Raw genomic sequence first — 72,089 nt, 5'->3', positions numbered from 1 at the left:
GGCCCAAACTACGATGACCCCTCCTTTTATCAGTCATTGTTAACCCACATATCTAGAGGCCTGACTATGTCACAGATATGGGGCGGTGATTTCAATTGTATTTTGAATCCCATCAGAAGGACCAGTATGCCGAACTTCCGCTGCAGCCAAGGTCATATCGGACATAGAACTGCAGTTAGACTGGTAGATGTATGGAGGGCCAGGCATCCGGAGGCAGGCGGATTCACTACTCAGTCCCTCATTATACACACACTAGGATTGATTACATACAGACAGGTCGCTGTTACCCAGGGTTCGTACCTGCGAGGTCATGCCCGTACCTTTTCAGACCACTCTCCTATAATTCTAGAGGTTGAGATGCATCCGCTGGTAGTGACCCGATTTACATGGAGATTTCCCCCTTACTCCTTACTTGACACTGCGTTCAAAGATGAACTAGCCACTGCTATCACTGTTTTTTTTGCAATTAACATAGACTTAGTTAGGTATTTCACCACAGTTTGGGAGGCATTTAATGTATACATAAGGGGGGGTCACCATTAGCAAGCATGTGGGGGTGTTGAGCTCCATTAGGGATAGACTTTCCACCTTTGAGAAAAAGGTAACGAGCTGGAATTGGCTGCTCTGGGATGCAGCGATCCCCAGATTGCAAAGACTATGCAAAAAGCACCTGAGGAATACCAGGCAGAGGTTGATGAAAGGTTAAGCATATGGGGATGTATGCCATTGCTAAATCCTGTGGTGATCGGTACCGACTGGGTGCCATTCTGACTGCGTTGGCCCGTCAACAGTGGGACACAAGGGGAGTTACCAACCTAGATAGAGGAGATGGCACCATCTTGACTGATCCTTCGGAGATAGTGCAGAAGTTTTGTTGATATTATAACAAGCTGTATAGTTCTTGTGTCACGGTCGATGAGCATGCAGTTCTTGATTATTTGGAACATGTGCAAGTACCATGGCTTACCATTTCCCACAGAGAATATCTTATGAGGCTACTTGACGCAACTGAAATTTGCATTGTCTTGAATTCTATGTGGGACAGCAGTGCCCCAGGTTTGGGCGGTCTTACTGTCCCTTTTTATACAGCATACGTAGACCTTCTACTACCCCAACTTAGTAAATTGTTTGAGGAAATAGCAGAATCTGGTGTAATGACGCAGTCAGTGAGGGCGGTGCTCATAGTAACCTACTAAAACTTGAAAAAAAACTCACTTATGTGCATTCTATAGACCTCTCTCACTTCTAAATGTGGACACTAAAATATTTGCCAAGATTCTTGCCAATAGCAGGCGGGCTTTGTCCCGGGTCGTACAATCACTCAACATTTGAAGACCGTTTTTGGTGTCATACAACACGTCAAACCTGAGCATAAGCCTGCTGCTATTTTTTGAGATGCCGAAAAGGTTTTTGATTCTGTTGAGTAGATGTTTATGATGGCAGTGTTACGTAGGCTGGGGTTGGGAAATGTCTTCATTGGTTTTGGTTTTGGTATTATATAATCAGCCGACCACAAGGGTTAAAGTTGGTAATTGTGTCTCACCTTCACTATCCATATCCTAGGTTATGAGGCAGGGTTGCCCCCTCTACCCATTATTGTATGCCATAGTTGCGGAGACCTTAGCGCGTGCATTGAGGGAATATCATGGGCACCGTGGCATTCGTTCCCCTAATTATAACTTAATCATGTCTACTTATGCGGACGACATGTTGCTATATGCTTGGGATTCCGTTGTCAACCTTCCTCCTCTAATTCGTGAAGTTATAACATTTTGTGGTCTTTCAGGATTAAACATTAATTGGGATAAATCTATCATATTTCCACTCACCCCCTCGATGGTCCAGTTCAACTTGGACTTTCCTCTTAAATTGACCAATGAGTCTGTCCGATCTTTAGGTATACAGATTCACACTAATTCTGATGTAGTGTTGAGTGACAACTATGGCATGGAAAATTTCTAAGCTGGAGAGTGATGTTGAGAGGTGGATTAAGTTATCACTTTCTCTGATAAGATTATAGTCTTCATCAGAGAAAGACGGCCTATCTAGATTGTTGTTCCTCTTCACTAACATTCCTTTGGTGATTCCACGTCATTTCTTCAAAAACCTCAAGGCTTTGGTGGTTCAGCTTGCGTGGGCGGGGCAGTCCCCCAGGGTCAAGATGGACACTCTCACACTTCCATACTCTATGGGGGGACTGGGTGCCCTCGATCTGAAGCTTTACTGTAGAGCCGCTCACGGATTACATCTTCTCATAGAGAGTGTTTCCTCTGTCCCTTCCCTACTCCCCCGGCAACTCACCTAGCCTCTCGTCTGACATTACGGGGTTCTTTATTCTGTAAATTCAGTTGTTCACGCCTGGAATGAGCTATTAAAAAGGCAAGCAGGCTCTTTGCTCTACTTTCCGCTGCTTCCATTGGATTGGTGTCAGTGGTTCTCCATAAGCACTGAAACTGCTTTCAGGGTTAGAAATGTCAGTATTACGAATATGGGTGACTTCTTCTCCAAAGGCAGAGCCCGGACATGGGATGAGGTAGCTGCTGTTGGTCAGGGTGGTGACCCCCTGGTGCAATTTCAATATTTTAGGGTAAGGCATGCTTTGAGGGCGTTGTTGGGTGATGAATACTTAGAGCCTCTGCTCTCCCATCCTTTACTTACCTTTTACGCGCCAAAACACCTTACAAGTTGATTTCTAACATATACACCATGTCCCAGGAATACTGCCGGGCCAATTTCTCCCAGCAGGGAGCACAGTGGCAGTCAGACTTAGAAGTTCCCATTGATGAAAGTGTATGGAGGTACTGCTGCGAAGTCACCCAATCATTGACCTTAAATGGGAGGCATAGATTGATTCATTGCAGGTTTTTGAACATAACATATTACACACCCTCTCGCCTTTATCGGTATGGCCTATGTGACTCTGACAGTTGTAAACGCTGCAGGGCCAGCAGTGTTGATTTCTTCCATATGGTATGGGCATACCCACGTATTGCCATTTTTTGGGAACAGATATTTACGGAATTGGGGAGTATTGTTGGCACTCCACTTACTTCGGATCCCTTACAAGGCCTGTTAGGATACACTAAAGCACACCCCAAAGGGATCAGAAAGCTCCTGGGACTGGGACTCCTTTTGGCCAAAGACAAACAGCTATGTGCTGGGCTCGGGGTCCTCCTCCCTCTAAGTTAGAGTGGGTAAGAGATTTGATTTTCTGTAATACGAAGTCCAAAATATACAGCAAGTTATTGCCCCCACAGAGTCGTCCTAAGAATTTTTGGGAGTTGTATAAATAGTATTTGCTGTCACAAGAGGATGCTGTAATAGGCGATATATAATCTTCACTTTGCAGGAATATGTCTACTAACTTGTGATATGCCTTCAGAAATGCAAATGTAGGATACGTTTATATTTCCTTTACTATTTTAATTTTATTGATGTCTAGGGCTAGTAAGTCCATGTCGATAGAGTGTTATCAATAAGTGGCTGCTGTCTCTCCCTCACGATGAAGAGATGCTTTTTTTACTGCACTGCTTGTCCTCATTTATATCTGGTTGACTGAATTGTATTCTTCATTGTAATAATGTTGCTGACGTTATGTATGTGAGAAGTTGGCCTGACATATGCTGTCCACAATTCTAGTGGGCACCTTGCACCAGTCCAAATGACCCTTATTGATGGTAGGTTGAATACAACCTTTATAGAAAACTATGCTAATGGCAGCTGTGGAGACCAGCATTCAGGCTAAGTCCTTGAGGAATGTAAAGCAGCATGTTTTACCAGTCTATAATCTTGTGAATGACCAAATGAAAGGAGAACCACACCAGTTATATATATATATATTATATATTCTAAACACATCCCTCTAGTCTCTTTATGAGTCTAGAGGCAAAATTACATTCAGTAAACTTAATTATCACACAGTAAATTAGCACAATATACGTTGAGCCCTATGAGTATACCAAACCATATATTAAGAAAGTGGTATAAGAACCATGACTGACATAGAGACCAGGCCTAAGCCTATAGGACCGCTGAGACCATCAGGAACCACCCAAGGTAGTGACACAGGGGACCCACGGGGGACGCGTGTAGTGTCTGAACACAGCCGCTAATCACTAGTAACTTCAAGAGTCACCGGAGTACTCGAGTTACCTCACCCAGGGAAGCCGGGTGCAAAGGTGTCTTTTCGTGTCAGGTTTCGTCGATTTCAATGGTGATCTGCTGCAAAGTGCTGCTGGCGACCAAGTGGAAAGTGTCCGGGTGGATCCAAGCCTGGATCAAGGAAGAGAAGAACCTGAAAGCAGAGGGGGCAGAGTCTGGGTCACTTGTCAATGACCAGGAAGGCTCTTTTTTGTCTAATCAGTTTGATTTTATTTCTATATTCCCCTGTTTTTAACTGGCCTCGCATACTTGCACCTCTGTCCCACTTACCTGCACTGTAATTGGGAAGAACACCGCATTTCGCGGGTCCCTCGCCCTGTCTCGTGTGGCGGCCATCTTCGGTGGGGCACACGCCCGTCGGCGCTTCATGCTCCCAGCGGTCTAGTCGTCGCTAGGAGGCTAGACCAGCATAAAGCAAGGCAACCTCAGGTGAGCGTTCTCACAAGCTCTGGTGCATCACAGGACTAGTGCTGCATCTTCGTGCAGCTCCGCATGCATATTTTAAAATTTCCTCATTTTTGTCTAATCAGTTTGATTTTATTTCTATATTCCCCTGTTTTTAACTGGCCTCGCATACTTGCACCTCTGTCCCGCTTACCTGCACTGTAATTGGGAAGAACACCGCATTTTGCGGGTCCCTCGCCCTGTCTCGTGTGGCGGCCATCTTCGGTGGGGCACACGCCCGGCTGCGCTTCATGCTCCCAGCGGTCTAGTCGTCGCTAGGAGGCTAGACCAGCATAAAGCAAGGCAACCTCAGGTGAGCGTTCTCACAAGCTATGGTGCATCACAGGACTAGCACTGCATCTTCGTGCAGTTCCGCGTGCATATTTTAAAATTTCCTCTTTTTTGTCTAATCAGTTTGATTTTATTTCTATATTCCCCTGTTTTTAACTGGCCTCGCATACTTGCACCTCTGTCCCGTTTACCTGCACTGTAATTGGGAAGAACACCGCAGTTTGCGGGTCCCTCGCCCTGTCTCGTGTGGCGGCCATCTTTGGTGGGGCGCACGCCCTGCGGCGCTTCATGCTCCCAGCGGTCTAGTCGTCGCTAGGAGGCTAGACCAGCATAAAAGCAAGCCATACTGATGCGCAGCGGTAACGCGCAGCGGGATCGCCGGAATTTCGCCGGAGTTACGCCTGAGTTCAGCCCGTCTGCGCCCGTCCGCGCTGAGGACGGGCTGCAGGACGGGCAGTACACTGACACCTTGTATTTCAGCTCAGGTTGGTTACCCCACGATCTCTCTGCCAATCGTTTAACGTATTCTGCTTCTACTTTACGATCTTTGCGACCCCACATATCCGCCCCTTGTACGTCTTGTACTTTGCCTACCCATTACTTCACCTGTGCTGGCTGTGGCTTTTCCACCGGTAAGATGTTGCTTTCAAAGACACAAACTACCAAGGCGCATCACCGGGGTAAAAAGAAGCCCACTAAGAAACTTTTAGCCTCCCTTCCTCTCCAATTTTGGAGTATAAATTGTAGATCGCTCCCTAAAAATAAATTCAATTTATTTGACTTTATAAATGATGAGTCGCCAGATGCATTATTTCTGACTGAGACCTGGCTTCACGAAAGCTCTGGACCTGACATTGCCATAGCCGTTCCCAACAATTATGCGGTGGTACGCCAGGACAGGGTTTCCAGGAAGGGCGGGGGGATTGCTATTATTTTTAAAACCATCTACCAATGTAAATTGGAGTCGTTCCCCCTCCCTGGAAGTGAGGCCGCACTCTTTAAATTAATGATTGGCCCTCAACTAACGCTTTCTGGTCTTTTAATATATCGCCCTCCGGGCAATGCTGGCCCTTAGATATCATCGTTGGCTGATATTATATCTCCCGTGCTACTTAAAACGGCTAATTTCACCATTCTTGGTGATCTAAATATCCATCTTGAAGATGTTGAAGGTACTCTCAGTCAGTCGTTATTGTCTGACCTTGAAGGTTTTAATCTTTTACTTCGTAACTCTGGGGCTACTCACTCGGCCGGTCATCTGCTAGATCCAATCATTTCCAATTTGCCTTATGATTGCTCCCAAAGGGCCCGCCCATTAGAATGGTCTGACCATTTTGCGGTACACTTCATGTTACCTTTCTCTTTACCAAACTCTAAGCCCTGTGTTGGTAAGAGCAAGCCTTCCTATCGGTGCGACAAGCTTAATATGGTGGCATTCAATCAACATCTTACTGAATCTATTCAGATTCTGGAAAGATCTGGATCAGATTCTAATGTTGCAGTTTCCCAGTGGTTAATGGATGCTGTAATTGCATCCTCTCCTCCTCTATCTAATAACCACAGATCCCTTCATCCTCCTGCACCTTGGTTCTCTGAAGATTTACAATTACAACAAGCCAAGTGCAAGGCGTTGGAAAGAAAATGGAGACTTTCCTATTCTACCTCTAGTAAGGTGGCTTATAAAGTTGCATTAAAAAGCTACCATGTTAACTGTAAATTGGCCAAGGCCACCTTTACCGCATCCACGATTACCCAGGCACAGAACTGTCCACGGACTCTTTTTGCTGTGGTGAAGAAGTTAATGGGAGCAGACACAGTACCTTCTTCTCCGGCATTGGATAAATCACAGTGTGATGCCATCGCAGATTTTTTTATTTCTAAGGTGGAGCGTATTCATGAATTCTTGAATACTTCCCCGCCACTTGCTGACTCCCAACCGGTGGCTACTTTTAGCAGTCCTTTCCCTCCCCCTTCAATGTATATTCACGACTGGCTTCTGTTTGATGACACCACTTTCCTCTCGTGCCTGAACAGTATTAGGTCAGGCTCCCCTCGGGACCCCGTTCCTATGAAAATCTTAAAACTGTTGGACCTCGAGCCACGGAGAGTCCTAATGAGACTCCTAAATTCATCTCTTACAGAGTCTCTGGTGGCGCAAGAGTGGAAGCATGCCATGGTTGTTCCCCTGCTGAAAAAGACCGGTGCGGACACCTCTAACTTAGCCAATTTCAGGCCCATATCCCTGCTGCCTGCATGTTCTAAAATCTTGGAATGACATGTGAACACTCAGCTTAATTCGTTTGTCGAGAACGTGGGATATCTTCATCCGTCCCAATCCGGGTTTCGCGCACACTATTCCACTGAGTCCGCTCTCCTCGGGGTAACGGAGAGGCTTCGGCACGGTATCGATCGCCGGGAGACCTTTGCACTCATCCTTTTGGATTTGAGTGCAGCGTCCGATACCGTGTCTCATTCCATTCTTCTTGATTCTCTCCGCTCCCTTGGTGTTGCTGGATCTGCGCTGGCCTGGATTACCTCCTTTTTAGGTGAGCGCACCTTTCAGGTGTTCTCGACAGAAGCTGAATCTGCTGTCCATTCATCGGCATACGGCGTCCCCCAGGGGTCGATTCTCAGCCCTTTGCTGTTTAATATCTATATCAGACCCCTTGCTACTATCGTGGAGGACGCCGGGTTGACAATCTATTCGTATGCCGACGACACGCAGATCGTGTTCTCTCTTTCCAGCAGTGAGGGCCATGAGATCTCGGCCTTGAAATCGGGCCTGTCACGCGTTGCTGCTTGGATGCACGACCATCTGCTCAAGCTCAACGGTGACAAGACCGAGGTTGTTATCCTGGGCAAGAATAAAGACCTGTGGGGCCCTCGACATTGGCCCAGTGATATGGGTCCTCTGCCGAAGCCAGCCCCCGTTGCCCGCAACCTAGGTTTCCTCATAGACGATAGGCTCTCTATGAGACAGCAGGTAACAAAGGTCGCTGCAATCTGTTTTTCCACCCTAAGATGGTTGCAGAAGATCCTGTGGATGCTGCCTTGCTCTACTCGGAGAACTGTCGTCCAGGCTCTTGTGATTTCTCGTATTGATTATGGGAATGTGCTCTATCTTGGGGCCGATAAGGCCACTATAAATAGACTTCAAGTGGTGCAAAACTCGGCAGCCTGTTTATTGTGTAACGTACCTCGGATATCCTCCGCAGTTCAGGCTCTGCGCGACCTTCATTGGCTTAAAGTCCCGAACCGTGTAAAATTTAAAACCTTATGCCTCCTTTTTAAAATCAGGCAAGGTTCTGCCCCTAAATACCTGCAGAACCTGGTTCAAGACTATAAGCCTGGTCGGACTTTAAGATCTTCCACTAGTGGCGATTTCTTTGTTCCCAGAATTAAACTGGCCAAAATGGGCGGCCGCTCGTTTTCTTATCTTGGCCCAAAGATGTGGAATGCTCTCCCGCCGGCTTTGAAAGCTGAGACTGATCTCCTTCCTTTTCGTAAAAAACTGAAGACCCTTTTGTTCAATTAATTTCCCTGCACAGCCAGTTCTGTTTTGGGCCTTCTGCTTGTTTTCTTTCTTCTATCTATCTCTGGCACCGGGAAACCCATTGAGGGTAGCTGTGCGCAATACAAGTTTAAATAAATAAATGAATAAATAAATGCCCACCGATGTCGGGTGCTTGCAGGTGAAGTAGGTGAAGATTGACTCTTCAGCCAAGAGGACCAGGAGGTGTTGACGATGACCAGGTGCTAAATTTGAGCTGTCCCACGAAGGATGTTGAGTACTGCGGTGTCGGTTTCCAGATTGGACTCAACAAGCCTTGGCAACAGCAACCCACGCAGAAAGCAGATTGGCTTTGGTGCAGACCAGCAAGGTCTGAGGGACTCACCCTTTGGTGGGGAGTCAGGGCACGTCTGGAGCAACCAGGGAAGCCCAAAGGAAAGAAGAGTTACCTTCGTGGAGACTCACCAGTCGACGGGCCAGGGATCGCAAAGGGGCCTCAGGCAGAAATGCTTACAGCAGGCTCAAGGAACACACGTAGAGTGTAGGCCCACAGTCTTCGGTGCAGATGGTGTTCGGGGCTTGGATTACAAGTAGCCCAATGCACAACTTTGGGAAAGTTCTGTAAATTGATGCACTAGCAAATGTGCAAGGTGTCCAGGAGTTCCGTCCCACGTCACTCGTGAGGGTTGCAGGTCTCAACTTTGCTGGGATCTCCTGTTGGCCTCTGGGAAGTCTGGAAATCTGTGTCCTGAGTCACAAATACTTCGTCAGGCGGGAGCTTCGAAATGCAGACCGGCAAGATGCTAACTTTGACTAAAAGAAATCTACCTACAGAATCGGACTGTTTGTCTAAAATTTGTAATTGAAGATTTTTGGAAAGAAGAATAGCCATGACATTCTTTTTACCTAGCACAGGGGAGGAGATAAACTGACCAACCCATTTCCTTTGCATGTATGCTAAGATGTTGTCATCAATGTGAGTTTCTTGTAATAAACAAATATCAGCTTTTTTCCAATGTAAATAATCTAAAATCTGTAATCTTTTAACTGGATGTGATAAGCCTTTGAAATTCAAGGAAACAATTTTAACTTTATGAGTACTAGCCATAGACTATGAAGCGAAACAAGAAGGAGAAATAGAGAGAGAGCGGAAAAAATAGAATATAATGGAGAAGTATCATAAAAGACCAAAGAAGTAGCCATGGAACATAGAAGACAAAGTAAAGAAACAAGGGCCACATGCATCAACCTATTTAGGAAGTGCAAACGGTGCGAATCGCAAAATTCGGCCGTTTGCGATTCCTAAATAGGTTTCTGGGATGCATCAAGCATTTTTGTTAAAATCACTATTTTTAGCGAATTCCAAAAATGCGATTGCTTTTAAGGAATCGCAAATTTGCGATTCCTTAAAAGCAATGCATGATTACTTTTAAAATTGTGAATTCGCAATTAGGGGGTGCAAATTACCACGAGGTTGAACCTCGTGGTAATTTGCGAAAATGTGTCAAAATGCCCAAAGATGCATTTTAAAACACTGTCATGTTACAGACACACATGTCCTTAGGACATGTGTGTGTGAAACATGAACTTCTAAATACATTTCCTTTGGACCCCCCCTGCACCCATGTAATGCATTAACATTTTGCGAATTCCAATTTGCGAATTCGCAATTCCCATTGATTCCTATGGGCCTTTTGGCCCATAGGAATCAATGGGAATTGCGAAATCGCAAATTGGAATTCGCATAATATTTGCGATTCGGTAAAAATTGCGATTTTTACCGAGTCGCAAATTTTATGCAATTTCAATCATGCATCCCGTTTTGCGATTCCTTATTTGCAATTCCCAAAAAATCGCAAATAAGGAATCGCAAAAACTGACTTTGATGCATGTGGCAGCAAATGTATATACAAAATAGTGAAGAACATACATAAACATTAAAGAGACACACACGTGCATATAAGAAGAGAGAAGAGATGAGAGTGGTCCACCGGTGGTTAGAAGAATATCATAATAATACCAGGAATAACAGTGACTTAAAATCTAAGGTGCATACAAACTACCATACAGGTAGTAGAAGATCAAATAGTAATACTATCTAAGCAACTTCAAGTTGAAGAATCATGTGTATCCATTGAGAGAGGAGAATAGTTACCAAGAAAAGCTTGGAGGTCTCCCTGACTAGGAAAGGATTTGGAGATGTTGTCTTTCCAAATACGCATGGTAGATGGATTGAAGAGCCATATTCGAAGCCAAAGTTTCTCAGTCGTGGTCTCTGAGCTGCAAAATCTCATCGTATTTCAACAGTCTCCTTAGCGAAATATTGATGAATGAAAATCTGCAAGCCATTAACTAGAAGTGAAGGAGTTTTTTTAGCTGCTTTCCTGACAAGGATGAGGTGATGATGGTGCAGAACCATAAAGATGACTTGCCCGGGTTAAGTTTGGCCTGGTTTACAGTGGGATGGAATACGATGTGCTTTATCTATCACAAACTTTTCTGAGAACTTTAAATTCAATAAATTAGGCAGTACATTTTCAAGATATCGTCTGAAATTATTCCGTTCTATATCTTCAGGCAAATTAAAAATACTTAAGTTATATTGCCTATTTCTGTTTTCTAACTCAAGCAATATAGTATTAATGAAGGGAATTTGTGTACAATTTGGTAATAGCTTACTAGTTTTGGTTAAAATGGCATGCAGCTTGATCTCATTATCTGCAACCTATATTGAATGATTGGCCATATCTTTCCATATATTTTTAATTTCCATGGCAATACTATCTGTATTTGATCTAACAACCTTCAATTCCTCTAAAATACTAATAAGGGAGGGTTCCAATGTATCTACCACTTGGGACTTAACTGTCGGAGGAGGTACTGTTTGTTTATGCTTATTTGTTGAAGATTTGCTCTCCATACTCAAAGAGATTAAATAATTGCTGGCAGAAATGTGAATAACAATGTAGAAAAGTGACTAGGTATACCAAACCAGTGCAGCAGCCAAAATCAGCAGTAGGAGGATACCCAGGCCATAGCCGCACCTTCGCCAGATACAAAATTCCGCCTCCCTGACAGGAACTTCAGAGCAAGGCTGAAGAAAGCCTCAATGATGAAGAGCCCGCATCCAGGGAAGTCCAGAAATCGTCAGCGGCACCAAAAACAACCAAAGCACTTCCTCATGAGCAGGAATGAGATTCTGATAGAAGGAAATAAGTTAATCCTGTAATTTGCTTTTTAAAACTTCGTCGTTACGACAGGTGAGCCAGAGCTTCAGCAGCGAGCTGCCATTTTGAATCGCGTGCTCGCGCGTCTCTCCCCATTTCTAACACTGCATAAAAATAATCTAGTTCACTTTAGTTCTGTAATACAGTCACCTCACACCCAAGAACAATCTTGATCCATCGTAAATCTCCAGTGCCCAGAAAACGCACTCTTCCAGCCTGATCAGAAGTCACTGTGGTCGGTCTCTGAATGTCCAGTTCAATACTAGCGTAGTGCTGGGGATGCTTGATCACCAACGGAGGCACCAGGGTGAATCTACCAAGCCGGTTTGGGTGGCATCAGGAGACAAAGGCTGAAATACAAAGGCCTGGTTGTGAAGTTACTAAGAGATGGGATATTCCGAGTCAAGAAGATGGAGGATGTCTCTGCACAAATACAATGTGTAAACAGCAGGATCCACCAGATCCTTTCATGTTGCCGTGATCCCCATGGCCAACTCCTTCATATCATCATGATACATAACAACAGCTCCAGTGCCTGGAAGTGGGTGGCCTGAGATGAGACAGTGAACCTTTCAGTTCTGGCATGCCATCACACTGACATACCGACCATTCACTTGTATGTACGCTTTGAGGGGTCTAAATCTCCCTCAACTAGTTCAGGGCCCCACGCATAAAGCAGGCCATACTTTGGATTTGGTCTTCTCAGGGCACCTGGACATCCTGCTTCATCCACCTCTCCCTCTTACCTGGTCGGACCATTATCTCGTGCCTTTTGATCTTCCCCTTATCTTGGCGCCCTTACCTACTATACTCAATAAGGAGGTCAGGAGAAAATGGCACAAAGTAACCTGCGCCACCTTGAGTCCTCTTCTGCTTAATGGTCATGCACCCTCGTCCTGTAACACTGTTGATGAAATGGTGTCCGAATTCAATGCAACTTTGCTGAGCGCCATAGATACCATCGCGCCCCTCCAATCCATCACGTCTGCTAGATCTCGTCCTTCATCACCCTGGTTCTCCCAGACGCTTAGGGAGGAGAAGAGCCGTTGTAAAAAACTTGAACGTCTATGGCGAAAAAACTATGATCCAGAGGCCAAAGTTGTTTATAAATCCGCTCTGAGAAAGTTTCTCTCCTTAAAACGGTCAACTATGAGAGATTTTTTTGTCCTCCAAATCGAGAAATCTAGGAATTCCTCCAAATCCCTTTTTAAAATTGTGAAGGACTTTTCGCATCCTGCGGCCTTATCTTCTCAGATCCCGGCCAGCCAGGTACTGTGTAGTGGTCTCTCCGAATACTTTCAGGAGAAGATCGTGACCATCAGGTCCTCTTTCCCCCCAGAGGGTATCTCACCAGCCCCTAGTGAGATAGATAGGGACATCCCTCTCCTCGAATCTTTTAAGGAGATGACTATTGAGTCTTCTCAGAGACTAATTACACAGTGCAAATCCGGCTCTCCTCTTGATCTGATTCCGGCTACCATGATGGGTATTCTTGCCCCTATATTGATTGAGCCCCTTCTCGACATCTGGAATTGTTCTCTGGGTTCAGGCCAGTTTCCCTCCATTTGGAAGGAGGCCATGCTGGTCCCGATCCTAAAAAAGGCGAATTCAGATCCTAGCCTCTTCTCAAACTACCGGCCCATTTCCCTTCTTCCCCAGTCAGCTAAGATCTTGGAGAAAGCAGTCCAACTGCAATTGGCTGAATTTCTGGAGACTAATCTGCTTCTCCATGACTCTCAGTCGGGATTCAGAGCAGGCTTCAGTACGGAGACAGCTCTCCTTGAAGTCTCCGAAACTGTCAGAGAGTGTGTGGATAGGGGCGAGGAGGCCATGTTGGTCCTCCTCGACCTATCCGCCGCCTTCGATACGGTTTCCCACACAATCTTATTGGATCGCCTGTGCCAGTTGGGCATAGGAGGTACTGTGTTGACCTGGATTAGTTCCTTCTTGAAGGATCGTTCTCAGAGGGTCTTTCTGAAGCCTTTTACTTCGACTGAGAAACCTCTTCTTTGTGGGGTCCCCCAGGGCTCGGCCCTGAGCCCTTTATTATTTAATGTATATCTTGCCCCTCTGGCCAAGGTGGTGGAATCTTGGGGAGTCAGAGTGATCTCCTATGCTGATGATACCCAGCTGGTGTTTTCTTTTAGGGATCACTCTGACACCTCTTTTCCCAACTTTCGTCAGTGTTTAAATAACATCTGCAATTGGATGACCACCAACCACCTCAGGCTTAATACTGATAAAACGGAGGTTATGTTTTTTAATCAGAAAACTCCTATTCCATCCAGCCTGTGGTGGCCAGTGGTCCTTGACCCCCCCCCCCCCGATACCAGCTGTCACAGTTCGCAATCTGGGCTTCCTGTTTGATAATACCCTTTCTTGTGCTCCTCACATTACTAAGACTACATCTGCCTGTTTTGCGAAATTGGGTATGATTAAAAAGATTCTGCCTTACCTCCCATTGAATGCTCGTAGAACGGTGGTTCAGTCACTGATCACATCTCACTTGGACTATGCGAACAGTCTCTACGCAGGTGCCCCTCTGTACCAGATTGAACGTCTGCAAATTGTGCAGAATGCCGCTGCCAGATTGATTGGCAACATTCCGTTTCGACAATCTGTAGCACTCTATCGTAAACAACTGCATTGGCTCCCTATTACTAAACGGATCCACTTTAAGATACTGATTCTTGCTTTTCGAGCCTTGAACAATCTTGGCCCAGGCTATCTGAAAAAACGTCTTGTTCTATCACACTCTGTGAGATCCTTACGATCCAATAGTTTACGTCTCTTGGTTGTCCCACGCTTCCGCCTTTCTAGAGTAGGCGGTAGAGCTTTTGGAGTAGCAGCAGCTAGACTGTGGAATAACCTCCCCTTGGAGCTAAGATTTGTCCCCACTGAATCCATCTTTCGCCGCAAACTAAAGACTTGGTTGTTCTCTTCTTGATTCTCTCCTCCTTCTTTGAGCTCATTAGTTGTTAGCGCCGGGACACCCCCTCGGGGGTAGCCGTGCGCTCTATAAAATTCAAAAATAAATAAAATAAAATAGTATTGTTTCCTTATCAATGAATATGAAAATGAACCCTCATTCAAATCATTCAGACACCGACAGTCCAGATACACCTAACTTTTTAAGCCCTTTATGACTGCAAGCTCCCCTTTAGATGCAAAGACATCAAAAACAGCTGAACAGATTTAGACCAAATAACAAAAAACATGCTTTCTGATAAAGTTCTAACTGTTTGCCAAGTTTGGTGTAATTATTTTCAGTCATTATTTCTAAATCAACTTCCAAAATTTCCTATGGGAATTAACATGGAAAATCAATGTTTTGTTAATCCCCCAACCTTTCTTGGATCCTCACTTGATGGATCACCCCAAAACCTTCTAGAAGGGAGCTGTAGTGGATGAATTTTATGGGGAATGTTTTGAGAAGATTCATCAAACGGCACCAAAGTTATTAACAAAACAGTAACACATAATGCTCTTCCTACGAAAACTATAAAACTCTGACCTAACTATAACTGCAATAATATATATATATATAGGACTTATGACTAAGAATGAATTTCTTTTTCTTAAAACAGATTACCCATACACCTATTTTCTATACCGAAAATTCATAAAGACTTAAGCAAACCTCCAGGCCATCCAATCATTTTTGTAATTGGTGACCTGTTTGACAATACTTCCAAATATATTGATTACTTTCTCCAAGAATCGGTTAAAAATCTATAATCGTATGTTCAAGACCCTGGGGACTTTTTGAAAAAAGTATATGATGTCAATTGGGAAGATGACTATATTTTAATGACTTTAGATGTGTTGTCTCTAGATTAAAGTATTTCCCACAGGGATGGCATGGGAGCAGTCAAATATTTTATGAGCTCCCGGCCCTTGACATTATATAAACCTACTGAAATTATATCAAGCATGATCCACTGGTGCCTGCACAACAATATCTTTATCGCCAATTGAGGAGAACGGCCATGGGTGCCTGCTTCACCCCCAGTTATGCCAATTTGCATATGGGCTAGAGGAAGGAGCAGGTGCTGGTCCAGGAATATGCCCAGGAGATGACAGATAATTTGATCCTTTGGTCACGTTATATGGAGGATTCATTTATCATCTGGCAAGGTACAAAGGACACAGCAGATAAATTAACCATCTGAATCTACATTTCACTTCACACATCAGTATGAAGGAAGTCCACTTTTTAGATCTTACTGTGTATGTTGATTAGAACAAATTGCCTACAAACATCTTTTGAAAGATTCCTGCGGGCAATACAGGTCCCGCCCACAGTTTCCATCAGAATAAATTAAAATACAGTATCCAGTATGTGGAGGATCTCAGCATGCGGAGAAATTGCAGTAGTAAGGCACAACGCGAATTAGCCCAACAAGAACTTAGCGACAGATTTGCTGCAGGAAGCTACAATGAAAAGGTGCCTCGGGGTGATAGGAGTGAAGCAAAGTTTGAAACAAGGGATCTACTGTTGTTTACAGATCAAATTAGAGATGCAGATAGCAAGAGATTCAACATCACTGGTTTCAGGATCCAACATGCACAAGTGAGAAAGATCTTGCCACAACACTGGCACCTAGTTCATAGTGATCTTGTTATAGGCTCAAAGAACCGCTGTAGGCCTTTGATTGCTTTCCTCAGAGCAAGATCAATGAGAGATGATCTAGTGGTCAGCAGTCCTGAAATGCAACAGCGAGGAACGTGTCTCATGGTCAGTGGTAGTTTTAGGAAGTGCCACAAATTCACGGCCTGTAAACATGTTGTCAACACCACACAATTGGCCTCACCTTTATCAGATGTGGAAGATTTAACAAGCATTACATTGTAAGAGTGAGTTTGCTGTTTACGTGTTGAGGTGTACTTGTCTAAACTATACATAGGTAGCACTATTTTAAAGGTTGATCAACTAATTTTATTGCATGTCAGGGCGATCAAACATAAATACCAGACATACCCTGTAGCCAGGCACTTTGAAGGAGTACACAAGAGTAAGACAGACATTTGAGTTATTTTGTCTTAGACCAAATGGCGAATAGAATCAGAGCGGGCAATAGAGAATACAGGTTACTAGATTCTAAACATATCCTTAGATTTAACACCAGTTCCGCCAGGGTTGAATACAGAAGAGGATCTTTACGTTCATTTATAGAATAGCGAGCAATGATCTACAAAGGAAGTTATGAGTCTGAGTAAATCTAGACAATATTTAATACTGAGATTATTTTTATTGATTAAATATAATTTTTATATATGTTGGGTTTTATTGCACAGAGCACTTTTTATAATTGAGATTTGATGGGTTCCTAGGAAGTCATTTTGGTTAACAGTGTTAACAGTAATTGATTAAGACTGGAGCAGTATTACAGTGGTTTTATCTAGATTTTTTTAATATATATTTCTAAGGCACACAATATGCTAGTTTGCATTATTGCACTTTGCACTTTATGGAAATGGGCACCTGCCCTCAATTCCTTATGCCTACATAGAGGGTGGTTGCTCTGTCTTTAAATGCAGCCTGTTTGTAATACCAGAGGTGTCAGTTGATAGAAACATACAAACATTTGAAGGACTTTGCATTTGTTTGCACAAATGTGCACAATTTTACAAACTGCTGTACACCATTTTGCACTATTTGCATGTTTGCACAATGTAATTTATTTGAATTTGAGTGCGGGATAATGTTTGCAGGCAAAATGGCCAGCAGAGAATGAGTTAATGCAACAGCGACATGTGCCAAAATTATCAATTCCATTTCATATTATACCATTTTACTTTATTTTCATTTATTATTTTATTAACAGATTGTATTTAATAAAGCAGAAATTGCACCCACTTGATTTAAGTATGATGCAATGAGAAGCACTGGACTATCATGTAGCAATGTCGTGTTGACAGTTGTAACACGTCACCCGAGCCACAATAAAATTCCACTGAGAATGAGAAGCCGAGAACTCTGGGTAGTTCTCAAGTTTAGGTAGACAGCAGCTCCAATATAGAGCATTCTCAACACCAGCGACACTCTTGGAAAGCAGACTTTCGAGGAGAGCAAATTTAAGTGTCGCTGGTGCTGAGAGGGCTCTATATTGAAGCTGCTTTCCACCTAACTTGTGAACTTCCAGAGTTCTCTGCTTCTTTTTTTATGCATCACTCTATGCTTGACAGGGTTTTGTTTTGACTTATACTTGGTGCTCCCTTGTGTCTGGACAAAAATATACCTCTCCGAAGAGCTCTAATGAGAGTAAAACACATGTCAGGGGTTGCTTTTATTCATTTCAGGTTGGCTTCAATGGGATTTTACCAATCCAAAGTTGTAATACTGTGCCTGGAGTGATAAAAGGCTTTGGCCATTTTACAGCTCGGTGTGGATAGCACTGTGCTAATTCTATGCTTAAAGACTTTTCTGTAGAAATGGCAAAAGACTTTGTCCCTTTCTATCTAAGCATGGATGGCACTGTGCTAATCCTACGCTTAAAGACTTTGATAGAAAAGCAGACATATGAGAAGAGCAAATTTAGAGTGTCACTGGTGTTGAGAGTTCTCTATATTGGAGCTGCTTTCCACCTAAACTTGAGAACTACCCAGAGTTCTCTGTTTCTTTTTTTGTGCAAAATTTATACTTCACACTATGCTTGAAAGGGGTTTGTTTTGAAATATGTAACACACACACACCACTTCTAATAATTTATCTTTTTATCCAAAAGAAGAAAACAGCCCAATGCATTTCTGGGCTCCTTGGTAATGGGTTAGCACTTGTTTGCTAAAGCATGCATAAATCTCCCATAGTGATTACAATAATATACAGGTAGGACTTTCCAGGTGCTTCAGAGCTGTAGTTAATGTAGCAGCCATATTGATTAACAATGGCAGCTATCAGAGACTCATGAATGAAGGAAGTGGCAGAGAAACTATTTGTGCAGTCTTCAAATGTGTCAAGCCATGGTGCTCAAAAAGAAGGTATGAGAATAAATTACATTCAAACAAATATGAAATGAAATGAAATGAAATGAAATTGAATTTATAAAGCGCATGGCTGCCCGTACGCGTCCCAGCGCTACCATGCGAAATTAAGAGGCTCTAAGGAGGGGCAGGGGAATTTTAAGAGGTTTTGGGAAAAGAGGTTTTGGGAAAAAGAAAGAATATAATATATACACATAAACCTGATGTTATGTCTCTTGCCACCAATGAAAGGATTACTTACTTGGGAAGTAAAGTAACATGATGTAAAGTTACTAAAAACAACCCCCAATGTACTTACATGGAAAGATAATCACAGCATAAAAGGGACAGTGACCCTGGTGCTTGCCACCTCAGAGATTGTAAAATAGCATTGAAATAATTATTTGCACTTCAAGACCCTAATGCTAGTTTTAAGGTTGCACTTTACATAAAGGAGCTGTAAATCTCAGGAATAGTATGGTGTGCTAGTTGTGTACCATAAGATTGTAGTCTTTTTTATGCTCAAGTTTTTACCATGAACTTTTATATTGTATTTTATGTTGTGACTTATCTTAATTGTATTGGATTGCATTTTATTTGATCTTATATGTACTTACTTTTATGGCTGTTCTATCTGCCAAATAAAGAACTGAATCAAATTGAATTGAATCCTTACTACCCTTATTACATATATATATATTCACTGGCCGCCCTTCAGGGTTCAGACTTGAGTTGCTCGGCAATTTGGATGGATTGAAACTGTTGGAGTCTGACCTGCTTGCCCTTTGTGACGCTGTTACAGAGTGAGGAAAGTTGGGAGCAGTAGGATGAATTTCCATATCTGCAGGCTGGAAGTGCCGAGAAAGCAGTGAGTGAATAAAATGATAACGAACTGTGCAAGACTTTACCTGTATTTAATCTGCGCTAAGGGAGCAATTTAATCAATTAATTTGCCGCGCAGTACAGCATTCGGACTTTGAAAGGCTGGCGCCTGCATTTGAAATGTGCACTTTTCCCTGCGCGCAATCTGTGATAATACGGCCTGCGCTGATAAACATGTCACGTGGGCTGCTGATACAGAGAGTTACCGCCCGTGATCAAGGCTTGTAATGGCAGAAACGTTGGGCTGTGGTAACGTCTTGCCTCGTGCTGTTCACCATTAAAGCAATTTTCTACAGCAACCCAGCTTGTGTCAGTGAGCTTTCCTGAAGGTGAAAGGAGGGATAGTTTTGGAATTTTTAACTGGAAGCCGTGCACCAGTCTCACTGGCCGCCCTTCAGGGTTCAGACTTGAGTTGCTCGGCAATTTGGATGGATTGAAACTGTTGGAGTCTGACCTGCTTGCCCTTTGTGACGCTGTTACAGAGTGAGGAAAGTTGGGAGCAGTAGGATGAATTTCCATATCTGCAGGCTGGAAGTGCCGAGAAAGCAGTGAGTGAATAAAATGATAACGAACTGTGCAAGACTTTACCTGTATTTAATCTGCGCTAAGGGAGCAATTTAATCAATTAATTTGCCGCGCAGTACAGCATTCGGACTTTGAAAGGCTGGCGCCTGCATTTGAAATGTGCACTTTTCCCTGCGCGCAATCTGTGATAATACGGCCTGCGCTGATAAACATGTCACGTGGGCTGCTGATACAGAGAGTTACCGCCCGTGATCAAGGCTTGTAATGGCAGAAACGTTGGGCTGTGGTAACGTCTTGCCTCGTGCTGTTCACCATTAAAGCAATTTTCTACAGCAACCCAGCTTGTGTCAGTGAGCTTTCCTGAAGGTGAAAGGAGGGATAGTTTTGGAATTTTTAACTGGAAGCCGTGCACCAGTCTCACTGGCCGCCCTTCAGGGTTCAGACTTGAGTTGCTCGGCAATTTGGATGGATTGAAACTGTTGGAGTCTGACCTGCTTGCCCTTTGTGACGCTGTTACAGAGTGAGGAAAGTTGGGAGCAGTAGGATGAATTTCCATATCTGCAGGCTGGAAGTGCCGAGAAAGCAGTGAGTGAATAAAATGATAACGAACTGTGCAAGACTTTACCTGTATTTAATCTGCGCTAAGGGAGCAATTTAATCAATTAATTTGCCGCGCAGTACAGCATTCGGACTTTGAAAGGCTGGCGCCTGCATTTGAAATGTGCACTTTTCCCTGCGCGCAATCTGTGATAATACGGCCTGCGCTGATAAACATGTCACGTGGGCTGCTGATACAGAGAGTTACCGCCCGTGATCAAGGCTTGTAATGGCAGAAACGTTGGGCTGTGGTAACGTCTTGCCTCGTGCTGTTCACCATTAAAGCAATTTTCTACAGCAACCCAGCTTGTGTCAGTGAGCTTTCCTGAAGGTGAAAGGAGGGATAGTTTTGGAATATATATATATATATATATATATATATATATATATATATATCTATATATATCCACAGAACTCCTCCCGAAAGGAAGAAAGAGGCCACAGACGGGGAGACATGGAGGCACGGAGGCATTTATTCGGCAGACACAGCATAGCAAATGCATTTCGGCATGATATTCGAACCTTCTTCAGTGCTGGAGGTGTTGCATAGATGTGGGCACACAGTAGCGTCTTTAAGTATCCCGCCAACATCCTGTTACCAGGTTCGTCGCACCGCCCCTTATATATATATATATATATATATATATATATATATATATACACACACATCTGTGAGCAAGGGCAACCTCCCGAAATGCATCAGAATTGCAGCTCTGTAAACAATAAAGTTACCAGTGCCTGACTTTTGGGATATGCATTGTCTCTGTTCGCCAGCGAGGAAGTGCAGAGACGGCTTTTTTTGCTTCATATATATATATATATATATATATATATATATATATATATATATATATATATATTTCTCAAGACGTAAGCAGCATAATAAGTACAGGACAAGGAGCGATTTGGAGAGAAAACACAAACTGCAATATGTTTTCAGATGCGTTGCGGGAGGAAGAGGCAGCCGAAGTATTCAAATGCTCAGTGGCACAACGTGGTGAACGAGAACGTGGTAACGAGGTTCCGAGTTCACTGCAACTGCAATTTGTGAAACTTGAACGGCTATTGAAACGTGAGACACGCAAATGGTGGGAGGCCACCTCCTTACAAAATTATATTGAAGTGAAAAGCATTCCGTGTGGGCTAAGGATTTATACCATACCATCCTACGAAAACCCTGATCTGGCCCTCTTGGAGGAATGGGCAGAATACACTACAGAATCTGAACATATTGATAAAATTTGCGTGGAGTGACCGAGCCAAATGCCTAAAAGAGATTGAGGAATTGGAAGCTCAAATCGCTACAAACTCGGATACCAAGACCATTGATGAATTAAGGCAGGTTATGAAACAATGCCTCATTGCATACCAAGAGAAAATCAAAGCGCGAAAGCACAGCAAGTTTAATAGAGATGCACGAGAATACGCTCAAGGGAGAGTACTTACTTTCGCATGGAAATACGATGGACCACGGAAAGCTTTGAAAAGTGCGGCTCCACGTATAACAGAAGTAAAAGAAACCTCAGAGTCAAATGCCAGTACGGATACAGAACAGTCAGGCAATGATGGAGCCGACTTGGGTGCATCCTCATCTACATCTTTATCCACAAGGAATCATTTTTTAAGAGGAGTTTCAGCTGATGAGGGACTCCCGACAACGGGGCGGACGGGGCAGGTCACGAGGGACAAGAAAACAAGACGCCCCAGGAAGACAAGAAGGGGCGGCGGGTACAAACCAAGATCAACTGGCAGGGATTGTGGGACAAACTCGCAGCAAGAGAGGAAGCAAAAAGTAGTCCAAGCACAAGATTTAACCATTATTAATCTAACATCTAAGACACTAACTAAAGATCAGGAAAGCGTGCTGAAGAAGGGACTCACATTTTGTCTGACTAAGACCTTGGAATACACTCAAACCCGGATCGACCTGTATTTATTCACCAGGAAACTTAAGCTATAGAAATTCTTCAAGTTGAAAGGCCTGCAACATACATCTACCCAACTAGGGATTGGATCAAGTTCATTAGATACTTTAACAGGTGATGACTTGGAAACATTACAAATCTTAAGTAGTCAGATGGATGACGACCCCCAAAGTATGTCACAACAAATGTCCACCATCATAAGTTACGGCATAAAACAGAAAGTACCAAAAACAACTTTCAAACCAAAATCTACTTATATGCCGATAACCCCATTCGATGCAATTGACACATTTGAAGAAACTGTAAAGAAGAACTTGCTAAAATTCAGATCAACAACATCAAGGTTGACAGAGAATAATCTTACTGGAGGGCACCGAGTAGCAATTCAAGAATTGATTACTGATCCAGAGCTGATCTGCAAACCCTCTGATAAGGGTGGGAACGTTGTTCTAATGACTCGGGAATAATATGGTGCCTAATTGTTTCCTCAATAGGCTGTGTAACTGAGAATATGTCACACTATATTGATTTCTTCTTCGCAGAGTTCGTCCGTATGTTACCATTGTACATCAAGGACACTACACACTTTATAAACAACATCATGAACATACCATGGGAATCAGAGTTATGGATGATTGTCTTGGATATAACAAGTTTATATACTTGTATTGAACATACCCAGGGAGAAGAAGCTGTGAAGTATTTTTTAAACAGCAGATCACTACACTTTTCTGAACATAATGTGATGCTGGTGGAATTTATTGAATTCTGCCTGAAGAATAATAACTTCTTATTCCAGAAACAGCATTTTCGGCAGATACGGGCAACAGCGATGGGCACCTGCTTCGCCACCAGCTACGCGAACTTGTTCGCCGGCTGGTGAAAGAAGCATGTGGCCTGGTCTGACCAATATAATCTCTGGGTAAATTGTATCACTGCATGATATAGATACATTGATGATTTTTTTATTTTGTGGAAGGGACTGAAACATGAAGCCGAGAAGTCACTGAATAATAACTCTTTAAATCTGGGCATATTAGTTCAATAGAAGCGTCATTCCTTGATTTAGGAGTATTTGTTAGGGATAATAAAATGTGTAAATCCCTCTACAGGAAAGACACAGCAGGGAACTCTGAACTTGAGGCAAACAGTAGCCACCAGAAATCACTTAAGAATAGGATTCTGTATGGAGAATTGCTACGTCTGAAAAGAAATTGCTCTCTAGACAGTGATTTTCAAAATGAGGCCAATGCAGCTATTGATCGGTTCAATGCACGAGGCTACTACCCGGACCTATTAGCCAAGACCCTAATAAAGGTCAATAAGATTCCAAGACAATGCCTGCTAAGAAAGAGAGAAAAACCCCATTTAGACAGTGACTCCATTAGATTTATCACAACCTTTGCCACTGAAACAGCTCCCTTGAGAAAGATTTTATGCCGAAATTGGCATATCTTTAAAGCTGATCGAGTAATAGGCGACTCTATACCTGCTTCTCCAAAAGTAACATATAGGCGAAGCAAATCCTTAAAGGACATCTTAGTGAAAAGTCAACACGAGTCAATTCCATTTGTACCACACATCAGCTCAGTCACTGGATTTTTTCCGTGCCTGGAATGTAAGGCGTGCAAAGGGAGTTAAAAGGTTCTCTCATATACAGTTCCACACATGTCCAAGCCGAGAATCTTTAACAAGTTCTTGACATGTAACACACTGTTTTGTGTTTACTGCCTACTCTGCCCTTGTGGGAAGAAATACATCGGCAGTACAATTCATAATCGATTTACAAACCACTTTCCCTGATGGTTTAAACACAGGAGAAGAACTAGCAAGCCATCTGGGTTCAGTCTGAAAGTAAATTACTGTATGAGAATATCTTGGTTTGCCTCCAACTCTCGTGAATGGTTTTAGGGGCGAGAAGCTCTTTATCCAATGATTAGAATATTTTTTAAGACAAACGGATGCATTGTATACATTGATTTGCCCATCCAGGGCTCAATTATGGAGGGGAAGGGGTTTGCCCGCTCAAGGTGCCTAGCGAACAAAGGTTATATTTTCTTGCCCATTCAGGGCTCATAAAAGTGAGGTGTTATTTACAATTAATTTTGAAGATCCCATTAGTGTGTAAATAATTGGATTTAATTTTTGAGTAACATTTTGCACTGATGACATATGTGTGCATTGATCCATTTATAAGTGAAGAAATATATGAGCTTTTCACTGCTGGTTAGATTGATTATCTTTAAATTGCACAATATGTTTTAATTTTGAAAATTTGGGGATAATGATGACTCAATAATGTGTAGTTATGAATTTTGTGGCCTCTTGTTTCACTATTGACACCAACATATATTGTCTTTGGTTTGTCTTTTATGTCCATTGAATGACCCAAAAGTGCCTCTGTAGCCCCGGATATAATGTTGTGTTTTTGTTATTGCTCCTTGTTTGGTCGATAAAGGGATAAAGGTAGCATGCCGAAACGCATCCTGTTTAAATCTCGGGTTGAATAAATCGTGAACCGAGTATCTTGAAGAGTGCAGTCCCTTCATTTTGCGTAGTGGAGTGAAGTCTGGAGCTGAATATATATATGACATAAATGAAAATATATATATTTGTAAAAGTGCGTATAGATATATATATATATATCTATATATATATAACCTACTGGGCGTCGCCAGTAGGTAGTTATAGTTAGGACCTATTATGCATAGGAAATCCGCACTTTCTATTTCCAATAACTTTGGCGCCGATTGATGAATCTTTGCGAACTTTTCCAAATTTTTGGCCAGGTCTGGTCCGCTCCTATCCTGAAAGTTTCGGGTTGATTGGTCACGTGGGGGCCGAGAAAAAAGGGGATCCCAAAACGTGTTTTCCCCATGCAATTTCCCATAGTACATTAAGCCAAAGCTACAGCCCGAATGGCTGAACGGAATTACGCCTAATTTGGCAAAGAGGTAGTCCTCAGTTACGACTTGTGCCTATTGCTTATATGGTGTCAATCTGTTCAGTAGTTCCTGAGAAAATTACAGCTAAAGTAATTTATATATCTATGGGCGCTGAGGATGCAAGGTTTGTAATCGAACCATAAGCGCACTGTCCCGATCACGCGCTGAATGCTTATTGGCTGTCAAGTGGTTGTAAACATTCAAAACCAGAAACTGTTGGCAGCCATTTTAAGCGTCGGTAGAAGCGAGGCTGAGGAAGTCAGTGAAATATGTGTGCAAAATGGAGAAAGGGGACAGGGTAGAAATAATTTTACCCTGTAGTCCTGCTTAGGGGGTCCCAGAAGGACACCCATGGCCCACATTTTAACAAAAATGGCAGGTGCGTGTAGGGTGCGTGGATTGTGCCGTAAATAAATAAAATAAAATTGAGGTTTTTTTTAATAATTAGTCTCCGGGGGGTTAAATACCAGAGGCAAAATTATTCAATTTTATGTGGGGCCCAGAGGGCCCCCCCTCAGCCTTGGGGATCGTTACCCCCTGGGGCTAAAAAGAAAAAAATGGTGGATGGAGGGGTCGAAGGTCCTCAAAGCCGCGGAGACCATCAACCCTCGGGGCTTTAAGTATTGAGGGAGGGGGACTAAGTGGCCCCCCTCCTGGAGCACTTGAGGGCCTGGTCCCCCCCGGCGCTACAAAAAAAATCATAATAAACCAAAAGCGGTACCAATATTGCCACGTTACTTATGAGCTGGATCCCGAGTGATCGCTCGAATCACTGAATAAAGCAGTAATTCTCAAAGAAACATATTTCAGAATAAATCAATTTTGTTTTATTTTTAACTTAGATGCATGTATCAAATCAATGTGCATCTTTTTTGTTCTTTTTCAATTAGAAAACATTTCTTTAGTTCCACATAATAAATCACAATGAGCACAACTTAAACGACAGAAATACGAAAAAATGTTTTGACAAAAAATCACGACTTACATTCACCATTCATACCACATGAAATAACATAACTAGATATATTGCAGTTATTTACAAATCTATACAATGTCACAATTGGAAAACAAACAAAGCATTGGAAATAGACAAGTGAACAATGTCGGTATTTTTCCGAAATAATCAAGGGTTCCTAATGCTGAATAGAAGAGGTCTACGCGTTTCGATAACCCCTGGTTGTGGGGAAATCTCATCAGGACCTTATGCCTGTAAATGGAGAACGAAATTGGGTCAGGTGGGTGGACAAAACCAAAACCTCACAACGCTACAGTGGGGATAGAGAAAACTAATCATACCTCTCAGTTGCTGGCTTCACTTTTTTGGTTGTAACTGTGGGCAGAAAATGAGGTAGTTTTAAGCCTCTGAAGTGAAAACGACAGGGGAGCATTCATTCAGTCTTAACGAAAACATTCACTCGTGACTACTTACATCATCTTACGCCTACTGCGGCGGTTTTTGTTAACTGGAGGAAAATTCGGGTGGAAGTGGATAACTGGGGGGTAAAAAACAGGAATGGTTTTAAGATTTTGTGGGAGAAGCTCGATTCAATGGTAGTAATGGTTTGCACAAAGCGACTTACTGATTATTGCTTAGCGCAGGGAGTTCACGGGTATCTGAGTCCGCATGGAGCGAATTAGCGGCGTACTCCGGTCTCCTGTAAGGGAAAGGGGAGCTGGTGTCAGGTATCCAGATTAGTTGTAAAGATCGCCTCTCTTGCGATGTTTCTCTCACATGTACTTTCCGTTTACCTGTTTGCGTCGTGTCCGCTGTGTCAATCGGGGGGTCTGCGCTCTTCGGTCTCTGTTCGTCAGTCCAGTAACCGGCACCATCCAGTCGGTAACCTTGATCTCGCGTTCAGTGTTTTAACTCACTTCCTGGTTCCCCGGGGGTTATGGGAATTGTAGTTTAGTTGACCGTTGTCAAGGAAACGGGCCGCGTTTTTGTTGAGTTTGGATGTGTGAAGCCGTGGTTCACAGTCTGTGTGGGAGACAGTAGTCTGAATCTCGGTATTTACATCTTGGTTCACATATCACAGGCGATAAAGCTCGGAGAGTTCATTAAGGCCATTTATTGCCGAATTGAATTTGACTATCAGCATGGCTTCAGTGTGTGACAATTTTTCTTCAATGTCACCCCCTCTGGGGTCTTTCTCAATTTTTGCAATTACTGTCCATCTTAATTCGTCAACGGTGTGTTTGTGATTTACCCAATGGTTTACGAGTGGGGCCGTTATCACATTCTTTTTAATGCGCGATTTGTGCTGGGTAATGCGACATCTCACCTCCTGACTTGTTTTTCCGATATACAGTTTATCACAGGGGCATTTGATCCCATATATGACGTACTTTGATTTACAATTTGTAAATTTGTCGTGTTTCCAGGATATCTGTTTGTGTTGAAACAGATTTCCTTCCTCTGTGCTTGCACAGCAGATACAAGAGCCGCATCTGTGATGACCTTGGATCGGTGGTAATCCTAGCATAGTGCTAATTGTTGTTATCTTCGGTTTAAGTGCTGCTCGAACTAGGTGATTGGCCACGCTTTGGTCCTTTTTAAAGGCAAATAATGGCTTGTCTTTCAGTGTCTCGTCTACATTTTCCACTAAATGCCAGTTTTGTAAAATTGTTTTTCTAAAGACATTTGAGTTTGGGCAGAATGTAGAGACACAAACCATCCTGTTTTGGGTCGGTTTTTCCTTATTTGTTAGAAGAGTATCTCGAGGGATCCACCATACTCTCTTCATTGTTCTTCTAAGAAGTTTAATGGGGTAGCCTCTTTGTGATAGATTTTCAGTCAAGTTCGCAGCATGTAGCATGTATTCATCCTTAAAGTGGCAGTTTCTCTTGATCCGCAAGTACTGTGAAAATGGGAGATTTTCTCTCAAATTGCGCGGGTGGCTGCTGTTAAAGTGCAATGCCTTATTTCTGTCCGTTAATTTTTTGTATAGTGTTGTGACCAGACCATCATCAGTCGGGTACACTTCTACATCGAGGAATGCCATTTTTATTTTAGAGTAGTTGATGGTGAATTTGATTGCCTCCGTTCTTGCATTTAGCCAGTGATGAAATTCCTTCAAATCCTCTTCCGTCCCTTTCCAAGTCATGAAAACATCGTCGATATATCGACTCCAACTTGTGATTTTTTCTTTGTACGGATTTGACTGGTACACAAACTTCTCTTCAAATAACGACATAAAAAGTATGGCTAATTCCGGTGCAAAGGGGCATCCCATGGCTACCCCACTCGTCTGAAAAAAGAATTCTCCATTGAAATTGAAATAGTTCTTCTTTAATGCCAGTGTTGCTAATTGCAAAATGAACTCCGTTGGTACCCTGGTAGGTCTTGGTCGTTGGTCTAAGTAAAACTGTATTGCATCTAGACCATCACTCTGGGGGATCTAAGTATACAGTGAGCATACATCCATGGTGACTAAGAAGTCTTCGTTTTGGTTAAATGGAATGGTCGAAAGTTTATTAATAAAATCCGTTGTGTCTCGAAGGAATGATTTCACTTCTGTCATAAAAGGTTTCAAGAAAAAATCTACAAACTTGGACACTGGTTCGAATAGTGACTCGCATCCGGAGACAATTGGTCTACCGGGAGGGTTCTTTTCGTCTTTGTGAATCTTTGGTAAGACATAAAACAAAGGTATTCGTGGAGTGTTACATTTAAGATATTCGAATTCCTTCTTTCCAATTATTCCTTCTGCTAAACCTTTTTCCAGAATTGGGTTGAGTTGTTGTTGCAATTCTGTAGTGGGGTTCTTGTTTATTTTCCTGTAGCATCTGGCATTATCAAGTTGGCTCATTACTTCTTTTTTGTAGTTTTCTATGTCCCATACGACAATGGCACCTCCCTTGTCCGCCTGTTTTATTATGACTGAAGTGTCATCATATCATATCAGCAATAACCAAAATTGAAGAGGGAAGAAATTGGACCAAATTTAACATCTCACAGGATGAAAAACGGGCTTTAGAAAATCTCAAAAAAGACACTTCAGTCATAATAAAACAGGCGGACAAGGGAGGTGCCATTGTCGTATGGGACATAGAAAACTACAAAAAAGAAGTAATGAGCCAACTTGATAATGCCAGATGCTACAGGAAAATAAACAAGAACCCCACTACAGAATTGCAACAACAACTCAACCCAATTCTGGAAAAAGGTTTAGCAGAAGGAATAATTGGAAAGAAGGAATTCGAATATCTTAAATGTAACACTCCACGAATACCTTTGTTTTATGTCTTACCAAAGATTCACAAAGACGAAAAGAACCCTCCCGGTAGACCAATTGTCTCCGGATGCGAGTCACTATTCGAACCAGTGTCCAAGTTTGTAGATTTTTTCTTGAAACCTTTTATGACAGAAGTGAAATCATTCCTTCGAGACACAACGGATTTTATTAATAAACTTTCGACCATTCCATTTAACCAAAACGAAGACTTCTTAGTCACCATGGATGTATGCTCACTGTATACTCAGATCCCCCAGAGTGATGGTCTAGATGCAATACAGTTTTACTTAGACCAACGACCAAGACCTACCAGGGTACCAACGGAGTTCATTTTGCAATTAGCAACACTGGCATTAAAGAAGAACTATTTCAATTTCAATGGAGAATTCTTTTTTCAGACGAGTGGGGTAGCCATGGGATGCCCCTTTGCACCGGAATTAGCCATACTTTTTATGTCGTTATTTGAAGAGAAGTTTGTGTACCAGTCAAATCCGTACAAAGAAAAAATCACAAGTTGGAGTCGATATATCGACGATGTTTTCATGACTTGGAAAGGGACGGAAGAGGATTTGAAGGAATTTCATCACTGGCTAAATGCAAGAACGGAGGCAATCAAATTCACCATCAACTACTCTAAAATAAAAATGGCATTCCTCGATGTAGAAGTGTACCCGACTGATGATGGTCTGGTCACAACACTATACAAAAAATTAACGGACAGAAATAAGGCATTGCACTTTAACAGCAGCCACCCGCGCAATTTGAGAGAAAATCTCCCATTTTCACAGTACTTGCGGATCAAGAGAAACTGCCACTTTAAGGATGAATACATGCTACATGCTGCGAACTTGACTGAAAATCTATCACAAAGAGGCTACCCCATTAAACTTCTTAGAAGAACAATGAAGAGAGTATGGTGGATCCCTCGAGATACTCTTCTAACAAATAAGGAAAAACCGACCCAAAACAGGATGGTTTGTGTCTCTACATTCTGCCCAAACTCAAATGTCTTTAGAAAAACAATTTTACAAAACTGGCATTTAGTGGAAAATGTAGACGAGACACTGAAAGACAAGCCATTATTTGCCTTTAAAAAGGACCAAAGCGTGGCCAATCACCTAGTTCGAGCAGCACTTAAACCGAAGATAACAACAATTAGCACTATGCTAGGATTACCACCGATCCAAGGTCATCACAGATGCGGCTCTTGTATCTGCTGTGCAAGCACAGAGGAAGGAAATCTGTTTCAACACAAACAGATATCCTGGAAACACGACAAATTTACAAATTGTAAATCAAAGTACGTCATATATGGGATCAAATGCCCCTGTGATAAACTGTATATCGGAAAAACAAGTCAGGAGGTGAGATGTCGCATTACCCAGCACAAATCGCGCATTAAAAAGAATGTGATAACGGCCCCACTCGTAAACCATTGGGTAAATCACAAACACACCGTTGACGAATTAAGATGGACAGTAATTGCAAAAATTGAGAAAGACCCCAGAGGGGGTGACATTGAAGAAAAATTGTCACACACTGAAGCCATGCTGATAGTCAAATTCAATTCGGCAATAAATGGCCTTAATGAACTCTCCGAGCTTTATCGCCTGTGATATGTGAACCAAGATGTAAATACCGAGATTCAGACTACTGTCTCCCACACAGACTGTGAACCACGGCTTCACACATCCAAACTCAACAAAAACGCGGCCCGTTTCCTTGACAACGGACAACTAAACTACAATTCCCATAACCCCCGGGGAACCAGGAAGTGAGTTAAAACATTGAACGCGAGATCAAGGTTACCGACTGGATGGTGCCGGTTACTGGACTGACGAACAGAGACCGAAGAGCGCAGACCCCCCGATTGACACAGCGGACACGACGCAAACAGGTAAACGGAAAGTACATGTGAGAGAAACATCGCAAGAGAGGCGATCTTTACAACTAATCTGGATACCTGACACCAGCTCCCCTTTCCCTTACAGGAGACCGGAGTACGCCGCTAATTCGCTCCATGCGGACTCAGATACCCGTGAACTCCCTGCGCTAAGCAATAATCAGTAAGTCGCTTTGTGCAAACCATTACTACCATTGAATCGAGCTTCTCCCACAAAATCTTAAAACCATTCCTGTTTTTTACCCCCCAGTTATCCACTTCCACCCGAATTTTCCTCCAGTTAACAAAAACCGCCGCAGTAGGCGTAAGATGATGTAAGTAGTCACGAGTGAATGTTTTCGTTAAGACTGAATGAATGCTCCCCTGTCGTTTTCACTTCAGAGGCTTAAAACTACCTCATTTTCTGCCCACAGTTACAACCAAAAAAGTGAAGCCAGCAACTGAGAGGTATGATTAGTTTTCTCTATCCCCACTGTAGCGTTGTGAGGTTTTGGTTTTGTCCACCCACCTGACCCAATTTCGTTCTCCATTTACAGGCATATGGTCCTGATGAGATTTCCCCACAACCAGGGGTTATCGAAACGCGTAGACCTCTTCTATTCAGCATTAGGAACCCTTGATTATTTCGGAAAAATACCGACATTGTTCACTTGTCTATTTCCAATGCTTTGTTTGTTTTCCAATTGTGACATTGTATAGATTTGTAAATAACTGCAATATATCTAGTTATGTTATTTCATGTGGTATGAATGGTGAATGTAAGTCGTGATTTTTTGTCAAAACATTTTTTCGTATTTCTGTCGTTTAAGTTGTGCTCATTGTGATTTATTATGTGGAACTAAAGAAATGTTTTCTAATTGAAAAAGAACAAAAAAGATGCACATTGATTTGATACATGCATCTAAGTTAAAAATAAAACAAAATTGATTTATTCTGAAATATGTTTCTTTGAGAATTACTGCTTTATTCAGTGATTCGAGCGATCACTCGGGATCCAGCTCATAAGTAACGTGGCAATATTGGTACCGCTTTTGGTTTATTATTGTTCTGGTGAGGCTTGTCCTTATTGCCAGTAAGCCCAGACCCTGTGTATGGTGTTAATACTTTAGCAGAAGCCGTTCTGCGAGGTCTTTCTTAGGCCCCTCTTGGAGGAATTGACTTAGTTGGAACTAAGCCCTGTTGTGTTGCATGTTGTAATTAGTTTCGTTGATTTATTGATTGATTTTTATGCAAGTGAAATTAACACAGTATGTCTGAAGAGCAAACATTTGCCTATAATGAGGAACATATAAAAAACCTTTTGGCAAAACCCCCTCCCTTCGCTTCAGCTACATTAAGCACAACTGCCAGGAACCAGAACGAGACAGAGAAACTCTTGAGACTTAAGAAAAAACAAATTCGCACGGACCTTCATGGTCACTATCTCCTCCAGCATCTGCGAGCTGGCACAATACCAGGAGGACTACAGATCAAAAATATCCCCGTGATATTCACTGACGACCCTATTTACTAAAAAGGATACAGCTTTATAGAGACCAAGTGCAGCCGAGACCTCATGGTCTTAACGGTAGAGACAGCACAAAGAATCTCGCTACAACAACTAGAAGAGATCAAAACTCTGGAAAGTGAGATACAAACTAACCAACTTATCCCGGACGCAAAAGCATTACTTGAGAAAGTCGAAAAGGATATTTTGGAATTTAAGGACTACACAATTAACCAAAAAGAAAATCAGTTCCAAAAGGACAAGAAAAACTTTAACTTTGAAAGAACGTACCCTTACCTACAAACAGATTTTTACTCTAGAGTGGAGTCAAGGAGATTCCTAGGAGAATACCAAGGACGATCGACGAATAAATTCATTTCCTTCTCAGACACCTCATCGGCATCAAGTAATAGTGACAGTGACAGTAACAACCAAAGGAGAGGTGGAAACAAAAGAGGAGCCTTTCAACAACAACCAGGACCCTCCTCAGCTCCTTTTTTAGGAAGAGGCCAACCGGTAAATCGAGCGCGCCCACGGTACAATCAGCCATGGGAAATGTCAACACGGAGGCAGAACTACAAGAATTGGTAGTTTCACCGATCTTCAATCTGTCAAACAGAACTCTCACCTCGTCGGAAATAAGCATACTAGAAAAAGGTCTTTCCTTTGTCCCCAGGAGACACACCAACTTTGTTAAACTCAAAATGGAGGCCCTCGAATTCTGTCGTAAAATCAAACTAAAATCCTTCTTCGCCCAAACACCAGTAAATTTACCATTAGAGGTTACCGGATTGAAGAGAAAGTCTAAATTTTGTCCACCAGCGAATAAAATCGCTAAAGAAATTAACACTTTTGAAAAAACAATCATATCAGCAATAACCAAAATGGAAGAGGGAAGAAATTGGACCAAATTTAACATCTCACAGGATGAAAAACGGGCTTTAGAAAATCTCAAAAAAGACACTTCAGTCATAATAAAACAGGCGGACAAGGGAGGTGCCATTGTCGTATGGGACATAGAAAACTACAAAAAAGAAGTAATGAGCCAACTTGATAATGCCAGATGCTACAGGAAAATAAACAAGAACCCCACTACAGAATTGCAACAACAACTCAACCCAATTCTGGAAAAAGGTTTAGCAGAAGGAATAATTGGAAAGAAGGAATTCGAATATCTTAAATGTAACACTCCACGAATACCTTTGTTTTATGTCTTACCAAAGATTCACAAAGACGAAAAAAACCCTCCCGGTAGACCAATTGTCTCCGGATGCGAGTCACTATTCGAACCAGTGTCCAAGTTTGTAGATTTTTTCTTGAAACCTTTTATGACAGAAGTGAAATCATTCCTTCGAGACACAACGGATTTTATTAATAAACTTTCGACCATTCCATTTAACCAAAACGAAGACTTCTTAGTCACCATGGATGTATGCTCACTGTATACTCAGATCCCCCAGAGTGATGGTCTAGATGCAATACAGTTTTACTTAGACCAACGACCAAGACCTACCAGGGTACCAACGGAGTTCATTTTGCAATTAGCAACACTGGCATTAAAGAAGAACTATTTCAATTTCAATGGAGAATTCTTTTTTCAGACGAGTGGGGTAGCCATGGGATGCCCCTTTGCACCGGAATTAGCCATACTTTTTATGTCGTTATTTGAAGAGAAGTTTGTGTACCAGTCAAATCCGTACAAAGAAAAAATCACAAGTTGGAGTCGATATATCGACGATGTTTTCATGACTTGGAAAGGGACGGAAGAGGATTTGAAGGAATTTCATCACTGGCTAAATGCAAGAACGGAGGCAATCAAATTCACCATCAACTACTCTAAAATAAAAATGGCATTCCTCGATGTAGAAGTGTACCCGACTGATGATGGTCTGGTCACAACACTATACAAAAAATTAACGGACAGAAATAAGGCATTGCACTTTAACAGCAGCCACCCGCGCAATTTGAGAGAAAATCTCCCATTTTCACAGTACTTGCGGATCAAGAGAAACTGCCACTTTAAGGATGAATACATGCTACATGCTGCGAACTTGACTGAAAATCTATCACAAAGAGGCTACCCCATTAAACTTCTTAGAAGAACAATGAAGAGAGTATGGTGGATCCCTCGAGATACTCTTCTAACAAATAAGGAAAAACCGACCCAAAACAGGATGGTTTGTGTCTCTACATTCTGCCCAAACTCAAATGTCTTTAGAAAAACAATTTTACAAAACTGGCATTTAGTGGAAAATGTAGACGAGACACTGAAAGACAAGCCATTATTTGCCTTTAAAAAGGACCAAAGCGTGGCCAATCACCTAGTTCGAGCAGCACTTAAACCGAAGATAACAACAATTAGCACTATGCTAGGATTACCACCGATCCAAGGTCATCACAGATGCGGCTCTTGTATCTGCTGTGCAAGCACAGAGGAAGGAAATCTGTTTCAACACAAACAGATATCCTGGAAACACGACAAATTTACAAATTGTAAATCAAAGTACGTCATATATGGGATCAAATGCCCCTGTGATAAACTGTATATCGGAAAAACAAGTCAGGAGGTGAGATGTCGCATTACCCAGCACAAATCGTGCATTAAAAAGAATGTGATAACGGCCCCACTCGTAAACCATTGGGTAAATCACAAACACACCGTTGACGAATTAAGATGGACAGTAATTGCAAAAATTGAGAAAGACCCCAGAGGGGGTGACATTGAAGAAAAATTGTCACACACTGAAGCCATGCTGATAGTCAAATTCAATTCGGCAATAAATGGCCTTAATGAACTCTCCGAGCTTTATCGCCTGTGATATGTGAACCAAGATGTAAATACCGAGATTCAGACTACTGTCTCCCACACAGACTGTGAACCACGGCTTCACACATCCAAACTCAACAAAAACGCGGCCCGTTTCCTTGACAACGGACAACTAAACTACAATTCCCATAACCCCCGGGGAACCAGGAAGTGAGTTAAAACACTGAACGCGAGATCAAGGTTACCGACTGGATGGTGCCGGTTACTGGACTGACGAACAGAGACCGAAGAGTGCAGACCCCCCGATTGACACAGCGGACACGACGCAAACAGGTAAACGGAAAGTACATGTGAGAGAAACATCGCAAGAGAGGCGATCTTTACAACTAATCTGGATACCTGACACCAGCTCCCCTTTCCCTTACAGGAGACCGGAGTACGCCGCTAATTCGCTCCATGCGGACTCAGATACCCGTGAACTCCCTGCGCTAAGCAATAATCAGTAAGTCGCTTTGTGCAAACCATTACTACCATTGAATCGAGCTTCTCCCACAAAATCTTAAAACCATTCCTGTTTTTTACCCCCCAGTTATCCACTTCCACCCGAATTTTTCCTCCAGTTAACAAAAACCGCCGCAGTAGGCGTAAGATGATGTAAGTAGTCACGAGTGAATGTTTTCGTTAAGACTGAATGAATGCTCCCCTGTCGTTTTCACTTCAGAGGCTTAAAACTACCTCATTTTCTGCCCACAGTTACAACCAAAAAAGTGAAGCCAGCAACTGAGAGGTATGATTAGTTTTCTCTATCCCCACTGTAGCGTTGTGAGGTTTTGGTTTTGTCCACCCACCTGACCCAATTTCGTTCTCCATTTACAGGCATATGGTCCTGATGAGATTTCCCCACAACCAGGGGTTATCGAAACGCGTAGACCTCTTCTATTCAGCATTAGGAACCCTTGATTATTTCGGAAAAATACCGACATTGTTCACTTGTCTATTTCCAATGCTTTGTTTGTTTTCCAATTGTGACATTGTATAGATTTGTAAATAACTGCAATATATCTAGTTATGTTATTTCATGTGGTATGAATGGTGAATGTAAGTCGTGATTTTTTGTCAAAACATTTTTTCGTATTTCTGTCGTTTAAGTTGTGCTCATTGTGATTTATTATGTGGAACTAAAGAAATGTTTTCTAATTGAAAAAGAACAAAAAAGATGCACATTGATTTGATACATGCATCTAAGTTAAAAATAAAACAAAATTGATTTATTCTGAAATATGTTTCTTTGAGAATTACTGCTTTATTCAGTGATTCGAGCGATCACTCGGGATCCAGCTCATAAGTAACGTGGCAATATTGGTACCGCTTTTGGTTTATTATTGTTCTGGTGAGGCTTGTCCTTATTGCCAGTAAGCCCAGACCCTGTGTATGGTGTTAATACAAAAAAAATCATGGCAGGGGAGGGTGGGGCTGTAAGGTCTCCAAAGCCTCGGGGACCACCACTCCCGGGGCTTTATGTATTGTGGGAGGGCCAGCTTTTGCAGTGTCCCAGGGTGCCCGTCCCACCCTCCCATAGCAAGGAACTCTGTTCTCTCTTTCAAATTCTAAATTAGATTGCTTTTCCACCTGGGGAGCTGCATATTAGTAGCTCCTGATATGGAAAAGTAATGCCGTCTCCCAAACGAGTAGAAGTTGTGCAGCAAAGGCGCTGGAGTCATGCAGCCTACAGATTATGAGTCGTGCATCCAGTGCGTGCACACCAGGGGGCCGCACTGAGCGCTGCACTGGGTGCGCAACTTTCACTTTTTCCATTAAAAAATATCCCCTATCAGTACTTTCTAATAATCCCGAGGATCGTATCCCCCGGGTCTTATAAAAAATGTTGGGGACTGTGAGGTGAGCCACAATGCCTCCATGGTCCAGCCGGCTTTCCGCGTTCTTCGGGAGGCGGCATTGCTTTTCCGCAAGAGGACATGCTAACTTGCATGTGGAAATGCAATCTGCTTTGGATTTTGAAAGGGAGAACAGATTTCACTGCTCTGTCTTTCAAAATGCAAAGTAAATTTGCTATGGGAGGGTGGAAGGCACAAGACTCTCGCCCTCTCAAAGCAAACAGCAGTGTCCCGGGGGTAGGCCCCACGGGACACTGTAGGAACCGGCCCTGGGCGTGGCGGTCCCCAGGGCCCTAGAGGGCACCAGGCGGAGGGCCACGCAGCCTGCCTCCCACAATACACAAATCCCCGGGGTGGTGGTTCCTGGGGCTTGAGGAGTGTCGTTGAGGCCCACACACTTCTAATTTTGTAGGGGGGGGGGCTTGGATGCGAAAGTGGTGTAAGGGGGTTGTAAATCTGGTACACAGTGTTTTGTTTAACTTTGCTTTTCTTTCTGTCATGTAGAGGATCCAGGGTAAATATAATGGTTTTTGTACATCCAGTACCTTTCAACCCTACCCCCAAACGGCTTTCTGCCTGTTACCATAGTAACAGTTCATGGAACACTTACGTGAGCACAGAGGTTAGAAGTTCACCACACTATGTTGCTAATGGAAAAGTTACTGTGCTGGAGTTTTAAAACTTTTCCATAGGAACGGTTAGTCTTAGCTATAGACTCTGGTAAAGATCTGGTAAAGAGTTAGCCTCAGAATTATACTTCAAATTATGAATATCATTTCTATTGGGGACCGCCACCCCCCCCAACAAAAAAGACGTATATACTTTTTTTAATTAACTTTTATTAAAACAACAAAGAACTGGACACGTAAGTTAAAGATAACAATACAATAAATAAGTAGAAACATAACTTTAACAAAACAATATAATAAACAAAATGTGATATGGACTCCAATAGACGTACGGTAGGTAATCTGCAGAACAAAAAAGAAAATTAGGTCAAACATTACAAGTCAAGGTAACACTTGGCGATATTTTCTTATTTTTACGTGTGCAGTGTGCTTGATACATTTCACTTGTCTTATAGTCCCCCCGTTCAAGCGGTGTCTGTATGGAAGGGCCTACAGCATCAGATTTACATTACAGATCAACAGGTCTTTATGATTCAGAGATGACACAGAATTAGGTGAGAGATCAAGTCATTATGCAGGACAATATTCTTTAGGTCTTATTTACAAGACTCTTGTGCTACTTTTGTGTTACTTTTCTCATGTTGAAAGTGACACAAAAGTGGCGCAAGGGGCTTGTAAATAAGCTCTTTTATTTCTAATGCATTTAATCGGAGGCATTGTATATCTAAGCCGCTCTGCTTACCTTGTGTAAACACTGTGGCGAACAGAGTTCACAACTTGAACTCAGCTGAGGTTGTATACGGCAGAGTGGACAGCAGCGTCCATAACTTTGAAAGAGAAACGATGTGAGAGAGAGTAAGAAAGAGAAAGAGAGAAAAAACGACATCAAAACGTGAGAGAGAGAAAGTTATAGAAGGAGCAGTTAATACTGGAGAACATACTCGTAGCTCACCTTTTGCCTCCGTTGTGTGTCCAAGCAGGTGCTGGTTTATAGTGCATCCTCCAGTTTATTGATCTGAAAGATAGTATATAGAGTTAGTAATAGCATAGTAAATACAAATGCACACGTATATTTTTGGTTTATTTATTTGTACACTCAGGATACTATATTACAACAAGTTCCACTGTAAGGAGGTGTCTGGGTGCTGTTTTTTCCAAAGTACTATATCCCATGCATTCCCACTGCATAGCGGTGAGTTCTCAATATTGGGTATCTAGACTGTTGCACCCCATTGACTCGCAGAGTCCGGAGGTGAGTGTTTTTCTTGGGAAGTCAGAGGCAGATTTAGAAGCTCCTTGCGCCACTTTTCCCATGTTAAAAGTGACACAAAAGTGGCGCAAGGGGCTGGTACATCTGCCCTTCAAACTGTTATAACCTATCTATTCCCACTGGCCGGAGGTAATTGTACATTCCTACGCAGTGAAGGTGCTGCACACTACCCACTTTCTCCTTTCACTGATGACTTGTCGTTGTTTCGGAAACAAGCTTCTTTGCCCACCTTGTGCCATTGGCGTGATTCAAAGAGGGTGCACTACGTGTCGAAGCAGCTTTCTCAGAAGTTGTTACGATCGCCACGCATCATTGCAGAATCCTCGAATGTTGAGTTTTAGAGGTGTTGGGGGGGGGGCAATTTGTGAAACACAACCTGTAAGATAAAAGGAAGTTAACATGGTTTGTCATTTTTTTTAATCAAAGGAGAGAGGAAGTGAGAGAGTGACAACAAAGAATATTCGCAGCTCACCTTTCTGTTACCGGTGTGTTTTTCACCACGTGCCGGGACATAATGCACCCTGACGCTCTACATCTAAAAGATAGTAAAAGAAAGATGTTATGATTGGTAATTGTTACTATCTTAATGTGGAGTTGGATAACATCGCCCTTTCACACACTTTCCCTCTCACATTTAAAAGAACTATTTGTATAGTTTATATTCCGGACGTTTGACCAATTATAAAAACGTTGCTGCTATTGGAAATAAATATATACATGCAATTTGATACACTATATAGGACTGCGTTTGTCTAAATCGATGCGTCGCTTTTTTTATCCAGTCTGCTACAGCCTTCGAGTCCCTCCAATGCGCATCCAGGCCTTACTGCTCACCTTTTCATGGACAGGGCACCTTCTACATCATGTATTCCTGATCTGCCACTAAGAAGTCTCACATATGGTGCTGAGTCTTGATATCTCTATGGCTAACAACATACTTGTGCTCCCATCATCATCATCACAGGTTTTTCACCCGCTCAGTCCTTCCGGTACCACTAACTCAGTAACCAAAGAGGCCACGCACGTGGTGGTGGGCCCACTGTTCAGTGGTTCGGGCCTACATGAGGCGTCCGAACCACCAGCACGGGCTATCACAGCGCTTGCAATGGGAGCAACTCTAAAATAGCGTACAGCATGTGCGCCCCATCTTTTTTATAGTTACGGTCACGTGTGCAGTGGCGGATGCGTTGAATGGATGTGGTGTGGGTGTATAACAGCTATGAGGGAGTGTGTGTGCCGTTCTGACAACTAGACCTGGAACTAAGAAATCACTACAATGGAAATCTGGGCCATGTTTCGTTTTTGTGTTTTCCTGGTAGCGTAAGTGGAGTGGGCTTAACTGACGTACGCTAGTGCTGCACGAGGCTCTGAAGCATGATTCCGGAGCTATGGACATGGTCCCGCGGTGAGCTATATGAGAAATTAAGTTATTCAGTGTCCGTTTTGTAGAGCTGACCTCACCCGGGTCTTAAAAGCAAATGTGTCATTACATCTGTAAAGTTCTACAACTTGGCCAACATGGAAGGTACGGGGTATCACTGACTATATTCGTTCATAGTTTCATACATAAAATATGGTAGACATGACGTATTTCTGCGATTATGAATTTTTATTGCACATTCAGTGGAGTTTTGTAGCTGTAGTAATACAGGGCTGTGAAAAGTTTAAGTTCTAATTTTTGGCACATGAAGGGCAGCTAATATATATACGTATGTTGTCATTTTGGTACACTGTACAATTTGATGCTGGAAATCAGTGTTTGAGTGTCCGAGTTGCGTGCACATCCTGTTATTGTAGAGTAATGATGTAATGTACGCGTGGATGAAAATTTATTGTAAATATAGTGCTCATGTAAATAGCTGGTATAGTTTTGGGTTGATTTTGCGCTATGTAAATATACTTTATAAAAATAAAAAAAAGAAGAATAGCCCACACTGACTTTCACAAGTTGGTTGCATACGGTATTTATAGCACAATAAAATGTGGTAGGGTGGAGGAGCATCATTTTACAAACACAATAAATACACAGATAGATAGTTGAGGTGGGTACGGGCACTTGTGCCTGACTCCATTTTATTACATTGTTGTTGGTAACAAGTAGAATAGTAATCATGATATCATATACAGATATTTATTCATAACGGTTTATGACTTCTGTTGTACAAAGGTAGGAACATTGTATGTGAAATAATATACAGAACATTCTATCGTAAAGGGTTCATGAGTTGTGGCGTACTGAAGTAGGTGCGGTTTGTGTGGAGCCTGCGATGATGCGTGGTTGAGGTAGACTGCACTGGTAAAAATGTGTTTTGACTATGGAATTTTGTCTTATCAAGGGCACATGGCGGTTATTTACGGTGTACTGAGTTAGTGGTACATGTGGTGTTTATCGTGTCCTCACCCTGCGATGATGCGTGGTCTGAGCAGGCTGCACTCAAACTATTCACTGTTACATACTGGACTATATGAACTTTGAGGGAGGGAAAAAAACTAGCATCGATGGATATCAATTACTCTGTATACTAGGTCTACTGATTGCCCCCATAACAAATTAAATGATACGATTGCATTTCATGTAGTGCATTCTAACTATCTCAAAATGGGGACGTATGTCTGGTGGCGATGTTGAAGGTGATGTCCCAGAGGTACTTGGTATTGCCGGTGGTGGAGGTACGTTTTGCCGCAATAAAAAAGTGGAAGATAGAACATGTATGCAGCGGGTATATTATTATTAAACTAAATCTATTAGTCATAGAAAATAAGTTTTTCAAGGAAGCATAATAAGGAGATATTGTGTAGGGTTTGATAGGTGTTATACTTAGTTTGGTTTACACTGAGTTAGTGGTATCTAAAACAAGAAGGTTCTGTGGAGCCTGCGATGATGCCTGGTCCGGGCAGACCGTACTGATAGTAATGTTTTTGAGTTGTGAATGGTGCCTTAGTAAGGCCACGTGATAATAATTTTTGGTGCACTGAGTTACTAGTAACTTTGGTGTTTAGCATGTACATATTCAGCGATGATGCGTGGTCTGGGGGGCACAGTAATTGGAGTAATGTCTTTTGTCAATTGAATTTTTTATGAATTCCATTTAAAAGGGAGAGTATGTCTCACTGTGACATAAAACAGTTCACTCTTCTGTCCGATGATTTATGGTGTACTGAGTTAGTAGTATCTTTGGCGCTGAGCTTGTACGTATCCTGCGATAATGCGTAATGCAGGGGGGCTGTACTGGGAGCAATGTTTTTTGCCTAGTGAATTCTGCTTTAATAAGGCTACGGAAAAATGACTTGTGGTGTAGTGAGTTAGTGGTACTGAAAGAACTCAGCGTGTGCGTACCCTGTGATGATTGGTGGTTCGGGGGGGTCGCAGTGGAATAATGTCTCTTGTCTAGTGGAATGCGTGATGTACAATCGTCATTCTATCTGAAAAAATCTGAACACATACAATACAACTGTCTCTGCATTAAATTAATCAAGGATGAATTCCTTATTGTCTGTAGTATATATGCAAAGGTGACTTCAAGTTGTGAACCCTGCTGTCCGCAGAGTACATCGAAGGCTGTAGTTGACACAGACATCGAAAAATCTGATGACACAGTAGTATTTTTCTGCCTTAACCCCTTCCATGCTCATGACAAGGCCAGCTCGTCATGAGGCACGGTTGAGCTGAGCTTATGACGAGTTGACCTTGTCATGAACAATGATAAATACCACTTTGCAGCACAGGAGGGGAAAACCCCCTAGCAGCCAAGGTGTTAAATAAATCCAGACTGAATTTTATGTTGTCCGTAGTGCTTATGCGCCACTGGCACAAGCCATAAACTCTTTTGATTGCACTGAACATTTGAAAACAGAACTCACTAGAGTCATTGAGGAATGTTTTTTGTGGCATTCTTTAACAAAATAGTCTTTGCCTTACATAAATCAAGGATAACTTGAATGCTGTCCGTAGTGTAGATGGAAAGCTGAATTCAAATTGTGAACCCTGTTGTACGCAGTGTAGGTTGAAGTCAGTAGTCGACACAAATATCGATGAATGCTATTTTGTCACAGTTAACAGAATCTGAGGACACAGTACAATTGTATCTGCTTTAATTAAATCGAGACTGAATTAAATGTTGTTTGTAGTGCTTCACCGCTTCTGGAATCAAGTTGTGAACCCTGTTGTATGCAGTGTAGATTGAAGTCAGTTGTTGAGACTGGCATGGACGAATGATTTATGTCACTTATGTAAACAAAATCTGAAGACATATAGTATAATTGTCTCTGCATTAAATACATGAAGGCTGAATTTCCTACTGTTCATACTTTAAGAAAATTGTCTCTGCCTTACATAAATGAAGGATAACTTCAATGCTGTGCGTAGTGTAGATCCAAACCTGAATTCAAGTTGTGAACCCTGTTGTAGGCAGTGTAGATTGAAGGCAGTAGTCGACACAAAGATTGATGAATAGTATTTTCTCACAGTCATGACATGGTCAGTGGCATCACTGATGACATCACTTATGACATCTCTTATGACATCTCAAATGACATCACTGATGACATCACTCATGACATCATCCACGTGACAATCAGATACACCTCATCATACACAATTATAATCTTTCATCACTCACTGAAAAATACAGAGCACCATATTTGAATCCATTGACACACCAATACAAGTATCTAAAAACCCACTCAGTCATTCCTAGATCTACACAAACATGTAATCAATTACCTATAGATTCCCTCATACATGCTGTCAATGATCAATAGAACGCTATCAAATATACTTATACACCTATATTGACATTACACACCGGCACACATTCTATTTACTTATGCAGTCATCCTACTCACTTATGCAAACAATGGATCATAATTATATTTACCCAGCTACACACTTATACAAACACCACTTCTTTTATTCATATAGACTGTAACTCATACTTAATGCGTTATAAAATCACTATTGCAAGTAGATAGATATCCATACAGTCACTCATGCAATCACTGAGTCTTCTGTATACTTATTTATATAGAACAAATGTCACATACACTGCCTTTTATTATTCTAATTTGTTGGACATGTACAATTGAGAGATATATTTGCTCATCAGCACATCTATATACATATTCATTCACCCAAACAATTATTATAACATGTAGTCTTAACGTCATATAGCTACTGAATCAACTATTGACATATCTTTGGGCAGTCACACACCCACCACTGAACCATACACACATTCGCTCTCCCATACAAATAATCAGTTAACTAATCAATAACTAATATACACTTTTACGTAGCTAGTAACTAAATGGTGCAGCAATTTACACAACAACTGAGAAAATAATATAGATATTCACACAGTTTATTCACTATCCAATATATTTCGTAAGACACTATAAATTAGTCAAGTAAACAGTTAATCGCACTGCTACCAAATCCTCCATCCAGACACATATACATCCATTCATTCTTCAATGCAGATTGGTATATATATATATATATATATATATATATATATATATATATATATATATATATATATATATATATATATATATATATATATATATATATTACCTACTGGCGGTCGCCAGTAGGTAGTTATAGTTAGGATTATTTTCAATACAAAATCTCAACATTCTATTGTGAATAACTTTGGCGCCGGTTGAGGAATCTGCCTGAAAATTTCCTCAAATTTGCCTCGCGGCACTCCGGTCCTTCCCTAGAAGTTTGGGGGGGATTTGTCAAGCGGGGCCGAGATAAAAGGGGGGTCCCAAAACTTGTTTTCCCCATATTCATTTCCATAGGGCGGTCGACCTCACTTTTAGCCCGAACGGCTGAATGGATTTCCACCAAACTTGGCAACATTGTAGGGACTGGTAGCCTGATGTGCCTTTGCTATGTCTCAAGATATGTGCTCCAGTGGATTTTGAGTAATTTAGGTTCAAAAAAATATATATATCTATGGCCCCGCTCCGGTACGCGCACCGGGGAACGCTCCGGGCGCGCTACTCGACTTGCGCGCGGAAAGCTGATTGGCTCTCGGGTGTCTGTAAACATTCCAAACAGTCCGGAGTGGCCGCCATCTTGTGTCTCGGTTGGATCGAGACACAAGAGGTGGCAAAAACAATGGGGTAAATGACCAAAAGGGGGCAGGGTAGACCCCCCCTGACCCTCTAGGTTTGATGTGGGGGCCATAAAAGAGCCCGCGAGGCAAAAACCATTTTTGTTTTTCAATTTTTGCGGGGGGAGAACCTGGTACGCGCACTGGGGAGCGTACCGGGGAGCGTACCATGGGGAAAAAGAATGACAGTTTTAAAAAAAAGTAGCTAATATATGTATTCAATATTATATTTTTTATAAGCCAGTTAACCAATCAATATTTTATAAAAAATAAACATCCATTTACACACTTTTTTAAACATTTATTCGTCCATATACCTTTATAAATACATATATAAAACATATTGATTTTTCAGAAAGACACACATTCACTGGCTGGTGTCATCAGTGATGTCATGAGTGATGTCACTGACCATGTCATGAGTGGTGTAATATGTGACGTCACCAGCAGTGCTTTGCAGGCGCGCAAGTTATAGTGAGTCCAACTAACTATAACGTGGAATTTCAATGGTTTTATGTCAGTAAAATTTCTAGCTAACTATAACTGGTGTGAAACCTATGGTTTTTTTCAGTGAATTTAATAGGTTTTTTAAATGCTAATTCTGAACTATAACTGGTGTGAAACCTATGGTTTTTTCAGTGAAATATATATAAATATATATATATATATATATATTCACTGAAAAAACCATAGGTTTCACACCAGTTATAGTTAGGAATTAGCATTTAAAAAACCTATTAAATTCACTGACAAAACCAGTTATAGTTAGCTGGAAATTTTACTGATATAAAACCAATGAAATTCCACGTTATAGTTAGTTGGACTCACTATAACTTGCGCGTGCAATGCACTGCTGATGACGTCACATATTACATCACTCATGACATGGTCAGTGACATCACTCATGACATCACTGATGACACCATCCAGTGAATATGTGTCTTTCTGAAAAATAAATATTAGTGAGTAATGTTTAAATATTTAAATATATATATTAGTGTTTCACTTTGTGTATAAGTGGCTACATGTGTTGGTAAGTAGCTACATGCGTATGTATATGGGTTATTAGATGTTTCTCTTAGTATCAGTATGAGTGTCTATATGGTTTGGTGGGGGTATTACTTAGCACATAGATGCATGAGTGACTGACTCTCTGTTTGTATGTGTTTTGAAGACAGCATATGTGCAGGACTGTATGGGTGGATGAGTGTGTATATGTGTTTGTTAGTGAGTGAATGACTGTCTCACTAGTGTCTTTATCAGTAACTACATATGTTTTAATCTAGTATATGTGAATATTGATGTATATAAGTGAGTATATGTGAGAGTAAGAGATTGTAAGAGTTCCTGTTTAAATAAATATGTGTTTCTATAAGTGATTGTTTAAGAGAATAAATATGTGTAATTTTCAATACAAGTAAGGTGGAAGTGTGTGTATAACTCTATATTCAAATAAATGGATGTTCAATAGTTTATTTGCATGTGTGAGTATGTGTGTGAGTAACTTTTGGATGACTGTCGGTGTGTAACAGGATGTATAGGTGTATCACTTCATATGATGAGTGAGTATATGTATGAGTGACTATATAGAACTGTTGGTGATTGACTGGATGTGCATATAGATGGTGGAATTACTGAATTGCTTGTTGTAACTGATATGGGTATCTCCATTTTTTTTTAAATTTCAGTTTCTATTTTTGAATATGTGTTTCAAGGGTTACATTACAGTGAAAGGAGGTCTGTCACTATGTCACAAGGATGGTGTCATCAGTGATGTCATGAGTGATGTCACTGACCATGTCATGAGTGATGTAATATGTGACGTCATCAGCAGTGCATTGCACGCGCAAGTTATAGTGAGTCCAACTAACTATAACGTGGAATTTCATTGGTTTTATATCAGTAAAATTTCCAGCTAACTATAACTGGTTTTGTCAGTGAATTTAATAGGTTTTTTAAATGCTAATTCCTAACTATAACTGGTGTGAAACCTATGGTTTTTTCAGTGAATTTCAAAGGTTTTTTAAATGCTAATTCCTAACTATAACTGGTGTGAAACCTGTGGTTTTTTCAGTGAATTTCAAAGGTTTTTTTAATGCTAATTCCTAACTATATAAGACCTGAAAGCCCACCAGGAATCTCCAGTATGCGCCAGGGGACTGCATTGCAGAGAGGTGTAATGAAGCCACAACCCTTTTTACACCTCTCTGCAACGCAGCCCCCGTGCATGTTTGAAGAGGGGAAACTAATTCCCCTTGCATACTGGGGGCCCCTGGGGGCCAATTAGCCCACCTGGAACCTCCAGTATGCGCCTGGGGCTGCATTGCAGAGGTGTAATGAGACTATGCCCCTTGTTACACCTCTCTGCAACGCAGCCCACTGCCGCGTTTGCAGAGGGGGAACTAATTCCCCTTGCATACTGGGGGCCCCTGGGGTCAACTAGTCCACCAGGAGCCTCCAGTATGCGCGAGGGAGCTGCATTGCAGAGAAGTGTAATGAGGCCACACCCTTGTTACACCTCTCTGCAATGCAGGCCACTGGCGCCTTTGCAGAGGGGGGACTAATTCCCCTTGCATACTGGGGGTCCCTGGATCATATCTGCCCAAACACCGATATTCCGAACGATTGTAAATGACTTTTCTTGAGAAACATTTGGATTTGGATTATCATGTCCTATACTTTTGAATTTTTGAAAGACTTACTTTGAGGATGCTATAAATTACTCAAGTCTGCCCGAATTGTGTGGGTAAAATTGATACCTAGTCACTTTTAATAAGAATATACTTATGTCTCGTCTAACATTTGGAAGAAATATCTAGTTATATGACAACGGGATACCGACATAACTTGAAGGAAATAAGAACGCCCTGAAGAAGTTCTGTTGTACAGAACGAAACGTTTCGGCTGGCTGTGGTACATAAACTTAAGGAAAATAAAAGCATTTGAATATACACCAAGATTCAGCGCTTCAATAAGTACTCTAAGTGATATGATTTGATTGGACTCATTGTGAAAGTGGTGCTGTGCCAAACTTTGGAATATTCTCCACTACTCTCTACTACTTACTCTCTCCCACTCTCTACTACTCACTCTCTACTGCTCTCTACTACTCACTCTACTACTTACTCTCTACTACTCTCTACTACTCAGTCTCTACTACTCACTCTCTACTACTCTCTACTACTCACTCTACTATTCACTCTACTACTCTCTACTACTCACTCTGCTACTCTCTCTACTGCTCTCTACTACTCTCTACTACTCACTCTCTACTCTCTATTACTCACTCTCTACTCTCTACCTCTCTACCTCTCTACCTCTACACCTCTACCTCTCTACCTCTCTCTACACGCACACATATAGACATATATGCATATATATATATGTGCATATGCATTTATATATATGTATGTGTATGTATAAAAAAAACAACTAAACATTTTTTTTTCTAATCAGCTACTTTTAAAACTGTCATTCTTTTTCCCCATGGTACGCTCCCCGGTACGCTCCCCGGTGCGCGTACCGGGCGCTCCCCCCGCGAAAATCAAAAAAAAAAAATTTTTTTTTTTGCCCCGTGGGGCCCTTTTATGGCCCCCACATCAAACCTAGGGGGTCAAGGGGGGTCTACTCTGCCCCATTATGGTCGTTTCCCCCTTTGTTTTGGCCACCTCTTGTGTCTCGATCCTACCGAGACACAAGATGGCGGCCGCTCCGGACTGTTTAGAATGTTTACAGACACCCCAGAGCCAATCAACTTTCTGCGCGCAAGTCGCGTGACGCGCCCGGTGCGCGTACCGGTGCGCTTACCGGAGCGCTGCTATAGATATATATATTTTTTTGAACCTTAATTACTCAAAATCCACTGGAGCACATATCTTGAGACATAGCAAAGGCACATCGGGCTACCAGTCCCTACAATTTTGCCAAGTTTGGTGGAAATCCATTCAGCCGTTCGGGCTAAAAGTGAAATCGACCGCCCTATGGAAATTAACATGGGGAAAACGCGTTTTGGGACCCCCCTTTTATCTCGGCCCCCGCTTGACGAATCCCCCCCAAACAACCGGCGCCAAAGTTATTCCAAATAGAATTTTCAGATTTAACATTGAAAAAAATCCTAACTATAACTACCTACTGGCGACCGCCAGTAGGTAATATATATATATATATATATATATATATATATATATATATATATATATATGTTTGAGCAAATGCACTTAAGCTTTCGAGAAGGGCTCACCAAAGCACCCCAACCATCCGGTTTTTTTGGCCCCTCTGAAGTTGCAGAGCCTCTCTATTAAAAATTGTCGCAGGTCCGACGCGTTTCGGGGCCCAAACACCCCCTCCTCATGGACTCAGGCACAGAAGCAGGCTGGGTTCACCTTCATTGTTTTATTTAAATTCATCCGCCCTAAGTGGGTGTGGTCTTTGCACGTTTGCATTCACCAGGAATGCTGGTTCACGTAGTTCATGAAGGCGAGTGTCATTGTAGCCTTAAGTAGGTTGCATGCCTCTGTGCAGTTATTAATGTCATTAATTGTTTGACCTTTAAGTAAGGAAAGAGCAGGTCCTTGAACTTCAATTTTATACGGAGTGCAGTGCTTGCAGGCAAGTAAGAGTAAACTCGCCAAAGTCTTCTCCCACACAGTGCGCTGAGAAACGATCCACCGCATGTAGAAGCGGAGCTCCTTCCCACGACCAGAGCCAGCCGTTTAAATACAAGTTTGAGCAAATGCACTTAAGCTTTCGAGAAGGGCTCACCAAAGCACCCCAACCATCCGGTTTTCTTGGCCCCTCTGAAGTTGCAGAGCCTCTCTATTAAAAATTGTCGCAGGTCCGACGCGTTTCGGGGCCCAAACACCCCCTCCTCATGTACTCAGGCACAGAAGCAGGCTGGGTTCACCTTCATTGTTTTATTTAAATTCATCCGCCCTAAGTGGGTGTGGTCTTTGCACGTTTGCATTCACCAGGAATGCTGGTTCACGTAGTTCATGAAGGCGAGTGTCATTGTAGCCTTAAGTAGGTTGCATGCCTCTGTGCAGTTATTAATGTCATTAATTGTTTGACCTTTAAGTAAGGAAAGAGCAGGTCCTGGAACTTCAATTTTATACGGAGTGCAGTGCTTGCAGGCAAGTAAGAGTAAACTCGCCAAAGTCTTCTCCCACACAGTGCGCTGAGAAACGATCCACCGCATGTAGAAGCGGAGCTCCTTCCCACGACCAGAGCCAGCCGTTTAAATACAAGTTTGAGCAAATGCACTTAAGCTTTCGAGAAGGGCTCACCAAAGCACCCCAACCATCCGGTTTTCTTGGCCCCCCTGAAGTTGCAGAGCCTCTCTATTAAAAATTGTCGCAGGTCCGACGCGTTTCGAGGCCCAAACACCCCCTCCTCATGGACTCAGGCACAGAAGCAGGCTGGGTTCACCTTCATTGTTTTATTTAAATTCATCCGCCCTAAGTGGGTGTGGTCTTTGCACGTTTGCATTCACCAGGAATGCTGGTTCACGTAGTTCATGAAGGCGAGTGTCATTGTAGCCTTAAGTAGGTTGCATGCCTCTGTGCAGTTATTAATGTCATTAATTGTTTGACCTTTAAGTAAGGAAAGAGCAGGTCCTGGAACTTCAATTTTATACGGAGTGCAGTGCTTGCAGGCAAGTAAGAGTAAACTCGCCAAAGTCTTCTCCCACACAGTGCGCTGAGAAACGATCCACCGCATGTAGAAGCGGAGCTCCTTCCCACGACCAGAGCCAGCCGTTTAAATACAAGTTTGAGCAAATGCACTTAAGCTTTCGAGAAGGGCTCACCAAAGCACCCCAACCATCCGGTTTTCTTGGCCCCTCTGAAGTTGCAGAGCCTCTCTATTAAAAATTGTCGCAGGTCCGACGCGTTTCGGGGCCCAAACACCCCCTCCTCATGGACTCAGGCACAGAAGCAGGCTGGGTTCACCTTCATTGTTTTATTTAAATTCATCCGCCCTAAGTGGGTGTGGTCTTTGCACGTTTGCATTCACCAGGAATGCTGGTTCACGTAGTTCATGAAGGCGAGTGTCATTGTAGCCTTAAGTAGGTTGCATGCCTCTGTGCAGTTATTAATGTCATTAATTGTTTGACCTTTAAGTAAGGAAAGAGCAGGTCCTGGAACTTCAATTTTATACGGAGTGCAGTGCTTGCAGGCAAGTAAGAGTAAACTTGCCAAAGTCTTCTCCCACACAGTGCGCTGAGAAACGATCCACCGCATGTAGAAGCGGAGCTCCTTCCCACGACCAGAGCCAGCCGTTTAAATACAAGTTTGAGCAAATGCACTTAAGCTTTCGAGAAGGGCTCACCAAAGCACCCCAACCATCCGGTTTTCTTGGCCCCTCTGAAGTTGCAGAGCCTCTCTATTAAAAATTGTCGCAGGTCCGACGCGTTTCGGGGCCCAAACACCCCCTCCTCATGGACTCAGGCACAGAAGCAGGCTGGGTTCACCTTCATTGTTTTATTTAAATTCATCCGCCCTAAGTGGGTGTGGTCTTTGCACGTTTGCATTCACCAGGAATGCTGGTTCACGTAGTTCATGAAGGCGAGTGTCATCATGCTTTTAAATGTAACAAATGCACAGCGCATTGTACTGCAACACTAGCGAATGAGCACATGTCCTGCACGTGTACAAATAGAGTTTAGTCCATTGCTTGAAATGTTATACACCTGGATTTATCCTTTTGTGCACCAGTGTTCTACAGTGGGGCCACAAAGGTTTTTGAAAATCTCGCCTGTGACCTCATTTGCGGTGGCGCATTGCTTGGCTCTCCTGCAATACACGACATATCACAAGAATTCCAAATTATAACATCTTCTCAATTGATGATTGTTCAAAATACGAGTGCCAAGTGTAAAATTATATACACCAAACCATAACATTGATGTGTAATCAGATTAGCCAAAAATCATGCCTCATGCAACATAAACAAGCATTGACATAGCCAATAGGTCTCGCTTTTAGGACCTTATAAGTATTTAGTTCTGCAGCACAATATCCTTGGTGCAATAACAACTGTGGCATGGCTAAACACTTATAAGGTCCCAAAAGCGAGGACTATTGGCTATGCAAATGCTTGTTTTAAATGTGGCTCTACCCTCAAGGTTATCCCCAACAATGAGTATCACGGTGCCAACTATTGACTACCACCAGGAAACTCCTTGGGGTCATAGCGTGCTTAATTAAAAAGATAAGTAAATAAGCACATGCTTATTGTTTATTTTTGTCCTGGGCAAATTACCATACCCAGTAGCTTCCCTCGACTGCCATAATCCACTTGTCCAAATTAGTGACATTTGAGTTAAAAGAATGTATTTACATTCCTGGTGAGGCCTCCCTTGGAAGAACTCACATCTCCTCTGTTTGTCAGCATTCTTGGCGCAGTGGCAAGAAAAGGACATACTTGATTGGTTCTCTCCCACTCTGGTCTCTACTTCTCAAAATGCATTGCAAAATGCGTATTTTAGGAAGACTTACTTTCTGAACACAAACAGCAGTTCATCTAAGGACTCATCATTAACACGTGCACCTGCGGCCGGGAAGGAGTGCATGTAAGACTGAGTGAATGCTTCTAGAAAGGAGATACATGGTAGCCCTCTGACCTTACAGACACCCAACCACTAGTCTGCTCCTAAAATGCATCAGTCCTAGAGCTGCACATCTCTTATTGACTACTATAACTCATACTTTGAAGTGAATCACTTTAAAGCCCAGGACTGAAGCCTGGCACAACCAATAGGTCTTCATTGCAGATATAGAATAACAACTGTTTGAGAAAAAATAAGTGTTTAAACTAATGACTTACAGTTTGGCTACAGCTCCTTGATGCTAATAAATAAAGCACTGTGCAATATTAGAAGACTTACAACTTTTGAACTGTAATACCCATTTACCTCTCTAAAAACGGTGGTGTGAAGTATTGGGAAGCCTATGGGCAGTATGTAACCCCAGATGTAGATAGAGGATGTCTCGGTTCGAGACCGCGCATGCGCGCTTTCTAGAACCGAGACCTAAAAAGCTATATGTGAACCCCAAAGAAGGCCCTGCATGTGCCATTGTTCACCTAGTGGATGTTTAACCTACACAGCTGCCCACTCACGCTGCCCACGTGAAGTTTACAGGCTGTAAGAAGTTGCAGCAGTGCTCACTGCACAATGTTAGTGACAAGTATTCTATTTTCAACCCTCCAGCTGATTCCCATGCATACCAAATGCACTAGAACGGCTTTGAGGCGCTCTTTCGCTGCATGGGAGGGGGGAGCAGTGCTACACTAGGAGCTTTAAGGCTGCTTATGGAGTAGAGATCTGGCTACAATTTGTGCTGAAGATGACAAGGGACACCCTCACATTAGAGTAGCAACTAGTGCACTGTCAATGTGTGGACTTTGCTGCCAAGGTCTCTGCGTTAAGAAACATCAAAATCTATAGTTATGCGCACAGTGGCAGCGCAGTTAGGAGCAATGGGTTGTGCAACCTGCAGTGGCCCCCCTAAAATGTATTTAAGAAATGAAACACTGCTGGCTCCCCATTTCAAAGACGGCAGATCTGATGTAATGCTACATCCTCTCCTGGATACAAGGTAACGCGTTGTTTCACTTTTGTAGCCCGCGAAAAGTGGATTAAATAAATAATACACAGCTACAAAATATCATGATTGATGGCTGCATTGATTTAGTCTGTCCTACCAGTGCCAACTTAATTTCCTATTTCATAGACAACAAGCATGTTCCAATATGGTAGTTACCTATCAACGTCCCCTTTTTCAAGTGTGTCAGATTCCTGGAAAAGGTTCATTATGACAGGTATCCGGACTGATGGGATCATGTTTTTAGTCCAGTCTTCAGACTAACTGTACATCAGAAAGGTGCAAACTACAACGAAAGGAAATGAAGACGAGCAACAAGATACAAACAGTGGACGACACACCTACAGAAGGTAATATTCAGCAGAGCCAAGCATTCGGGTGATTGATACCTCTTAACGAAGCAGACGCTGATGGGCGATTTAGACCTCCTGAACGCTACCCTGTGCATGTGCAGTTTCTTTTCGAAGTTGGCGTAAAGAACTAGAGCACAAAGGCACTTGTTGTCAGCATCATATTGTCTGCCTGACCAAAGTTCAAAATCTTTATTTTTTGAAGTAGCTAGTAAAGATGCAACTTGTGACAACAATGCAGCAATGGCAGCATCTGACATAGGCCAGTTGTAACAAGTAGCGTACAAGACCTGATTAATACATATATACTTCACTTTTAAACCTAAGCACGGTCCCATGTGGCACAGGTGAGTATGTGTTCGCGATTGGGAGTGCTGGTTTCACAGCAGAGATGGTGACACGCTTAAAAAAGAGTTTCAGCCAAGTGGATTGAAACAGTACCTGGTCCTTCAGGAAACTGATAATAGCAAACACATGAGGAAGAATAGGAAGTAGTATGCTACAGCCCCTAGAAATGGATGGAAAGTAAGTGGCAGTGGCAGCTCCTCTATAGGGGCGTTTGGGCGCCGCCCCCCTGCTTTCTCGCCGTGCGAGAAGGCAGAAACAAATGGTAGGTATTACCGTAATAACTACCATTTGTTTCTGCCTTCTCGCATGGCGAGAGAGCAGAAGTTCCTGGTTGGGGGTGAGCGGTGTTGCTCGAGGGCAGGGGGAGTGGCTTTCCCACTATTGTTCATACTGACTGTTTGGGTTGCCTGAGGCCTCCCAAACAGTAACTATGAACAACAGTGGGCAAGCCACTCCCCCCTGCCCTCGAGCAACACCGCCCACTCTCCCTGTTCTCTCTGTATGCTGCAGCATACAGAGAGAAAATGACCTGGGTGGGGCAGCGGCCTCACCAATCACAACGCTGCGGTGGAGGGGAGGGAGGCTGCCTGCAGCCTTCCTGATGACAAGCATTCATGGAATTCAAAACCAGGACGGTGGGAGTCAGGAGTCTCCGGGACGGTAAGTTTACTTTATTTTATATCTTTTTTTCCCCTTAAACACCTCCCTCGTCCCCCCTCATCCCCTCCGGGGCGCGACGACCCCATTTCCACCCCACCCGCGCGTAATGCTGGCCGCGACTGCATTTTTGCAATACGGAAAAGTAAGCATAGCCCGGTATGCCACTTTTTTATGTTTTGACTGGCAAAGGCACTCCCTGTTTTCCTTGAGGTGTGCAGGTGCACAGTCAAGCATGTCACTTTTGTGTGTAATGACGCTGCCCGTTTTCCTTCGGCCACAAGCGTTCACACACTAGCATCATGTCACTTATTTGAATACTGCGGCATCAGACGCTGTCCGTTTCCCTCTAATAACAGCAGGAACACCCTTCAATTTCAGCCCAGAAACATGCTAAATCGATAAAAGTACCCAATGCACCCATTTTTACATTTACAAACTCGGCTAAAAACAACTCTTTCCGTTGTTCTATTCTCGCCAGATTTCTCACACACACAGTAGACATTCCCAGCTACCGGGTACAGGAGACACTTTAATCAAATACCAGCCGAACCACCCAAAAATTAAATCAGCTCAGGCCGTCTATGTATGAAAAGTTGTGTTTTGTGCAGTGGGGGGTGTAGGGGAGGGATGGGGATTGGGGGTGGTGGCAAGAGCAAGGTAAGTTTTCTTTATTTATTCTCCCTTCAGCCACTCAGCTCGTCCTCGTCTGCCACCAGCACCCCCATCCTGCCGCCCACCTCCCCATCAAACCCCCGCTCTTACCTGCTCCAGTCATCACAGAGAGAGACACAGGGATCGTCCCGGGTGGCAAAACCTGTCTCCACGCCACTGGTTTTGGGTCTAGTTCCTAGATGCAACTTCGGCACGATTTGGGGCCTAGTAAAGTTGCAGGTATTGTGTGTTTTTGGGATCCAATTGTGGGGTGATCCAGGTGGGTGGGAGTGGGGTGGAGGGGTCGGGATCTATCATAGGAAAGTGTAATTTTGGGTGAAAATATATTTTGGGGTTTGCAATGGTTGCCCCATTAAATATTTATTGTACGAGCCACCACTGGTAAGTGGCAAGCACAGGAACCAATGAAAAGCAAGCAAGGGCTTGGGACGTAAGCCCCTTTTAAGATTTATATTGAATACAATAGATTTCACAAGCACAGCGCAAGGTTTGTGAGGGTGAAACCTAAAAAAGGAGTAAATTAGCATTCATGAGAGTACTGTGAGTTATGAGTGCAGATTTACTGCTCAGTATAGTTAAAAACAAGGCCAGTAGTACACATGGAAAGCTGTGCTACTCACACATACTATTGGGAATGCCATATGGCATTTCCACATTGCATTGGGGAATTGAATATACAGTACAATTTGTCATAGAAGTAAGGCAAAATCGCTGGGTAAATGCACTTTTGTTTCTTTTCGAATTGAAAAGCTTTATTTCGATCTCTAGGATCATAAAAACAACATACATTCTACAAAGCAAATATCATAAAAATTACAAATACACACACTTACATTAAATCTTTAACTATGATTTCCCCAAAAAAAGGTACTTTCTGTAACCAGCCCCACACACTCTTACTCTATGGACTTATTTTTGACTAATGATTTAAAAGCGCAAGTGTAAATTCATATACAATACTGCTTCCAAATAGAAAGAAGTAAATAAGAAACATATAAATGAGGGTTGTATACAGGGTTTTTGGAAGCTATTATTGTAAAATTGAAAAAAAGCTAGCCCTAGTTATTTCAATTATGAAATTGCGATGAACCACCGCTTCTGATAAAAATATTACAGCACCTCTAGACAATATAAATCACAATTAATAAGTCTGTCTGTATACAGAATAAAAATCATCAGCCCCCAAAAGATTCAGTTATAGGTTTGGGACAAGGAGGCAAAAAAGTTTCACACAACATATGTAAAAAGAAGGTATTTAACCATTTGCTCCAAACGGACGATAAGAATTTTGAGATAGCAAACATTTTACCTCATGCTGTGTCTGAGAATAATATTCTAAAAGCCTCCAAGTGCCTTCTGGTTCCCAATGATCTACATATGGGCAGTATCTATTTGTTACTTTGGATAGTGTAAGCTGAGCAGAAGAAAAATACACCAGTTAGTGACAATAAAGCTATTGAACATGCTAGACACAAATCATCTTTACCTGCTGCTTCTGACCACCTACTGCAGAAAACCTCAGTTGGTAGAGATTTCTATCTAAACTGAATATAAAGTTTACTATGGTAGACTAATAGCAAGGAAGAGGTTTATAGTCCAGGAATTCCCCAGTTAGATTATCTATACTTCCGGTGGCTCTTAACACTGCCACGGCTTCCCAGTAGATGCTCTTTAAGCTGGCTTTGGAGACTAGAATAAAATCTTCCGGGCGCAAACAAAATGTCTCCAAGCCAAATCTATCCAACAGATTTTTCACATGTTTGAGCCGTGGAAATTTCCCAGCTTTCCATGGAATCATTAGCTCTCTTATGGCCACATGATAATATTCTAATGCTGGGGAGGACCAGAACCTATGCCAGTACGTCAGGGTTCTACACTCAGATTTTTCTCTTAATTTCTTCTGTGCCAGATCAAGATACACATGAAACCGATGGGGTACTGGGTGGTAGGGCCAATAGAGATTTGAAGAGCTTGTGTTCAGCAGTTTCCAATAGTTTAGTGTTTGCACAACCCCAGTTTTCTGAGCCATTTAACACAACTCCTAATGCCTTCACATTATATATCTCAAATGCCGGAGCCTCTTCATATATGTCTTTTTATGTAGTTTCACAATCTTAGTGGCTTAATACGTTAAAAATATGTCCGCTTTTTTAATTTGTTGGTCCCAGTTAAGATTAGGCGCTAATCTAATACCTGGGTAGTGAAAGATGGACACTTGTTCAATTTGTCTGGAGCCATCATGCATCTGTAGTCCTCTCAATTTCTTTTGGTGTGTAGAGTTAAACACCTTAAACTTTGTTTTTGTGCTGTTTAACTCAAGACACTACAAAATGCAAAAACATCATTTAGCAACTGCCGTAGCCGCCAAGAAGATTTCGATTACAGGAGCATACAATCCGCAAAGAGAAGGGCGGGCACACAGTGGCCCCCCACTTTAGGCATATCACACCCATCCCCAGCCAAAATTATCAACTACACCATTTATAAACAGGAAGAACAGGGTTGGAGCCAGAATTCAAGCTTGTGAGACACCACGATCTATCCTAAAGATGTTAGTCAACTGTCCCTGATCCCCCATCTTACTCTAGCGCTGTTACTCGACTGGAGCTGAATAAATATTTCCTGTAAATTCCCTGGAAGGCCTAAATTCTGGAGTACCCTCCATAGAGAATCCCTAGGGACTAAATCAAATGCAGCACGCAGGTCGACGAAGGCTACATATAGCTTGCCACCGCCATTCACTACGGCATTTTGTTTTAGCTGCGTATTTTGCATCACCTGGTCTAGGGTGCTAACATTGCTACAGAAGCCTGCCTGCAATTCTGATAGTATATTATTATCTTACCCCCAAGAATGTAAATGGGCCAACACCTGTTTACAGGATTTTTTTTGTAATGGATTGATCAAACTAATTGGTCTATAGGTTGCATGATCATTGCGTAACCCCTTTTTAAAAATTGGGAACATTTCTGCAGACTTCCATGATGAGGGAATATTAATTAACTGTAATAAAGCATTAGAGAGTATGATGATGTAGGGGCCCCAAACTTCTGAGGTGGCCAGATATAGATCATTTGGTAACATATCTTTTCCAAGGGCTTTCAAAGCATGACAAGATTTTATAGCAGCCACTGTTTCACTTTTCTCAAATTTGAGACAACTGTCATTGTCTGCCCCAGGACCAGTTAAAGAAACCCCTCTTCCCCTTCCTAACCGGTGTAGGCATAAATATATATCATCAAAGTGGGAGACCCATTCCTGGAGTTCCATAAAGAACACTATCTGAGGCAATGTTCCAGAAAGATCTAGTATCCTTCATTAAAATGGCTGTATACATACTTTCCCACAACTCACCTTCTTAATCTCTCTTTGCTTTATCAAGTTTCCTTTTATAAGCAGCTCTACATTTCACCACATCTTCCCTGCATTTTGATTTCACTGCCCTCAACAGGACCCCTTTAGCTGCCCTACAATCTTTGTTAAACCGAACCACCTCTTTACCCCTTGAGGGGACATCTCTTCTATTCCGGGCTAGGGTAACATTAATCCTATTATAGAGAGTTTTATGTATTCCCTACAGGTCCATTAATATCTGCTCCACCAAAAGACAGTGCATCTTTTCCTTTTCAGTTTTTACAGAAGTTAGAGCATTTTCTAGGGCCTCAGGATGCTTGGATACGCTGTCCCACTTGATAGTTTTCCCATTGTTTGACTGGAAGATATCCCTTACCACTCTAGTGGCCTTAATTGGACTTCTCACTATCGTAGTACCCTCTAAAGACAAGGTAAGAGTATTATGGTCACTGTCCATTCTATCATGGACAGTCATATCCTCCAAAAATGGCCAAAGGCTTAGCCCCACTAGAAAATAGTCAACAAAACGTGCGTGTCCTACTCCCTTGAAGGTAGCTCTATCCTCTCAGTCAGAGGACATCCTTCCATTCGCTGCTCTGAAATCATGGCTAAGGGTAATTGATAGTAATTGTGCTGCTCTCAGTGACCATCTCCTAGCTGGAAGATCTACTTGTAGGGTCTTCCATGCATTAATGAGATGGTAAGTCAAATCTTGCGAAGCTACCTCCATGGGTATGAATTTTATATTAAAATCACCCCCAATAGAAAGAACCCATCACCAGGCAGTACTTTAAACATATCAAATACCTTTGGAAAAAAAGTCTTGGAGCTACAATCTTTCAATCGATTATAGATGTTAAAGACAGTCAAGCTAAGGCCAGATGGCATGTATTATCGTATTGCCAAAACATCAGGAGAAGCAGTAGTAATATGTTGAATATTACAGCCAAGCTTTCTCTTGATTTAAGTCCTCCTGAGGGCCTCCCTCTACCTGACTAAACTGCATCAGTGCAATAAGAAGTGAACCCATTCCTTTGTATACGGGCAGTACACAAAGTTTCATGGAACAGGCAGATATCATAGGTATCAACAAAAGTACCCTAATCCGTTTCAAACAACTTCCTTCCAACCCCTGCCACATTCCACGATAAAATCCTAACATTGTCCATAACAGCATCAGCTCTACTGCCTTCCTCCCTCAAGCTCGATACCCTGTTCTCTTCCCTACGGGCATGAGGCCGTAGGGAAGAGAACTTATCATGTATTTCTTTGGGGGCTCTAGTGGTACTCTTACTGTCACAGTCTTCAGAGCTCAAACCTCTGCACAGCCCAAAATGAAGCCAGGGTTTCAGCCCGCCATCTATTTTTTTAGCGCTTCAGGACAGCAGGATTTCCTATATTAATTAGATTAGAATTTCTCTGCCTTTCAAGGCAATCCATTGAACTAGTCTCACGTGCAGCAGGGCTGTCTTGCACCTCTTGGACTACGGTAGAAGGGTGGATGTTACCATGGACACTTAAAGTTTGTATGTGAGCTGGATTTCAGTATTATCTTATGGAATAGACCTTGTGTCAATCGCCATCGGGCTTTCTACAAGGGCAATGTCTTCAAATACTACTCTTAGCGTGTCTCTAGTGCCCCCAATGAATGAGAATCTTTCCACATCCTCTATGTCATCCCTGATAATTGAAAAACACTGGTGTACCCCCTATACATGTGTGACTTTATTTAAAAGGGAGACTTTCCCTTATTTAGCCCTCACTGATAACGTGGGAACTTGGGTTAGATACACTATTCATTTAACCTCATTTTCCAACTCTCTATTGTAAATCCCCCCTGGACTCATACCCGGCATACATCGGCAATGATGGCTGCTTAAGTGGGATAAACTTCCCGTCCCAACCCCTCATCCCTGCCCCCTTCCTCACCAACCCTCTAGCTCCTTCAGACTTTGGATCTGCTTTAGAGAAATTTGAGCCTCTTCCTTGCCCTCTCACTGCTTTTGCACAGATATATCTCAAGGGTATGGGTCTGGCTTTTAGTTTGAACGACAATGTTTGAACTAGGCCACATCTGGGATTTGGACACACCACAGGCTGTAGCAGAGTTATTCGAAAACTGTTCCGTCCCAGGAACAGACCAGTTCTACCTCAAATAATTTAAGCTGTATCCTCGTGGGATTGCACCTCCTCAAGCTCCTTTTCAAGACCTTGTATAACATTATTAAGAGTACCCTCCTCATCTAGTAGGCACCCACAATCTCCATTATTATACCTAAGGTCTTCTGAACACCATGGCGTCCCCCCACTACGCTCCATCATGAAGTTGCACCACCCTCATCACCTTCATTAATGTTTATCAGCATTAACATAATTTTCCAGTGACAGTGAACTATCCCTGCTCAGAACAGCAAAACGATGATTACATTCAGCAGCCAACCTATCATGGGATAAGGGCTGCGGCTCAGTAATGCTCAGGGATTTAGAACATACTAGGGCAACTTCGTTTTGATCGATGCACTTGTCCAGACTCTTCTTCTCTTCTCCCCTTTAGCCTTCTCAAAGATAGAATAGATACACTTTTGTTTTGGCTTTTTGATTGTCAGAGAACATGCAGGTGAAGATGAGTGGTCCTGAGGAAGAGTAATGGAGGTATTTCGTATGTCCACACATTTGTCAAGTATGGTGTCTATATTATCTATGCTATTCAGCAAACAATTGCTTCCTGTGATTTTAGGCACTTTCCTTTTTAGTTTGGCTCTACCTGGTGCTCCCTCAGTAGCTTTCCTTTTCCCCATGTGTGTTGATGACCGTTCAAGATAGGACCAAGGGGATTCGGAGGAAAAGACCTAACCCACAACCCAAACGAGAAGAGAATCTCCCACTCTGGGTAACACACTGCTGGTTAAATTGCACAGTCACTAAGCCCCAGAAGCATTCAACAGGATCCAATCTAATGTGAAAGACACCCATCTTCTAAGTTGGTAAAATAAAAAAAAGCGTACCTCTCTTGGCAATCCTTTATTGCGCAACTGACGTTCGAGGGGTGGCCCAGCCCAGGCTCTTCTGGGCTCTGACGGGCAAGGACAGGCCTGACCTTGGTCCAGGCTTCGCCTAGGCACGTCCCACGCAGAGGGTCTCTGGAGCCCTTAAATAGGGTAAATGACAATCAGCTGCTGTCCCTGCAGGGGATTGTGGGCGTTGTAGCACCCCAGTGGCTGTGCCTCGCATTGGCTTACCCCCTGCTCAGACCAAGACTCCAGCGCTAGATTGGCACGCAGTAGTCACAGCATCTAGGGGTATTTGAAGAAAGATTAGTAGTATTCCTCTCCCTTTCAAGCGCAGGAGAAAGCCGGCAGCAAGTCCCGATGACAGAAAAAAGGGCTGGGGTGGCGAAGTGAGCTAAAGAACGATGATGGATTCAACCCAGATCTGTGACTGGGGGTGAGTCTCTGAAAAGTTTCAGCGCTCCGTCCATCATCTCTTTGTGTTTGCAGAGAAAAAGACTCCCTCGCAGGGGTCTCTGCAGCCCTTAAATAGGGTAATTGACAATCAGCTGTTGTTCCTGCAGGGAATTGTGGGCGTTGTAGTGCCCCAGCAGCTGCACCTTGCAGCGGCTTATCCCCTGCTGAACCCAAGCCTGTGCTAGATTGGCACGCGAGAGTCACAGCATCTGTAGGTATTTGCAGGGGTATTAGCAGTAATCCTCTCCCCTCCAAGTACAGGAGATGGCCAGCAGCATGTCCCAATGGCAGAAGGAATAGGCTGTTTCTTTTCATTATTTTTTCTCTATAGGGAAAACAATTCCCACAGAGACACCCCCTTCCCTCCCATGAATTTTGGGGGTTGTGCTCTTGCCACCCTGAAAGGGGATGACACAGGTGCAATTACCACCTAGGCAAACACTACCTTCTTTGGAATCCCGAGTACACTCAGATAAAACTAACACAGACACACCACACCCTCGCAAACTTCATTTCCTCAGATCTACCCTCCGAGACTGTGATACAAATACAGCAATCATACTGCCATGGCCAGGCAATAGACACTCCAAACAATGAACCTCTCACACCTAAATATCAACACCAGTGCTTACTTTGAGCCCTTGCAGGTGGGGTCTTTTTGGACACTTATTTTGCCTCAACAAGCTTTGACTCAGAGCAAGAGGGATAAAAACATGAGGGGAGGGTAGAAAGAGAAAGGAGGAAAAATCGAGCGGGGAGAAACAAATATGGAAAAATCGACAAAGCGAGAGAAAGCAAGGCGTGAGATAAAAAGGCAGGATGTGTCTGGTGATGGATTTAAAAACCCAGACTGCACTGAATCTACACAGGAAAACTTTGGGTCCAGCACTTATTATTTACAAATTGAACACTGAAAATAACATACACAAACGAGCATGGGCGCCTAAGAAAGTGTTACAGAGCTGTCATAATGGCAGATAGCACTGTACAGATGCCAACAACAGGACTTAAGAATGCAGCAGAAAATACTCCACTCTTGAGAAAAGCTAGTGTAATGCATTTGCTGTTAGTTACCCACTTTGGATACACTCCAGAGTCACAGCTGTGCCAGAAGCTGATGATTGTTCTCTGCTGCCGTCCGTTTCCCATCTTACTGCATCACCTTTTCCTGAATTCCTACTGCTTGGGGCTTATCTTACTATAGAAGGTAGCTGCCCTCCGTATTCGGATTTGTCACTGTGTTTACTTGTCTGGCAACAAAACAAGGTGCTGGTGGAAAACATTGCACGGGATATTAGGTCAGGCTTGTTCTTGACGTTTTCTTTCATATTGAAGCTGCTTAGCAAACGAGAACATTTTGTTCTTTCACTTCTATTTTTTTTGCCATATATTAAGAAGCTTATTATTTTTTACGATCCAAATTTCCATAAAGGAATTTGTTCATACATTTTTCTTCATGTTTTTTTCTGCACCTACGAAACTTAGATTTTACAATTACTGTGCGTATGCAGCATGTGAAGAAGTCATCTGCACAGGACAGTCTTAACGTCATACTGTAAGTTACCATTACAATGTATCCCTAACTTGTGCATGATAATTTAACATCTTTAGGTATGGTTAAGTACAGGATATATTTTCGAACTCAGTAAAGTGCATAAATAAAAAGACTTTCACAATGCCAGACTATGGGGAATTAATTGTGAAAAAATGTATTACTCATTTGTCTTTACAACAAGAATCCAAATATGCCATTAATGTGCTCTGATAGTACCCAAGAGCAGTCACAATCACCACTTACCTTACAGACCTGTAGTTCTGTCCAGTAAGATTATGCATTTCTTTCTAGATTCACCCATAAGGCCTCAGCCACCAAACACCTATAAGATTCACTCACAACTTTCTAATGTTGACACCTCACATAGGAACATACTCTATCACACTGTAGGGCGGTGTGACCGGTGCGGAGGCACTGGGCACTGACCTGGAAGGGGGCACTGACCTGGGGGAGGGGGGGGATGTGCTGTGTTCACCAATAACTTATTATTTAAAAGCACATGCTGTAGAGTTCCTTGGGTCCAACTTTACAGCAGCAATAAAAATGCCAAGATTACTCTTGTGATTTCCTGATACAGTTGGATTTTTGCCTAGTGGCAGGTTTGACTCGCCATAAAAAAGCGCAGAGGGTTATTATGCCTGCTGCAAAGTACAGATCTATATTTTATATGGATAGCTGAGTTGATTAGTAAAGCCAGTATTTACCAGCACTTTAAAACAAATGAAATATGTGTGAGAGGGACTATAGAGAGATGAGGGGCCCTTTTGCCAGGTGGTAGTGAGGGAATCTGAGCAGGAGGGCACCAAAAAAGATTTTTTGCATCAGGCGCCTCAAGTGCTAAAGCCAGCCATGCTCATACTACTAATATCAACAAAAGAGCAAAAATGGGTATGGCTCTAATCAGTAAGGCTGAGCCACTTATCAGAAAGAACAACACAACTGCCAGTACTGATAATCTATTCAAAGTTAATGCAGAGCGGCGCAAGACAATACATCAATACGATCCGTCACTAGTTAATAGTTTTTATTTTTAGAACATGATTTTGTTCACTTTTTTCTTTTAACATCAAGTACTCCGAAGGATACACAGGTCATTGTACACAGGTCATTGTACCGGCTTTGGAGTACTCTCACCATTATTGCGTGACTCACAGCACCTTTCATATATTTCTAAATTGGATTGGTTGCCACTATTCGTGTAATTAGGTTACTGCGCCTCTCCATTACAGTATCCTCAATTGGGAACTGCCGCAATCCTACCCTACCTCCTTTGCTATGCACCAAGACGCTCAAGTGATCTAACGTACCTCAGTGCGACTACAGTAATCCCTTCCTGGTATTTTCGCAATTGCCTCATTGCTTGCACCCTTCTATTACACTTGGCTAAAATTCCCTCAGGCATGTTATTTTTACATCCTGATGATGATCCCAATATTGTTTCTACGGATTTGAAATGTCGTTGACCTTATATGCACCGTAAACGCAATTGAATTAATTACTGATGTGCAACGGTGTCTCTACATATTGCTTGATTGTTGCATTTCTTTATACAAGTTACAAGCATTTTTTGTCCTGCCTGAGACTTTTTCTGAATTTGTGAATTTCTGTTCATTTGTGTCTTTGTTATATATGTTGCTTTGGACACAGGATTGTGTCCTACTTCATTCTTGAGTTTTATGTGATTTGATAAATTATAAAATTTTCTGTCCATCTGGACATCTTTAAAATAGCACTGATTTCAGGCCTAAATTAATTGTTTTCTGTGTGAATCTCCCCTGTCAGGGACTATTTTGCAATTGTAACGTACTACTACCCAAGATCCCTGATCATTACAATTGGGTTCCCTTGTTAATTAAACACAATATATTAAAATAGGGCACACTACATATTAAGATTAGTGGGCCCTCACAATAAAATAAAACCAAAAGCCCTTCACTATGTCGGCCAGGCTAGACTTATTAGGCATAAGTGGGATTAAAATCTTTACTTTTCACCTCTGCTGAGGAAATGGCTAGAAAAATGCTTCAAAGTTATTTCATGCTTAGTTTTGAAAATCTGACTTAATGGTGTAGATAACTGAAGCAAACAAAATGTACTTTATAAAATGTACTTTAAGCTGCCTGAGCTATAAATCAGTTCTCTTACTCATCATAGCTCCAGAGCTAGAATACACAGCCTTCGTTAGGAAAGTTCATAACTTAGATTCAGAACACCCTGGCTTGACTCTGGGCCCAGGAAAGACCTATGGGTTTTAACTGCTGACCGATTAGCTATCTGAAAGTGGATAGAAATAGTTGGCAGAACAAAGGGAAGCTTTTGCACTGCCTCTTTTGATTTCAAGATACCATGGAGGGCTTCTATTCATGCCCAATATCCTCCTAGACAATTAGCCTCCATCCACTGTATGGACTGTTTAAAACCAGTTTTAAACCTGATACATAGAGGAGTAGACAAGAAGCTAAAGACAGAATGTCTACTGGCAGCTGGGTCACACTATCTTGAAACAGGGGCTATTGGGTAATTTTACAGTAAGGCAAAAAGGAAGTTCTTCAAAAGGAGTTGGGGGGAACTCTTAAGAACATTGTTAGGATAGGGCAGTAGAATTCTTCTAATCACAAGCTAGTGCACAGGATAATGTAGCCACCTCCACCATCACCTCCTCAGAAACTTCCTGGACTGGGGAAGACTCCATCTGAAGAAGATCGCCCCGCTGAAAGAAGAATCATGACTTCTGACTCTTGATTACTCGCTCTTGCTGGAAAAAGAGGACTCACACAAGGACTCATGGACTAAAGGAACCCTGAATTCTGCTGCCATCCAGGGACTGGAACTGTTCTCCAAGGGTCAAGTGATTGGCATCCAGTTTACCTATTTCAGGAAGACAAAAGCAGAAGACCTTCAGGGTTTGAGAGACAGGGGGCTGCCATGAGCTATAGCTTAGCAGCCCTTACTCACACCCCACCACAATCCTATCACACCTCCAAACCACTTCAAAATCGAATGAACTAATACTCTCTTTCCCTGTCCCCTGTCTTTCTCTCTCCATCTTCCCCTCCCTATGCTAATCCATATCTATGCTTCTCTCTACCTATCTCTAACTTACTTCTCTCTTTCTTTCTATCTACTTCTCTTTCTACACCTCACTTATCTCTTGCTCTATCCTCTCTCCCTCCCTATAAATATCAGCCTGTTCAACTCTCACTATCTCCATCTCCCTACCTGTGACTTACCACTAGATGCATCAAGCACCCACTCTGCGAATTCTAAATAGTGAAAAATACCGAATCGCTATCTACAATTCGCAGAATGGTATGCATCATCAAAATCGCTATTAAACAGCGATTTACAATTGGCTGCAATCGCCGTATGCGAATTACCCAAAATCGCTATTTAATCACAGAATCTGCTGTTTCCCAACACCAAATTGCGATTTCGCACATAGCGAAATCGCAAATAGCGATCTCGCAGATTGCGAGATCGCAAAAGCGGGAAGTCGCATTTTGAGCCCAATGATGACATCACAACCAGGAAGTAGGCAGCTCCATGCCTCATTTGGAACACAGAGCTGGATAGAGGAGGAGGCACAGCACTAAGCTCCAGGAGACACACCCAGCAGTCCCAAGACAGGACACACATTTATACCAGAATGTCCCAGGATGCAGCAGGATCCAGTGACACAGCAGGAAGCGAAAAATCAAGTTCTCTGAACAAGAGCTGGAGTACTTGATAGAGGGAGTCGGCAGGGACCATGACCAGCTGTTTGGTAAGCTGTCCCGGAAGGTGCCCGAGGCTACCAAAAGGTGCATCTGGCTGCGCATCAGGGCAAAGGTCAACGCCGTTGGAGTGACACAGCGGTCAATCGATGACCTCAAGAAGAGGTAATACGACCTCAGAGGCTGTGCCAAGGAATGCATTGCGGGCAGACTGGGGTAGAGACTGGCCACAAGAGGAGGAGACTCGACAGTTCCTGCTAAAACACCACTTGAGGACTTGGTGGAGGACACCATCAACCCTGCAGCCTGCGTGGGGGTCACTCAGCTGAACAGCTCCCGTGTCACACACCAATCACAAGGTAAGAACCATGCAACTGCGACCCCGTCCCCTAACAATGCCCATGCCCCCAGAGCAAGCCATATTGGTAACCCCAGTAATGCAGTCCCTGCCCTTCCCAAACACCCAATTGCATTGTGGGACCTGTAGTGTGACAATGTGCCCTGATAGCCACACACAGCCAGAATAGTCAAGTGAAACATACCCCTAAAGCCAGTCAGGGAATGCAAGCCTGCATGCATGTTGCTACATCCCAGGTGCCTGAATCATATCATTAATCATGCACTCATTCACATCACAGGTGCTGCAGATGCTGAGATGTCTGATAGCGAGACACTTCACATCGTGGAGACTCCAGATGAGACGGAGGGAGAGAGCCAAAGAGCACCAGCACCTCGACCATCAAATGCACCTGCACCAGCACCTGGACCATCACATGACCCAGCACCTGCACCAGCACCTGTACAAGCACCTTCCCAAATGCACAGGGCCACCCCTACAGCCATAGGAGGAGCGCAACCACCCCAGGCGTCACGCATGGCAGTGGAGCAGACCCCAGCATCACCCAGGAGGCAGACACACCGCACAGCTACTGTGCGGTCCCAGGCAAGCGGCAGGATGAGGCAGCAGCACTCTGTGGCCACACCACCAGACATGGAGCAACGGGCACAAAACCTAGGGCTAGGAATTGAAGCTCGGATGCTTGCTGTGCACCGCAAGCAGGCACAGCACATGGGAGCCATGCAGCTGCAGCTGTAAATGTAATGTAATGTATAAATACTTGTTAAGCGGAACTGCCACCCAAAGGGTATCCTGGCGCTGAGACCATATCATTCCATCAGATGTAATACACTACATTGCTCTTGGGAAGAGGTGGGTCTTGAGATCCTTCTTAAAGGAAGTTAGATCTTGCCTACTCCTCAGTGCCAGAGGTAAGGTGTTTCATAATTTGGCGGCCGTGAAACTAAAAGCACGACCGCCCATCCTCACTCTGTTAATCTTCGGAACCGTCACCAGGAACGCTGAAGAAGATCTCAAGGGTCTAGCGGCTTGGTACCAGGAAAAGAGGTTTTGAAGCAACGTTGGTCCCAGTCCGTGCAAGGCCCTAAAAACAAGGCATAAGGCCTTGAAAGCAATCCGCTGTTGGAAAGGCAGCCAATGGAGATCAGAGAGAGCTGCAGATGACGATGCAGAACGTGGGCGAGATAAAGCCAGTTTGGCTGCCATGTTTTGAATCCTCTGCAACTTTAATATCAAGATCTTAGGAGCTCCCAGAAGCAGTGTGTTGCAGTAGTCTAACCTACTGAGATTTGAACTGTGCACCACTTCTGCTCTGGCTCCCAAAGGAAGTAACAGCAAGATTTTTCGTAAGGCTCGAAGTAAGCCCATGCAAGTCGCCGCGGTCCTGTTAACAGAGGCGTCGAGCTGCAGGCTAGGCTCGAACTGGATCCCTAAATTGCGAGCCGACTCAGCGGCCGTCACTGTGCCCAAGATAGAGGCTGGCCAGAAGTCATCCGGCAACAGGTGAGGGAGTCGATCCAAGGAGCAGTGGAGAACCTCAGTTTTTGACCCATTGAATTGGAGCGAGTTGACTCGCAACCATTCCGCTGTTGCCAACATGCACCGGTGAAAGGTGTCCCTCGAGACTGTCTCTTGACCCTCAAATGAAAAAATCAGTTGAGTGTCATCAGCATAATTGATTACTGATATGCCAAATGACTTTATCAGACTTACTAGGGGTTGAAGATATAAATTAAAGAGGATCGGGCTGATCTCTGACCCCTGGGGTACACCCTGATTCACCTGTCGTGTGGCTGAACGAAACGGTGGTAACGCCACAGCTTGCTGTCTATTGCACAGATAAGATGTTAGCCAGCTTAAAGCTAGGCCAGTCACTCCTGCACTCCGAAGGCGGCCCAGTAGAGTCGCATGGTCCACCGTGTCGAACGCGGCCGACATGTCGAGCAGCACTAAGAATGCTGACTTACCCCTGTCGACACGCGTTCGTAGATCATCCAACACTGCGACCAGCGCGGTCTCAGCGCCATGGGCCGGCCTAAAGCCAAATTGGGCTATATCCAGACAGGAGTTGATTTCGAGGAAGCTGGATAAGGCTCTTGTGACCATCTTCTCTATGATTTTTATCGGGAATGGTAAGAGCGAAATGGGCCTATAATTGGCCGGACATAGGGGGTCCAGAGAAGCCTTTTTTAGCAAGGGTGTTACTATTGCCAGCTTCCAACTGTCTGGGACTGACGCTGTAGCCAACGACTGACAGCAGATGGTGTGAAGCGGGGAAAACAGCTCGGCTTGGAATAACTTCCAGATCTTATGTGGCATTGGGTCGAGTGGTGATCCTGAAGAGACGCCATTGGCCAGTACACAGAATTCCTCCAAAGAGGGGATAGGAAAACAGGACAACTGAGGACACTCTTCCCTGTCATCATCCCGCTCAAAACCCAAAGGATAGGGAGATTCTGAAGGAGAAAGCATTGTCGGCTCAGACTGAGCAGAAGCCGAAAGTCCATTCAAAATTGTCCTAATTTTCTCCTCAAACGCAGAGGCCAGGGAATCACACAATTCCTGAGAGTCCGGAATAGCTGGTACTGCGCAGGCTGGATTAGCTAAATTATTAACCAGCTTAAAAAGGGTCTGCAACTTATTGGAGGCCTTAGTCAAAGTATCTTCCAAAAACTTTGCTTTGGCCCTCCTTAGATGGACTTTGTATTCCTGCAGGGCCTGTTTATATGCTGCCCTATCCGACTCCCTATATCCTCTCCTCAAGGCATGCTCCGCCTGTTTACAGCGAAGTTTCTGCTGGCTAAGATCGCTAGTAAACCAGGCATTAGCTCTCATGGGTTTGTCCCTCACCCTCCGTAGGGGGGCCAGTTCATCTAGTGATGTTAAGATCTGCTGGCAAAAGGCGGCATAACTCTTATCCGCACTGTCCTCCACAGTAAAGGCTCTAGGCAATAGTGTAGGTAGATTCGGCTCCCTAAATAAGCGAGACCATTGCCTGCTAAACTTAAGCCTGCCTGGACCATTTATATTTAACGGTCCTCTAGGCAAAGAGATGGACATGAGGATCAGTGCGTGATCGGTCCAGCATTGGTCTGTACAAAACTGCACGCAACATTAACCAACTTACTGAAAGTGTGCAGGAGCTAACCGCAGCTGTGAAAGAGAGTTACCAACTAATGGTGGCGCAGCAGGACATCACCCGCCGACACCACCGCCACTGCCAGCTGCTGACACGGC

The sequence above is a fragment of the Lissotriton vulgaris genome, chromosome 1_1 (assembly GCF_964263255.1).
Source record: "Lissotriton vulgaris chromosome 1_1, aLisVul1.2, whole genome shotgun sequence".
Lineage (NCBI taxonomy): Eukaryota > Metazoa > Chordata > Amphibia > Caudata > Salamandridae > Lissotriton > Lissotriton vulgaris.
The sequence above is the reverse complement of the archived record's forward strand: the minus strand, read 5'-3'. Positions refer to the sequence as shown.